This window comes from Daucus carota, chromosome 3 (assembly GCF_001625215.2).
Source record: "Daucus carota subsp. sativus chromosome 3, DH1 v3.0, whole genome shotgun sequence".
In the NCBI taxonomy this organism is placed as follows: domain Eukaryota; kingdom Viridiplantae; phylum Streptophyta; class Magnoliopsida; order Apiales; family Apiaceae; genus Daucus; species Daucus carota.
Window position 1 is genome coordinate 6,310,823 of NC_030383.2, and position 72,089 is coordinate 6,382,911.

General features: G+C 36.5%; 5 protein-coding genes and 1 long non-coding RNA gene across 8 annotated transcripts; 4 read left to right on the forward strand and 2 right to left on the reverse strand.

Moving 5' to 3' along the window:
• Window positions 1–22,052: 22,052 nt before the first annotated feature.
• LOC108211678 (uncharacterized) lies at window positions 22,053–36,841 on the forward strand. 2 transcript variants are annotated; one of them, XM_064088594.1, is made up of 4 exons: window positions 22,053–24,293; window positions 24,413–24,493; window positions 26,123–26,709; window positions 26,820–36,841. In XM_064088594.1, exons 3-4 carry the CDS (start codon window positions 26,143–26,145, stop codon window positions 27,576–27,578), a joined length of 1,326 nt encoding a protein of 441 aa, XP_063944664.1. In that variant the 5' UTR covers window positions 22,053–24,293; window positions 24,413–24,493; window positions 26,123–26,142; the 3' UTR covers window positions 27,579–36,841. The 2 variants fall into 2 exon arrangements, with proteins under 2 accessions (XP_063944664.1, XP_063944665.1); XM_064088595.1 differs by having other exon boundaries at window positions 22,053–24,493.
• On the forward strand, window positions 22,232–24,166 carry LOC108211679 (anthocyanidin 3-O-glucoside 6''-O-acyltransferase-like). The gene is made up of 3 exons (XM_064089761.1): window positions 22,232–22,981; window positions 23,098–23,574; window positions 23,861–24,166. Exons 1-3 carry the CDS (start codon window positions 22,232–22,234, stop codon window positions 24,164–24,166), a joined length of 1,533 nt encoding a protein of 510 aa, XP_063945831.1.
• A 1,181-nt stretch (window positions 36,842–38,022) lies between the features above and the next one.
• LOC108213944 (uncharacterized) lies at window positions 38,023–39,637 on the forward strand. Of its 2 annotated transcripts, XR_010289568.1 has the most exons (5): window positions 38,023–38,312; window positions 38,438–38,503; window positions 38,638–38,686; window positions 39,140–39,221; window positions 39,315–39,637. It is a non-coding gene; the product is annotated as an uncharacterized LOC108213944 (long non-coding RNA). The 2 variants fall into 2 exon arrangements; XR_001805417.2 differs by lacking the exon at window positions 38,023–38,312 and having other exon boundaries at window positions 38,334–38,503.
• Window positions 39,638–41,873: 2,236 nt separating this feature from the next.
• On the forward strand, window positions 41,874–48,999 carry LOC108214896 (uncharacterized). The gene is made up of 6 exons (XM_017387135.2): window positions 41,874–42,188; window positions 43,696–43,782; window positions 45,294–45,476; window positions 45,570–45,656; window positions 45,766–45,837; window positions 46,713–48,999. The coding sequence occupies exons 1-6, from the start codon at window positions 42,027–42,029 to the stop codon at window positions 48,642–48,644; spliced, it is 2,523 nt and encodes an 840-aa protein (XP_017242624.1). The 5' UTR covers window positions 41,874–42,026; the 3' UTR covers window positions 48,645–48,999.
• A 17,753-nt stretch (window positions 49,000–66,752) lies between these two features.
• LOC108215161 (repetitive proline-rich cell wall protein) lies at window positions 66,753–68,468 on the reverse strand. The gene is made up of 2 exons (XM_017387530.2): window positions 67,114–68,468; window positions 66,753–67,026 (listed from the first exon to the last, which is right to left on the reverse strand). Exon 1 carries the CDS (start codon window positions 68,272–68,274, stop codon window positions 67,123–67,125), a length of 1,152 nt encoding a protein of 383 aa, XP_017243019.2. The 5' UTR covers window positions 68,275–68,468; the 3' UTR covers window positions 66,753–67,026; window positions 67,114–67,122.
• A 1,818-nt stretch (window positions 68,469–70,286) lies between these two features.
• LOC108213438 (repetitive proline-rich cell wall protein) lies at window positions 70,287–71,873 on the reverse strand. Its single transcript, XM_064089013.1, has one exon. It carries the CDS (start codon window positions 71,728–71,730, stop codon window positions 70,519–70,521), a length of 1,212 nt encoding a protein of 403 aa, XP_063945083.1. The 5' UTR covers window positions 71,731–71,873; the 3' UTR covers window positions 70,287–70,518.
• Between the last annotated feature and the right edge of the window lie 216 nt (window positions 71,874–72,089).

The following is a 72,089-nucleotide window of genomic DNA, read 5'->3' on the forward strand; positions in this document are numbered from 1 at the left end:
TCTAATTATTTTTTAACCGGACTCATTAATCATGAATCGAACACCCCTTTGTTAATCTTGAATCAAACACCTCTTTAGATAATTGCATGAAAAACTTATCAATTGCTGCATGCACGTTGAGATTTTAACTTGCTCGTATTCGTATACCACATCCTCGTTCCTTTGTTCCCGTTGATATTATTTACAATACTATTAACCATTCACACGACCCTTCTCACTGTCCTTTAGTCTAGAGCCATAACCCAAACAATATGAGCTCGGTATAAAAGAAGGAAACCCAATATAACTTACAGGTCAATCAAAAAATTATTATTGTTTATATGTCATATTTTAGGAAAAAGTTCACTTCACCGATCTTACGAATTGAATTATCCGGACACGATATAAATAACAAATAAAAATATTCACATCACTCAGTATCATTTATTTCGAGTTAAGTAAAAAAAAAAAAATCTCTTATAAAAAAAAATTATTCCATCTAAACCAAGACATCCTACTACCATTCAAGCTATTTCGTAGCTCAAAGAGCATCTTCAATAATCTCCTAATTATTGATTCCTAAATATAATATAAAATATTAAATTTTTAATGAGTTAGTATGTTATTAGGAGTATCATAAACTGCAACAATATTCTTTACATGAGCTATTAAGAATTTCTTGAAATTCTTATTTTTCACCTGCTCCTTATTTTTGGATCTAAGAATTGAGATCTTATCTGAGAGTCTCTCAGAGATGTTATTGCGAGATAACTTCTAAGTTAAAACAGAATATGTATTATAATATATATATATTTTCGAATTACTTGAAGGTTTTCACGTCAAACTTTTGTGTAGTCTGATTCTTGTTTGGTTATTTCCATGCTGTTTGTGCGTTAGATGAAAGTGTTAATAGTGCACATCATTCAACACGTAAGTAACATGATCAAAGACGGATGGACAAAGGTGTCTAATCATAGCTTTAGATATATACCATTTCCATCATAAAAATCCAAACTACAAATCAAGACAAAACATTTGCCAGCTTTTTAGGCTGGTGGGTGATCACACACGTTTAATCAACCATTTTTTAATATTTCATGTTTAACTTTATATTAACATTATGATCGCAGAAAATAAAGATCTTGATCCACTAATTATATCACAACAGCAATGTAGTTAAAGATAAAGAAAGAGGTTAGTGCCCCTCTGTTCTTCGATTTTCATAATTACAAAATGGTAAGAACTGAAGTGAAGAATCTTACAGCTAATGAATCGCAATACACACAACATGAAATGATATAGTCATATCACAGTTGAAGTGTAGAGGCGGTACTAATGCATGAACACGAGGATTCAGATTGAATTTCAGATTCAGACAATCAGTACAGAGGAATTTTTCCCCCCACATGTTTGGTTCCATATTAATAAAATCTTTTAGAGCAAGTCCAATGCAATATACAAAATAGCTATACCTTTTGTTATAATTTAGCACTAAAAAGTGTTTTTTATTGTTAAAAATTAAAATAGAACTTAACTCCAATGCTACATGCATTTTGCATCCAAATAATTTCAAATTTAAGTAACTTTAGTTTTTCTCTCCTAAATTTTATTTAAATTTCACCACTATACATGCCAATTATAATTAGTTGATGATGTGGTATGGATGCATAAATGCATCCTTGATTTCAAATTTAGAACCAAATATATATATATATGGGTTGCACTCCAACACTTTAAAAAAAGAACAACACAGAACACTGTCATAGCACTTTATTTTTCACCAAGAATGATTTATTAAGGTTATAATTATATAGTTAAACACCATTTAAACTTAATATATGAAATCTAACATCCAAATTCATCCACATTATTACTATGAAATATTATAGAATCCAAAATAGAATTTAGAATAGAATCATATATATATAATTTTTTGCACGAATAATTTTACATAGAATCATGGTATATTTAACCCAAATTTATTGTTAAACATGACGGATTCTATTATTATTCATAATAAAAAGTTAATCAACTTAGAATTTGAAAAAAAAAAGTTTTAAATGAGATTCTATATTTGATTCTAAAGTGTTCTGTGTTGTTCTTCTTTTAAGAGTGTTCTTTTTTTAGCAATGCCATATATATATATATATATATATATATATATATATATATATTTGTGTGTGTGTGTGTGTGTGAGTTAAGTTCTATGGAGTACATAAAAACATTGGAGTATTGGAGTACAAATCATAATTTTTTAGTTTGATCCTATATAATATCTTTGATTATCCAAATTTTGATATAATATATCATTTATAAGTTGTCTTGCACATAATTGTCAATTAATCATTAATATCTTTCAACTTTAACAAGTATTAAGATTATTGTTTTGCTTATTAGTTATATTGCAGAACATAGAGTCCTATGATTTATAAATGTAATTATTCTACCATTTGATCACAATGTTTATGTTGCAGAATATAATGTGCAGGTTGTCAAATATTTACAAATATTATTGGACAAAAAAAATTGAAATTTAGATGACTAGATTACATTTTATCAAACTTTGTACTCCAATACTCCAATTTTTTTTTACTCCATAGAACTTAACTCATATATATATATATACTCATATATATATATATATATATATATATATATATATATATATGCATCCAAATATAAAACTCCATTGCAGTTGAGATTTTTAGCATTTGATTTCAAATTATAGAAATGGCCCCACTTATAACATTGCATTGGACTTGCTCTTATACTCCTTCCGTCGTGATGGTTGACGATCACTGTTTACACACATTTTCAGACTCCTGTAAGTATAGTTTCATAACTCTTTTTTAATATTTCTTTTTTTAATAAAAGTTTAAATATCAAATTTTTATTCAGAGAAAAAAGTTAAAAATATATATATAATAGGACTATATTTTAAATGAGTATCGAAAAACGTGCCAAAAAGTAACGTAAAGAAATGAGAGGTACAAGGCGAGTATATATATATCATTCAATTAAAATCCTCACATGTTTTTCATGTTATTTAGAAAAGAAAATTTGAAAAAAATTTAAGACACAACACAATTTTTTCGGATTTTGAATTTGAATATATAACTTCTCAATTTGGCCAATATAATTACATACAGTATCGGAGTTTATTATGAAAATTTAGGAGCTGTGCATGATAATTTAGCTAGGCAAGGTGCGATATCCAAAAAACACATATATGATAACACGTCTTGACACAAATTTTAGATTTTAAAATTTGATATGTGTTTAGAAGTTTTCTTTTCGTATAAAAATTTAGTATTCAAATTTATATTAGAAAAAGAAATAGAAAATGAAATTATATTCTATATACTTCTTATAATACATCTCAAATAATGACAAAAAAATTTCAAAATTTAAAAGGACGAAAAGAATTTACACATAATTTAGGGACCACTCACACTTATATATGAGTCTTCAGTTCTCTCTCATGTTAAAATAAAATAACATCAACTCGATTAAATTTAAATATTTAACAAGTCAAACTCAGATATCTTATAAGTTTTTAATTATACATCCAAAAACTAAAATCATACATGAATATCTCATTAAATGACATATATTCTCAATTTTTTTAATTACATGACACCTTGATTATACATTTATAAATCGGTAGATCATATAACAGAAATCATTATTCTTAGACTGGATTTTTTGAATTAAAATTTGCTAGATATCAATCTCATAAAAAAAACAAAAATTATAATTATACGTGGTCATACCATACCGCACGTATATAAAAAATCGGAGGAAGGAGTGATAGAGCCAAGGAGGAAGGAGTATATCAGAAGAGCATAATTATTATAATTATTTTTTTGAACGCAGAAGAGCATAATTATTCTTTGTCCGAGCCCCGTTTTCTATTTCCCTCCTTATTTATTTTCTGAAATACTTATTTATATTAAACTAATACTATTCCTAATATTTGCATATGTAACTTTAAAGATGTTATTTGTTTAAAATAATTTTTAAAATATGTTTGATATTATTTTGTAAATTCATCACAATATATTTAATTTTACTAATACATACGTGTATTTTTATTTGCAATGAAAACATTAAAAAATGATTTGGATATTATTTTGTATACTATATTTATTAAAAATATATATATATATATATATAAATATTAAAATGCTAAGACTTAACAATTTCTATCTTTCAAATTTTTATTAGATATTAGTAACTTATATTTTTATTTAATTCCAATATTTATACTTATTGAAATATGATACTAAAATTTTACTTTCTTTCTTCAAAGTGATTTCCGTTTTCGTAAAGTCCAACCTTAGTCATTCCATCTATTAGAAATATTGTGATAATTTTATTCTCAAGAGACCAATCATATCAAATAACTTAATTTAGTTATATATGAGATATAATGGGAAATTACATAGTAAATTTGTTGTATTATTTGAAAAACAATATAAATTTTTATAATATATAATTATCTATTATAATGGAATGAAATCTGGATTTTGACATGAGGAAAAACAAACAGAAGTAAACGTTGTTTAAATTACCCTAAAATATACGGGTGACCATTCACATTTTCCATCGATTGAAAAGGAACGGAGTAATAGTTCTCAAAAGGAAAAAAAAGAAGGAACGGAGTAATAATTACTGTAGTAAACACTGATACTGATCATGAAAACATCATAAATATCAATGAACAAAATCAAGGGTCCAGGGCTGTGGTCCATGTCTCCTCCTCCCAATCACAACAATTTCTCCAGACAGAATAGCACCAATGTACAAAGCTAAGTGAAGGAAACTTTAAAAATTATATCTACGCTCCATGATTTTGGCAATTAACATTAACCGGAGTATAATAATTTTTATTGTAACTGTAATTAACGAGTCATTACATTCATAATAATACCAAATCCCTGCAGGGCAGCACTGCTAAGAATCATGCAGATTTGAGTAGCTAAGAAAAAGTTGAGGAAATTTATGTAGCGAAAAAGGAGGGGTTTGTGTTTTGAGACAGAAGCAGTTGGTATTCTGAGTTGTAAAATACAGAGAACACAGTAGATGAATTTAATGATGTAGTCTGTGTGTCTCTGAATTAATCCAGACACTGATCGCTTCTGTATTGTACCACCAAAATCAAGTAAATTGTGACAACTGCAATCCTACCATTTCTACGTACCTACTTTTCTTTTTTCTTTTTTGCTCGAGGCTATCTATATACCTTGGCCATGTACATGTAGTCATGTACACGTACTCCTAATTATACAGAAATTTTATACAAGAAACTAGAGAGATAATTTATCAATGATAAGGATTCACAGATTGGTTAGTATGAGAATATGACTACATCTTTGACACAGCATTAGCAAGTAATATTACCTTCAAATCTAGATCTTTGGCATGCAATATTATAGATCTGCTCATCTGCATATGAATTGAAATCATGGATCTTAAGGGAAGGAGGGGGAGAGGGAGGGGGAGAGAGGGGGAGAGAGAGAGGCCGAAAGGAGGGAGGGAGGGGGCGAGAGAGAGTCTGAAGGGAGGGAGAGAGAGAGGAGGGAGGGGGCGAGAGAGAGGCCGGAGGGAGGGAGAGAGAGCAATCAATAATTAACATTTGTAAAGTCCGGCCAATTGTTGTTGATCCTCCTTGTATCTTCCCACGGCTTTATTGAACTGCGGCAACTAATTAATCATAAAAAAAAGTAGCTGGAGCCTAGGATCAAATGCAGTTCAAGAAAGCCGTGGAAGAACACAAAGACGACCATTTAATTTCGTAAGGACACGAAGATTTCATGCCTCCACAACTCTACCGGTCTGAATCTAACCCTAGCTAACAGGGCCCTTTTAACACAAAAGAAATATATAATAAAATAAAGGGGCGAGAGCGGAGAGGGAAGAGCTGAGGAGGAGATGTAGGTTTAGCACAAGGGGAAATGAGGGGATTTTTATAGCGAGAATAGAGGGGTCTTTTTACCACCGATCCCGAGAAGAATATTGGAGCTCTGCTAATTCAATAACAAACTCATCTGACCAGTGCCCCCACCTTTCTTCCCACCCTGGCTACACCCTTCCTTTTGTTTCTATACTCATTTTTTAATCATCAGATCCGTTACTACTCTTTTTATTTATTCATCGACCACATTTCCATTTCATTACGAGTAATGTTTCGTATTTATAAAGTGATCAATAGGCTAATTTTTGTTAGATGATTGATGTACATACATGGTATCATTGTTGTTATATTATTATTATTAACGAATCATGTTGCCAACAAAATATTTAAAAATAATTTTAAGGATAACTAACCTTTTTTATTTTTTTATTCTTTCACGGCCAACATTTAAATTTTGTTATTAGTATTAATGAGGGGTCAGATGACTAATATGTTATCTATTATATTATAATATTTTTCTGTTATTATACTCTGGCCCTATCCGTCTCTTATCAATTTTTCTCTCGTTTAACTCCTATAAATTTTGCTACAATTTTCTGAAAAATTATTGTTGAAATCCCGCTAATATGACAATGTAGATTTTAGTTTTGCGAAATTTATAGGCGTTAAGCATCTCCAACGGCGTTGGCTAAATTGGACCTGTAAGACATTATGTAAAATTTGCTCAACCGGTAAGACATTTTGCTTCAATGGTATTGGCTATATTGGTTGGTTATAATTTAAAAATAGTATATTATTAATATTTCATATTGTTAAAATAGAATATATCAGTTAATATGGTAATAAATGATGTGCAATCTTCCTACATATTTTCTCACAGACTTGCAGAGGTTCGACAAATATAGCCAACCATAGGAGGTTGGCTAAAATTATAAACAACAGATTAATATGGTTGGAGTGTGATTTTTTCAACAGGTTGGCTAAATTTTTTATATTTGGAATGACAACTCACCTTTTTCTAAAGGTTTTGTATGGTTGGTGATGCACGCATGACTTTTAATAATCAATAACTTTTATATGTATGTTTGAAAATAATAATTTATTAATTTATTTTGATATATTTTTGACGATATTCAAAATTTAAACTTTTAATAACATCATAGTGAATATAGAAAATTAAATATAATAATTATAATTATAAATTTTTTTCAAGAGCTCAAACATTTGTAATACATATCCGATCACAAATCAACAACCAAATTATTATATATTAGCTTTAATATAGTATAAATGATACATAATTCTTAGCACCAAGAAGTTGAATGTATATATTTTTAAAATTTTATTTATTATAAAGTGAAGAGTGTGGTAAATTATCCGGGAAGAAACCAAACGGTCAGCCACTAATATATCTTCACGTTTATTTCCTCTATAACTAAAAATATATTTTTCATATTAAGTTAAAGGTTTATTTAATTTAACTGAAAATTTTTGTTGGCAAAATAATTGGAAACTGCTAAGTAACACATATTTATAAAAGACTATCCACTAAATTATGAATCTTATATTTATATACTATATAAAAATAACATCAGAATTATATGTATTATAATTAACATAAACAATATATTTACAGAGGAACTAGAAGTGACCTAGGCAAAATATAATACACGCACACGTACAGGTCATACGTGCGTTGGCCATGTATAAAATAGTAATTACCTACTAGATTGGACTCGGAGTGGTAACAGGTGGGGACACACAACGGAAAGTGGTCCACAACTCAGATCTAACCATCTTACCCGCGCTCTCCTGCGTTGACGTGCTTGGCCACCGCAGTACCGCCCACCAAAGGCTACGCAAAATTTACTGGTAACCTGACATTAAAAATTTGTAGAGAATTTATTAAAAAAACTATATATATAATTTTGTAATTAAATTATTTTTTATAAACTTCATGAAAATACAGTACAAAAATTAATTAAATAGATTTTTTTACGATATACAACCAATACAATTCAATATAATTTCTGTTTGGAAAAAAATTGAAATTACGATTAAAAAAATACGATATGGACAAAAGTAAAAGAATATGAACATAAATGAGAGATAATACCATCTCAAATTGATAAAGTTCATTATCAGTATTAGTTATATAATAAAAATAGAAAATAAATTTAAATTTGTTTTTTTACATTTAATAAATCTTCAATATTCATAAATTATATATGTATATATGTACATAGATATTAATTTTTTTTAATTTATAATATATATAAGTTATTTTTATTTCATATGTCATAACCCAAGTTGTTTATTCACGATCATCAACCAAATTCCTTAATTAAAAAGTTAACTCGGTCCGTTACTTGAGCAAATAAATCTAATTCACTTACTAGAACAGCTAACTCAAATCTATTATTTCAGATAAATATATAATTAATTAATTAATTTAAAATAGATAACCCAATTCATCGACAATTACACTATCCATCCCAAAATAGGTGTAGTTTTGACCTCTCGTAGAGGAGAAAAAGACATATTTCTAATATTGTTTTTCAAATTTTTTTTTTCAGAATAAAAATATAAATGTTAATTTTTTATTCATAATAAGAAAAATTGAAAAATAATATTTTAAATTTTTATTTGATATAAATTTAAAAAAATATAATTATGTTTAGATATGATTTTTGTAACAGTTTAAAATACGTGTAAATAAGACAAAAATAATGAAAATGAGACGGAGCGAGTATTTTAGTCATTCCATAAGTATTAACGTAAATAATTTTTGGAGGCGTTTGGTTCATGGTGATTGAGCCCGGTTGACCAGAATCGGAACTCAAACCTATACATGGTATGTTTGGATTAGCAAAAATTTTTGTGAAATGAGAATTTCATTGGTAAATTATTCTTTTCACCCCTTTTAATTGCCCTTTCTCCTACCCTTCAGTCTTATACCTCGCGGTCTATTCCCAACTCTCACCTCCATCCACCATCCAGACACGCACTTGAAATACTTATAAATTACGAACTTATCGAATCAAGATCGTCTTTTTTTGATGTTTATTCACACTAACGACAAAAGAATTTGGGAGGTTGAATACACGCAAGGAGGAGGGGGTAGATGTAAGAGAGTAGATTGGGGCAGTGGGGGCGTAAATTATTATTACACAAATAATAAGAGAAAAAGAAGAAAAAAGAAAAAGGTGTGTTTAAGCAAGCTGGAAATGAATGGAAAGGGAAGAAACGGAGGGGGTTGGAGAGAAATCACATGGAGGCATGTGAAGTGAAGACCCTACCCTACCCCGTTGTTTCATTTATAATACAAAATTGACGTCCACCCCGTTTTTCCCGGACATACTTTTCTTTTCCTTTGTCGGATTTCTTTTTTGCCGGCCGGACAAGTGTTTCGTGATTTCATCTTCTTGCCTTTACTCTTTCCAATATACTACATTGGTTTCTCCGTTTCTTTTCGTATAACTAAATTGCTTCGTCAATTCACAAACCAAATAAGTATTGCAGTTGTGCGCACATATATGCATTTGTGTCTGTATGGACGTCTGAATGAACGATTTTTATACTCCGTTTTTCGGTTAACGATTTGACATTATGATTTTTACTCCTTCCGTTCCATTATACGTTACTTTTTGATATTTTTTTAAAGATTTTTTTAATATAATTATATAATATTTTTTAAATTTTATTTTTCCTTAATAAGCCAGTATTGAACTTAAGACTTGGTACGACAGAGGATAAGCTCTTAAGCACTTAAGCTATCCAACCATGCTCTTAAATGTAATTATATAATATTTTTTAGATTTTATTTTTCTTGAATAAAAGCTTAAATTCCGGTTCCATTTTCCAGCGGTCCCTTGAACCAATTTTTGAAATGAAGTTGGCAATTGAATAAAAATGTCAAGAAATTTGAATGTCAACCAGTACAAAATTATACTCCACAAGCTGAGTTGCAGTCTTGCAGATGTTTAATTAATAAATAATGAAAGGTTATGTCCTTGGACTAAAAGCAAGATGTACGAGGAAGATAAAGAAAGGAGTGATGGAAATTCAAGGTATCTGTACTATCTACGTACGCCGCCGATACCATAACCAGTTCTGTACTGTTATTGTATTGTCAAAGACTCAAAGCAGCGAGGTAAAAGCTCTTGATGTTTTCATTTCATATTTTCGTTAAAGTTGATAATATACGGCTCAGCTACGTGTTTTTAGCTAATTACTATCGTATGATTAAAATTCTTAAAATATTTTTGAAAAAAAAAGAGTCTTAAAATTTGTGCCTAAAACTTGAAGTGTGTTATAAAATAATATATTAAGTGATTGTCAAAAGCTTAGTCAAGAAGACTCGCAAATCTTATCAAGTAAGTTTGGTGAAACTTACTAAGGAAGACTCGCAAAGCTTATCAAGAAAGTCTGACGAAACTTACTAATTAAGACTCGCATAGCTTATCGAGGAAGACTTACGATACTTACTCGAGAAGAATCGTAATACTTAACCTAGAAGTATTGCAAATCTTAGTTAGGAAGATTCATCAACCAACCTCTATAAATAGTTGGTTCAGTTGAAATGAATTCTGATTCTGAAATATTCTGAAATACAACTACTTTCTCTCTCCATCTCCTATTCTCTTTATACTTTATAAAATAGTTTTTGTCCTATCGTTGTATAGTTTAATAGTATATATTACAAGATTTACAACAAAGTGCTTTTATGTGGAAATTGTCCCAGTCCGAACTCATGGCTCTGCCCAGTTACCTAAAGTACATAACACGTCATTCCTGAAGAATGAACGTGGGAAAGGGCATAGAGGAGGACGAGGTTATGGACGGAACCGTGTACGTGGAAATTTCCGTAGTCGGTTTCGAAATATATATCATTGTGGCCAACTGAAGTGGCAACGTGATGGTTACAACTCAGGCCACTAGAAATGGCAACGTGAAGTGCCAAAAGAAAGGCACCCCAAGAAGGAGAGAACCGATGCATATGTTATTGGTGTGGATCTGAGGGACATTGGCAATGTACCTATCGCACACCTAACATCTTGTTGATCTTTATGAGTTATCCAAATGGAATAATGGAAACAAAGTGGAAACAAACTTTATTAATTATAATCTAGTTGATGAACCAATAAGGTCTCAAATGAAATAGATACTGGTGCTAACCTTTATTATGGTTGAGACGACTAGACTTCATATGTATTGTCTTGCTTTACTTATTTCCTTTATGTTTTACTTAGTTTCTTTATCTGATTGTTTCATGTTGTTGTTTAATATACTCGGTGTGTTTTTAAAAGATGTTTTTCATTCATGTATAAAGATGGAAGATATATGCATTATTGATTACACAACCACACACACTATTTTACAAAATTAGAAATACTTTCACAGTTGACTAATGAAATCATCTCACATGTCTGGACGGTATCGGCTACATCATATATAATAGAGGGTTTTGAGAAAGCTAGTTTTATTTTGCCAAATAAGACGCACATAAGATGCTCTATACTCTAAAAGGTCAACTAGAAACCTATTGAGGTTTAAAGATACTCGTTTGTAATGGTTTCATGTTGAAACTATTGATGAGAATGAAAAAGAATATCTTCTCATCACCTCAAACACCGTTGACCACAAAAAGGTCTTTGAAAAATTTCACTCAATTTCTTCAGGATTATATGTTACAAGAATAAGTGTTATTTGAATCTCATAGTGTCAACATTCCCAAAGTCACAAAACCAAAACTACTTTTCCCTTGGCACGAAAGTCTTGGTCATCTAGGAATATCTATGATGCATCATATTATTGAAGATTCTAGAGGACATCCTTTTAAAACTCAAAAGGTAATACCCCAAGATGAACTTCCTTATTCAGTATGTTCCTTAAAAAATTTTGATTGTCTGATCATCCTTAGTTAAGCTTCAAACTGAATCTTCGAAATTCTTAGAAAGAATTCAAGGTGACATTAGTGGTCCTATTCATCCATCTTCTGGCACATTTGGATACTTTATTGATGCGTCAACTCGATAGTCCCTTATATGCCTTTACCAAATTACTTGCCTAAATAATCAATAGAGTAAAGAGCTATGTGACCTACAATTATTTAGTATCTTGTCAAATAGTACTTCATTAATAAAATAAAATCGAATCATATGATTGTCATATCTTTTGGTTGAATGGTCATTAAAAGGATTTTAGAGATACTAGTGGTGGACTTTTGATAATTGAAGAATGTGCCCTTATTGCATTGTCACAAAGAACTACATTGATGCACAATTAGTATATATGTTGGTTTTGATTCTCCGTTTAATATAAGGTATCTACAACCGTTAACTGGTGATATTTTTTTTCTGCTTAGTATGCTGATTGTCATTTTGGTGAATCTATATTCCCTAAATCAGGGGGAGAAAATATTTTGCATAAATTATGTGATATCTTCGAATGCATCAGTTTTGAATTATATTGATCTACTAATAATATGGGTCATAACTTCAAAGAGTTATTTATATGCAAAATATTGATAATCAAATGTCGAATTCTTTTAGTGATTTTTAGACATATTATCACACATACATGCTATTAATGCTTTGGTAAGGATTGAAATCCTGATTTATAAAGCAATTCTTGAAGAATTGGTTAGAGTACAATAAGCACGCCGGAAGCGTGGGAAATCTATTCGTACATTGGATACTGTACTGTGAAATTACAAACTGATTGTACTTGCCCCAGAAGCGGCAAGCCTTTTGATATATGCCCTAAAAGCGGTATTACCCCTTGTAGAGGTTATTGTATTATGAATCGGAAATTAATTAGACTTGCCAAGAAGTGGCAACCATTCCATAAAATACCCCAGAAGTGGTATTACCTCCCGAAGAGGTTTGAACCCCTGAAGTGGCTGAAACAAAATCCCTAGAAATGGGATTCTCTCTGAAAGATGATATTGTCCCAGAAGTGACAAATACATACCTCAGAAGTGGTATTGCCTCCTGAAGAGGTTCAAGCCCCTGAAGTGGCTGTAACAAATCCTCCTAAAGAGGAAATTGCCCCAGAAGTGGCACATGCCCTAGAAGTGGCAAATGCCCCAGAAGTGGCAAATGCTTCCATAAAAGCAAAGGTACCTGAAAATTATGAGATCTCAATGAGTTATGTACATAGAGGAAAATTAGTGGATCGTGAGAGTACTCAGATTGATGATGTGTATGTTTTTCCGTGATATGTGATATTATTATAAACTCCGATCCTAAACCACAGTGTGGATAAGTGTCGACAATGAGATGATTGAATCGTGGGAGTATTGAGATTGATGATATGTATGTGATATTATTATGAACTCCGATCCTGAACCACAAAGTGTGGAAGAGTGTCGACAATGATATGATTGGCCAAAATGATACATAATTTGCAATCCAGGAAGAATTGCAATCCTTGCGCAAGGGAAATGTATATGGACCTATAGTTCAAACACCAGCTGGTAGAGTCCCTGTTGGGAATAGATGAGTATTTGTATGAAAATGAAATGAGAGAAATGAAATTGTGAGATATAAAGCTTGGCTGATAGCCCAAGGATTCTCTCAGAGACCTGGATTTGATTATCAGGAAACATACTCTCCTATAAGGGATAGAGTCACTTTTGTTTCTTAATGGGTATAACTTTAATCACCAGGAAATATACTCTCCTGTAATGGATGGAGTTACTTTTCATTTTCTAATGAGTATGGCTTTGGAAACACGTATGATGGACGTTGTGATAGCATACTTTTATGGATCACTTGATAGTGATATTTTATAAAAATCCCTGAAGGATTAGAGATAGAGGACACTAAGCCTCGACCATTATATTATGTTATATCCCAACGATTATTATATGGTTTGAAACAATTTGGTCGTATGTGGTACAACATGCTTGGTAAATAATTATTGAATGATGGATATGTTAATAACCAGGTATGTCTTTGCATTTTTGTTCAACGTTCACCAACCGTTTTTGTTATTATTGTTGATATGTGGATGATTTGAATATTATTGGTACTTTTGAAGATATTACTGATGCTATTAACCATTTAAAAATGAGTTTTGAAATGAAAGATCTTCGAAAGACAAGATTTTGTTTAGGTATACAGGTGGAACACTTATCTTCAGGCATATTTGTTTATCAATCAAACTACACTGGAAAGGTCCTTGATCGGTTCTACGTGGACAAAGCTCATCCACTAACCACGCCAATGGTTTGTCAATCACTCGAGGTTGAAAAGGATCCCTTCCGTCCTAGAGAACATGATGAATAAGTACTCGGATCTGAAGTTTCCTACCTTCGTGCAATTGGAGCCCTTATATTGTATTTGTTGTGAACCTGTTGGCGAGATTCAATTCTGGCCCAACTAAAAGATGCTGGATACATGTCAGATCTTCACTTTGGGCGATCACAAACAAAGTTACTGGAAATTCATGAAGCAAGCAAATGATGTATTTGGTTAAGACAACTCAAGGAAAGACATGTCTAAGGAGATCGAACAAAACACATATTGTCAGAATTCTTCCATACTCATGAGTTTCAAGAAAATGGTGATATTGATGTACAACAAGTTCGTTCATCCGATAATCTGGTGGATAAACCTGCAAAATCATTACCAACATCAACATTTGAGAAGTTACGAAGTAATATTGGTATACGGAGATTAAAAAAAATCTACTGGATCAAGATGTCGAAATGTGAGTAATTTAATTCAGGGGGAGACTGTACTCTTTTTCCTTCGACAATTTTTTTATCCCACTGGGTTTTTCCTTGCAAGGTTTTAACGAGGCAGTCAATCTCTATGATAACTCGCATTTGACAATCAAGGGGGAGTGTTATAAAATAATATATTAAGTGATTGTCAAAAGCTTAGTCAAGAAGACTCGCAAATCTTATCAAGTAAGTTTGGTGAAACTTACTAAGGAAGACTCGCAAAGCTTATCAAGAAAGTCTGACGAAACTTACTAAGTAAGACTCGCATAGCTTATCGAGAAAGACTTACGATACTTACTCGAGAAGAATCGTAATACTTAACCTAGAAGTATTGCAAATCTTAGTTAGGAAGATTCATCAACCAACCTCTATAAATAGTTGGTTCAGTTGAAATGAATTCTGATTCTGAAATACAACTACTTTCTCTCTCCATCTCCTATTCTCTTTATACTTTATAAAATAGTTTCTGTCCTATCGTTGTATAGTTTAATAGTATATATTACAAGATTTACAACAAAGTGCTTTTATGTGGAAATTGTCCCAGTCCGAACTCATAGACATCGATTTCTTTTTTTTCTTTGTTTCAGTTTATTTGAGACTGGAACCGAGTAAACAATTAGGATTCAATTTGAACAAATAATCGGAATTCAATTCAAAAAGTGTCTAGATAGTTGATGGTATCCTAAAATTGTACTGAGAATCGAATTTTAAACTTAAACACCAATTTCGATATCATTCAATCAAATCATAAAATTAATTAAACATTTCCTGGTAAGAATATCTTCAATCTTGGAGAACTTTTAACTGACTTGTAAATCCTCAAGTGAAAGTAATAAGTATATATATAGGATTTACTCTGCTCAAAACTAAATTAGCCTAAAAATTAGAAATTAGTCTCTAACCAATTTTTCATCACCGTTTGTATGTCAGAAATTACTAATTTATATATTCAAAATTTGACAAATATAAATATACAAACACACATACATACAACATATATAATCATCATCTTCAATCATACTACATCGATTATACTCTCGGCATCATAATCAACCTCTTCCACTCCTGTCGCCTTCACTTACAACCATAATTTACTAATGACTATCTACCATCACCACACACCTCATCCCGTCATTTGCTATCATCATAGACCTTCTACAATTATAATTGATCATCAATAATCGACCGCCAATGTCAATCATACGTAATTTTTCTCAATTTATAAAAAAAAACTGATGAATATATTGTATATAAAATAGTGATTAATAACATAAAAACTAGCGATGTATGTGTTTATAAACATTGATTCAAGGAATGGTTTTTAGTTTCTAGAATAACATTGATTTCTATTTGATCACTTGCCTATATATATAAACACAAAATTATAAAAATTACAGTAAGAAATTCAATTTCAACTGGAGATCATTATTAAGTGTAATTTTAGTTAATCTTCCTGTCTTTATTAATTACTTGATCAACCTCTAAACTGAGTATAGCAAAATTTCATACCATCTACTATAATTTTATTTATAATAAACTTAAATAATAATTAATAATTCTTTAAATACAATCGATATCATCGAATAAAATGTCTTATTTCAATATATTACAAATTCGATTTAGTCAACGAAAACATCATTAGAGATGCTCCGACTACTATAAATCTAATACCTTTTTGATTTTAAGGCAAAACTTTCATATATTATATGTTTAAAATTTCAACTTCACTTGACTTTTTGTGTCAAATTTTTTATATTATGCATGAAATCAAAATCACGTATCATTTATTGAAATCACTTATTAATTCATTAAAACTCGGAAACATCTTTTTGATTTTATAATATACAGAAAATTAGAGATTTTTCATATTATATATTTTGGTGATAGAAAGTTCAACTTAAGTCTCTTAAAATATGAGGGCTAAGTCAATTTATCTATTTATTTTGAAATGCGAAGTCAATTTATTTTAATTCACACTAAATTTCGAAATTTTAAGTCGACTGCGTTTGCTTATCCAGACTGAGTTTTGTCACTTGGTGGCGTAATAATAACTAATCCCCAATTTCCTATCCGTTGCATGGCTTGTTTCGCTGGGAAGAAAAGACAAACAAATCCAGACTACACAACCACCTTCAAGTGCAGCACATGGGGGATTAAACCATGACATTACTCTGAGCAACTCATTATGGGGTCCTTCTGTTAGGTTCAGCTTATAGCTCAAATGTTGCTGTCAAACAGAGCCTAATTTCAAATTTATATAATAAAATAATCGTACAGTGAATGGAGATACCGTTAGATCAAATACTCTCGACGTTATTACACAATTTTCTTGAATTTGTCGTAGTTTTAGAGAAGAATTTTGATTGCACATAATCAGAGGCGGATCTTAGTAGGGGCCGGAGGCAACTGACCCCCTTAAAATTTTCTTTTTCTAATATTATACATATTATTAGGTTGCAAAATTGAAATTGACCCCCCTTAATTTTTGTGTGATCCCTCTTAATTTTGTTTCAAAAAAAAATTAACCCCTCTTAACTTTATAGTCAGATCCGCCACTGCACATAATTAAGATAAAAAAAAATAAATATATTTTATATACTAAGTATGTGGGCCGTGGGGGCTGAAGTGAGGTTCAACATAACCGAAAAGTTTAGAAAGCAGAAGGAAAATAGGTGCACTAAACTATGACATAGGTTGGGGGCGACAATTGCCTGGAAATCCATTGGACTCCTTTGTCAGTGTGGTTAATTTATTACTAAGACACATGGTAGACACCATTGGATGGGTTTTTGTCCATTTGATTTATCCCATAACTGTGTCAATTTTCCAGTTGTCACACCCTTTTTTGATATGTAGGGTGTAATGTATTCCTATATCACACCAGTTGAACAGCAGCTGTTTCTCTAACAAAATTTTTTTCAGTACAAAATTAGTAAGACAGTAAGACAGCATAATTAGTCTCAATTCCGGTAGGTAACTAGTCCCGGGTAAAAACTTGGACACTTATATTCACATCAAAAATTTAAATTTATTGTTTTTTGGCGGAAAAACTACATTGATAGGAAGTTGCATTGATATATTGTCAGAGATCCGGATCCATTTAACTATAGTTAGTATCTATGTAAAATTAGTGAAATAGTAACGGTATTAAAGCACCTCCAACATTATTATGATGAGATGTTTGATGACAACTCTAAAAATAATACTCCAACCCAAGTTATTATTAAATTTAATATCTAAAACAAAAAAATAATATACAAATTGTTAAAATGAGGATGTTTTAGCTATTATCTACTTACGAGGAATAAATCCCAGGTGGCTAAGGAATGACCACGACTCTGCTAGAGTTTTTTTATTAGCATATTTCTTAAGATTATCAGCTCATAGTCGCGGCAATAGTTTAGGACAGTTACAAAGCTATCGAACAAAAATTACATTTGTTATAATGGTGCACACAATTAAGCAGCTCAGCCACTTTAAATGAAAGAAACGTATTGCTGCATATTGACTTAAAGTATGAATGTCATGTGTCAATTGTCATAACGAAATATGGTCAGAATGCCTGAGAATTCCAGGGCTAGAATTTAGAACTTGATGTTACCTACCAACCATAGTGAAGATGGACTTAAATTTTTTTATTACATGATATATAACACTGCAGGGATCTTTTAAGGGCATCTACTGCTTATACGAGAAACTAAAGTGCACTCAGTATAAGTTGCTTAACATTGCTGCAATAATACAAATTAAAGAGTGTGAATGATGATATGCCAGGCTGCCAGCATTGATACAACTTAATAACGTTTTCTGCAGGAGCAGCAAGCCAGCAACAAGGATACTGGTGGACCTGAGTATACGTTTAAGGCCCATCAAGGGACTAGACAGCAGTCTCGGACTAGAGGAGAGCCCAAAGTCTAATGTTGATGGAATGGCAACACAAAAACAAGAAAGGCCTTTGTAACAGATTTTAGGAGGATCCTAAAATCCTATACTTGTAAAATAATTTGGTCAGCCAGAAACTAAATGTGTCAGCAACGTAAGAACACATTCTATGACTGAGCTCGGTTATGTGATACATAATTATTGCGGGTCGCGCTCTATGGAGAACACGTTTTAACGTGAGAACACTGTTGTTTTTCTGCAGAACAATACAACATTAAAAAAAAAAAAAATAACTGCAAAACAATTGTTCTGCACTTTTGGAAAAGTGCAGAACAACCATTCTCATTGTTGCAACATATTTTCGTAGCTAAACACGTAAGATAAAAATTATATACGACCATAAGGTAAAAAGACATGCAATAATTTTGAAGGACCATAAGAACATATTTTTATGACCGAGCTCAGCAACTTAGCAGTGAAGATGATTATGATTGTATAAAGACGCTCCGATTTTATAAAAGAAGTTTGATAAAAGACGCGAAGGGAATAGCTCCAATTTTCTTTAAACATGGTTTACAATTGCACAGAAAATTGCTCCTGCAGTACATGCTATATAGATCTTGTTCAAGCCACAATACTGATGAATAGAGCCCTGATCCAAGGCCTCAAAGACTTAGGTTGGCCAAGTTACCATATGTATCAACTTTTTTGTAACGGTGTGTGCCTATGTATGGACTTGCATGGAAAAGGCAAGCATTGCTCTAGGAAATGAGATTGATAATGAAAATGAAATTAAGGAGCATTTGATTATAGCTATAGACACCAGGTCTCGTCTAAATCCGCCAATTACTCCAAATTATTATGAAAATGCGGCTTATCCTTATAAGACTGCCTTAAAGACGAGTCGATTGGTAGGACAAGAAGGTTTTGCATATGCTGCCGAAGAAATAAAAGAGGCTCTTGATGCAGAGATAAACAATGAGGAGGGAGTATTGAAAGGGTTCGATACGTTTAATTTTTGATGACATTATGGAAACAATGGAAGGGCAGAAAATCTTTTGGGTTGCTATGGATCTCCAAAGCAGCAAAGCTCGACTACTAGAGTTCAGATTTTGGGTGGGGAAGCCAAAAAAATACGAAGTTGTCTCAGAGAACTTCTCGCTTGTGGAGGCCTGGAATCGGATTTTGCTTCTCGAAAAATGGGATGGATGCTTTCAAGTGTAGTAAAGTTCTTAGGCTCTTCCTCGTCCGAGGCCTCGTTCGGGTTTGTTGGAGTAAATTAAATTAGCATAATTTCAACAGGGTTAATAAGCACTCTTGTCTTGTTTTCTTTCTATTTGCCAGGTTGAATATTACACAGATTATTTTTAGGATCATCGTTGAATCACTTGTTAACATTTTAATTCCGATGCAAATACTCCCAACTGGATCAATGAACGAAACTAAACAAGCAGACACCAAGTGATGTTTGGATCAAGTTGGATCGATCTACTTGCCAGAACGGTGCATGCGCCTTTAAGCGGTGTGTTAGCCAACTAAATAAAATTTTTATTTGTGTGTATATGTAATAAACAACAGAATAAATTAGAGTAGATAAAAAATAAAAGATATGAACAAATCCGAATTCAGTGTAAAATGTCTCCTTCAAGTGTAATCGCCCCCCACCGTATGTGTATAACGAACGATTGCTTCCGGATAAAACTGATTTATGATGTCGTTGCAAAAGAAGCCATCACGAGAGAACTAGAACCGATTAAGAGAATTATCACCAGAGAAAAGTGGGCAAAGAAAGGGTTTGACAGCTATGTATTTTTGAGACCCTTACGATCTATATAAATATATATAGGTGCATAGAGACTTGTTTGAATTTTCACCAGAGGAGAGAGCAGAGAAAGTGTATGATGACTATGTATTTTTAAGATGATTAACCTAATAATATATATAAAGGTACAAAAAGAATTGTACGTGAATCTGAAACAAAATCAAAATATTTTATGTTGTAATCTTTGAGCCCGAGCCGTGTGAAATTATAATTTCCACTACCCGAAAATATCTTTAGATCATCTTATCTCAACCATCTTTTAGTCATGATGTTCAAAATATGACTTGTCAATATGGGACTTATATCCACATTTTTCAACACGGTGTACACTTTTTAAGTGTAATATATTGTTAGAAATATTCAGAAAACACATATAACAATTTCGAGTCATGGACCAGAGGACGAACCAATTCTAATAATAATAGAATGACAACACAAAAAAGTGAGGAAGACCTTGATTAGTCAGTTTGAATGGAGGCATTCACAATCTAATATCGTCCAGAAAAAAGAGAAAGATCTTAATAAGTCAGTTTGAATGGAGGCATTCACAATCTAATATCGCCTCTCACTATTATTACAATGGATGCCTGGATATTAGAGAACTCTGTGAGTGTAGATTTGTAGTATTATCTGATCTCAATTTGCCGATTTGCATGTGTACACACATAGACCACGTTTTATCGTGAGAAACAATATAATATTTAAAAATAAAATATTTTTAAGATAATTGTATATGTATGAATCTAGGGACAAATTCAGTAGTGATCCGAAAATTCAAATCTAACCTACTGATGTACTTTGTCAATTGTCAGTTGTCACATGACGCCTACATTCTATACCACAATTCATACCTACCACTTCCATTTCTAGTACTGTATTTACTATCTTCAAAAGGTGTTTAATCAATGATGTTGTAAAGGGATACATATCTTCCAAATTAGTACTACTAGAAAAAAGTTTAAATTTAATATTAATCAATTTTATTATTATTGAGTGTTGACTTTTCCCGATAATTAAAATATTCGCTACCGTCAGTTTAGCTATGTCGCTTTCAAGAGGTCGATCAGATATTGAATTGCTGATTTTAAAATTGTGATTCACTTAATTTTATAAATTCAGAATTAAAATATATTATTTGAATAATTTTAGTTTATTAATGAATTATCGAAAATTTAATAATAAAATAAGATGATTTATGGATAATTTATAATTTATAAGAAACTTTTGTTAAAGAAAATTTTAAAAAAATTTAAATCACCGAAATTATTCATCAAACTTGTCATCAAGTCAGTTTCTAACCTATAAATATATCCAACTAATCTTTTGTTTTAAGTCGATTTTATAACTTATATTTAACTTAAAATCCTTACTTATAATATTAAAAAAATAATCCAAAATAACTCAAAGTCTGGGTTTAAAAGCAAGTACAACAATGTCCAATAACATGCCTTGTAAATATAATAATAGTGTCCTAGCGATTTAAGACATAAATTGTGTATTTAATATCGGTTTTTAGCTTATCAATACATCAAATTAACGTTTAATTTTAAAAATATGAAACTAATATATTTATTCACAAAAATATCATAAAAAATAATATTTTTAAATTTTTGTTCAGAGCTCTTAAATATATGTAAAAAAAAAAAAGACTAGTGTATCCCAATTGAGGTAGTACTTGAATAAGTTTAATATGTCCCAAAAAGGTCGATCAGTTTAGTTATGTCGCATTCGAAAGGTCGATGAGATATTATCGATTGCTCATTGAATTATCGTAAGGTTCTTCGTGTAAGTTGTGTGGTCCTTCCGGTGTAAATCAGTAATGTGAGCCAGCTGCGAGGTGCTAGCATAAAAAGGCCTTCTAGGCATCCACAATCAGTAAATTGCAGCAGGCACCAACATGGTGACTGTTCTTGAGAAGTGCCGCATTTCACCACCACAAGATCACTCTGTTGCCGAAAACCTTTTACCCCTCACGTTTTTTGACCTAGTATGGCAAAACTGGCCCTCTCTTAGCCGTGTTTACTTCTATGATTTCCCCTGTTCTACCAGTGAGTTGAGGCAAACACTTGTTCCGCGTCTTAAGAAATCGCTAGCCTCAACTCTCGAACACTATTTTCCCTTCTGTGGTAATTTGATAATTCCCACAACTTTTTCTGATAACGCAACTGCTGCACTTCGTTACTTGAAAAATGACTCTGTTTCGTTGACAATAGCTGAGTTTAGTGGCACAAGCTCCGCAGGGTTTGAGCATCTATCTGCAGATCATGCTCGCGATGTTAATGAGTTGTTTTCTCTTATTCCTGAACTCCCGCCAGGTGATACTGATCATGCATCTCCGGTTTTATCTATTCAGGTGACGTTGTTTCCGGGCCAGGGATTCAGCATTGGATTCAGAAACTCCCATCTGGTTGCTGATGGAAGAACCATGTTCAACTTTATAGCGACATGGGCTTCTATTAATGCTAAGCAGCTTAAAAGTGAGGATGACTTTGACACTATAAAGACTCTCCCGTTTTATGACAGGAGCGTGATCAAAGACGCGAAGGGAATGACTTCAAATTTCCTGAAAATTGGTTTACAAATCGCACAGCAAATTTCGAAGGCTTCTGGTCCTGCAACACATGAATTAGATCTTGTTCAAGAAACAGTACCGATGAATCGAGCGCCCAAATCCAAGGGCTCAAAGACTTGGTGCTGGCCGAGTTACCATACGTGTCAACTTTCGTAGTTGTGTGTGCCTATGTATGGACTTGCATGGCTAAGGCAAGCATTGTTCTCGCAAATGAAATTGATGATGAAAACGAAGTTTTGGAACATATGATTATAGCTATAGACACCAGGGCTCGTCTGGATCCGCCAATTCCTTCAAATTATTTTGGAAATGCGGTTTCTCCTTGTAAGATCACGTTAAATCTGAGCCGATTGAGAGGCCAAGAAGGCTTCGTATATGCTGCTAAAGAAATAAAAGAGGCTCTTCATGAACAGATAAACAACGACGAGGGAGTGTTGAGAGGGCTTGATACGATTTTTGATGATATAGAAGCGATGAAAGGGCAGAAAATCTTTGGCGTTGCTGGATCTCCTAAGCTCGACTACTACAGCACAGATTTTGGATTCGGGAAGCCGAAAAAATATGAAGTTGTTTCGGAGAAGTTCTCACTTGCTGCATCCAGGGATTCAAGCGGTGGCCTAGAACTCGGATTTGCCTTTTCCAAAAATGAGATGGATGCTTTTACTTCTGTGTTTACCCAAGGACTAATCAAGTGACTCTACCGCGAGAAAAATAAATATTTATGTCTTTGTTTTCTTCTATTTCCTGTCATGTTTGAATACTTCAGGATATAGATGGAGTACTCTTTCTCTAGGTTTGTATTTGATTTTCTGTTTGATGGCCGCAGGATTTCTGTTATGTTTCCGTAGCCGTCATATCTGAGTGAGTGGGTGTGTTTGTGGGTATTTCTTTCTTTTTTTTTTTTTTGCCGTTATCCTTTAATCGGGTGTCTATCTCCTCTATTTATACTGTTAGAGCTGGGTGCTTAGGAGGGGATGTAATCGAGGTGCTGAGCAGGCTACTCTAGGTGCTAGGTTGATGAGGAGGAGAAGCTACTATTGGGCAGGTGGAGGTTATCCCGGGTTTTCGGGGGTGACAAGGCAAGGGGGTGACGACATGTGTCCAGGTGCTCCAAAGGTGGCGAGCTGGGTGCTTACAAGGCGTTCTGTTGCTCATTCGAGCGGAGCCTTCGGCGCGGGGAAGGGTGTAACCCCTACGGAACGGGCAGACGCTGTTGGGGCCTGTTGGTCTTGCGGGCACCGTAGGGTACCTGCGGTCTAAAACGCTATCAGATGCCCCTCGGATGGGGAGGTGTCCTCTTTAGGGGCCCGGAGGCATCCGATTCTTCCGAATACATTTTATTTTTTGAATGAAGAGGAGAAATGGCGGTTCTCTTTCTCTGGTAGTGGTGGGTCCCGCCTTAATAGTCATAATTGGTAGTTTATCAAAAGTAGTGCCCACTACCTTTGCCTTAACTATATGTATAGGTGTGTCTCTTAATTTTTACTTCCGTCTCTTTTTCAACAGAGTGTTTCCTTGAGAGAGGTGGGAGCAAGAAGGCGAAGCGGCGTTTTCTCTTTTCCGGCGTACTCAGTTGTCCATTTGCAGGTATGCATTCCTCTCGCTCTTTATTCCTTTAATACGATACTTGCGTACCTTAAGTTGTATCCTTGGTGGGTTTGTCTAGTTAGTATATTTGTAATGGTAAAACGAAACCGGATTTTTGAGTTTCGACATGGTTGGAGGTAAACTCGAGCCCCGATCTGTGGGCAAAGCAAGAGAGTGTGTAAATGTGTTTGACTATTGAGTGGGGGGTTCGATTGAGTGAATTGGGGTTTTGGCGGGGTTGGAATGGGTCGTAACCCTAACCGCCCTTTATTGTTGTTTGGCAGAGATGGGTAAGCGAAGAAGGCGAGACGAGTCAGAGGAGGGTGAAAGCCCTACAGATTCAGAAAATAGGTTTTTATCCGACTCTCCAGGTGTCGAGGATAATCCAAGTGAAAGCAGTGGTAGTAGCGAAAAGGGGGTTTCCCCTATAGAGGGAGAAAAGGTGGAGCTTTTATCAGAGGTGGTTCTGGCCAAAAGGGGTCCTTCCTCTTCTGGGGGAGATTCGGACGTTCCTCTGTCTGCGAGGGTTCCCAAGGGGAAGAAGTTGATTTCAGAGGAGGTGAGTTCGAAAAATAAAAGGGGGGTTGTAAGCGGTAAGAATGTGGACAGGAAGGATATCACCGGGGGAAGCGTTGTGAAGAGGGTGAGTAAGGGGAAAGAAGTGGTGAAGCATGGACAGGAAGGGAAGAAAAAGAAGCTCCGGGTTCCGACCAAGAGTTGTATAGGGTCGGCGAAAGGTTGGCTCGATATACCAGAGAAGTTCGTGATGTCTCCTCTGGATACTCGTAGGGAGGATTATTTTCAGGTCTACGGGAAGGAATGTTACCGTGAGCCCGGAGGAGCCATAACATCCGACGCTATTTTAAGCAGTCAGCTGAGGGATTTGGAGTATGTCAATAAGCCTTGCGAGTTTAGGCCTGAATATTTGGATGTGGTGAAACAGGCTTTCCAAATCCCCGATGATTACGAGGTTCGGATGCCTAAAGAGGGGGAGATGATTTATCATAGGGGGGACGATCTCTGGGTTGGAATCCCCTTGGAACACTTTAGAGCAGGACTTAGGCTTCCTATGCATCGTTTTTTCCATACTCTGGTGTCGGACATGAGGTTGGGGTTGGGACAACTGGGGCCTAATTCCATCAGAAAAATTTGTGCCTTCATCGCTCGGTGTACTGATCTGAAGTTGGAGCCCACTTTAAGCTTGTTCTGGGCTCTTCATCAACTTCAGGCTTCGAGGGGTCATAAGCCCCTTTTTGAGCTGCATTGGATGGGACGGCCCCTTGGAGGGGTCTTGGTCGAAGGTCCATCCAGCAACAAGGGATGGCACCCGGAGTTTTTGATGTTTAGGGGCGGGGATTTGGGCTATCTGCCATGGTACCGGAACCCGAAGGGGGTCACCAAAGTGGTGAAAAGAACTGAAGAAATCAAGGATCATGAGGTGGAGAAGGCGACACTGTTTGTCGGTGAGGAGCTGAAGGGGATGTGGAATGAGGCTCATTTTAGGAATGTTATGTTTTTAGTCAGTCATAATTGTAAGGGTTATTTATTGTTTAGCCCTTAAGTGTTTCTGTTTTGACTTGTGTTTTTGGCTAACTAGTTGCTCCTTCTGTTTCTTCTTCTTTTTGGCAGTACTGCTGAAAAACATTCCCATGTCAACTATCGACAAGGCAAGGGCTCTATACCTGGCTAGGACAAGGGCTATAAAGAAGAAAGAGGGCGAAGATGCTAGCGGGACCGTTGCGGCCTCGGCTGGCTCGATAAAAGGAGGGGAAGCCATGGCAGCCCCTAATGCAGAGGTAATCTCAGCCCGTAGGGCTTCTAAGCGGGGGTCGGAGAATGCAAAGGAAGATAGGACCCCTAAAAAGGCAAAGACTGTGGAAAAACTTCCGGTTCAAGTTCTAGAACTGTCAGATGAGGAGAAGGATGCAGCTCTCCTAGAAGAGCTTACGAGGGCTAGAGGCATTCCTACGGAGATCGGGGGTTTTGTCTCATCCGGTTCAGGACTGGTCCCCCACGGTCCTCCTGCTTCGGCTGCGGGAGTCGTAGGCTACTCCCTCGCCCAGTTCCAGGCCGGAAGGGGGTGGTTAGGTAGCCCTGCGGATGGGATTGCCCCACTAGAGGCCCTAAACATTTTCTCCTTGTCCCCGGACAAAGAGCGAATGGCTGCAGAGGGTGACGAGGAGCTATTGGGCGCTGCTCAAGAGGCCCTGGGTCAGGTAACTGTTTCATTTTGACTGGTGAATCCCGTTATAAGTGATTTCATTTTCATAATGTTGATTTCCCTTTGTCTCCCCCTCCCCTTTCTTCCCCTTTTCTTTCTTTGTAGTTGGGAACTAGGGTGATGGGCTTGGTGGAGAGGACCAGGCAAAAGATGCTCTTGATCAAAACCGAACGCCAAGATAGGAACAAAGAGAGGTCCAGTAGGAGGGAGGCAGAAAAAACTTTGGGGGAGGTAAGAAAAGAGTTGGAGACCTTGCAAGAAGAGTCAAAACGGCGCGAGGCGGATTTGTCTAAGGCCCGTGAAGATCTGGAAGTGGAGCAGGGGATATCAGAAAGTATTCGATTGGAAGTTGAGAGGATGAGTGGCTTGGTTGTGAAGAAAGACGAGGAGCTTCAACGGGCAAAAGAGGAATTGAGGAACATCACCGAGACTCTGGAGAGAACGGAGAAGGAGGTCAACATTACCTACCAGGATTGCGTGGAGAAATACAAAAAATCACAAGATTTTAAAGATGAGGTGGCTGCAGGGGCTGGTTCTTTCCATGCGATCGGCTTCCAGGACTGTTTGGACTTCATAGGCGTGGGGAACATGGTAGACCCAGAGAAGCATTCGGTGGAAAAGTTCCAAGACCTCCACCTGGAAGGGTATGAGCCGGATCCCGTAGAGACCGGTGATGAAGGATTTGACCCGGAAGCCGAACTGGCTCTTGGAAGGGGCGTGATAGGAGGAGTGGCTGAGGCTAATCCGGAAGGTGGACCAACCCTTCCTGAAGGGGGGGAGACAAACCCGAAGGCTCAGCCCGAAGGGGGGTCCTCCGTTCATCCGCAGGGTGACGGCTCTATCCTTCCGGAAAAGGAGGTTTGAGGGGGGTCTCTGCCGTAGGGCTTCTTTTGGTGCACGTAGAGAGAGTGTTCATCGCCAGCCCTAGTTGGTGAACATTTTGAATTTTGACTTGTAATGTTTTTAATTTTCGTTAAGCTGGGTGGATACTGTGGCCTTTTGTTAGCTTCAATTGACATAATGACTGTTAATGTTCGCTCTATATTACTTGTTTGATGTAGCATTCGGATCATTATTTTTGTCGAAAATATTTCTTTATCGATTGTCACTCTCGCAAATTACTAAAAAGAAAAAGGGAAAACCATTATTTGGGAAGTGTGGTTGACCGTATTTGAGTCAGTATGGAGCTCTAAATGTGGCCGTTTCCCGAGTGAGGGAAGGTGAAGGGTCTGGCCCTTTAGAATTCTGGCTGGACTTGGGAGCATTTATATATAGGAAGGGGGTTTTCTTTTTTACCTAAAGTCTGTTCATCTCTTCCCTTATTATCATTCTCGGTTCATCTTAGGTAATTTTATAGTGTTCTTGTCGTGAAATATTTTGCTTATGACGGTGAGATCATTACACAGTTTTAACTTTATAGTGAAATTGCAGGTGTTAATGGCTAGTGATTCTGGGAAGTCGCAACTAAAGGCGAAACATCCGGATCGGATTGAGGCCGAGGCAATTGTAGCACAGATGGTTGCTGAAACCCCAGGGGGCGTCTTGAAGATTGTGAAAGAATTATTATGTAAGGACCTGTTGGAGAAGTTAGCGAGAAAGAGGGAGAAGATCCGTCAGCAGAGGGAACGGCTTATAGACTTGGAGGTGCAGGTGGAGGAGTTGGAGGAGGCTGTCCACGAAGCTTGGGAGGACAATGATAGTCTCCGAAGGGATTTAGGGGTTGGGCCTGAATATTGATGGGTTTTTTTTTTTTTTGTTTTTTTTTTCTCTGTATTTAAAGTTACCAGTCTTTCATGATTCAAAAATATTCCCCTTTCTTATGGGTGTACCTGGGACAAACTATTTGAATGATCAATGTTTCGGTTTGGATTGGTTACCTTGCATATGTATTTTGTTCAATAAGCACCATTTGACTTTTCGAAATTGTTTAATGTGGACAATCCTTGTCAGTTGTTAAGTATTGATTAACAGAGGGACTCAAAGAGTTAGGGGGAGGATGCTGGGAGAGAGACGTGATCGTGCTGCAAAGGCCATGAGGGCACATATGCTGTTGTAGGATAGCTCACGGTCGTGATTAATAGGCCTTACGTGCTGTCGTGGGGGAACACAATCTAGGGCGTGGGGCCGAACGGTCTGCAATTGTGGCCCCTAACCCTTAGCAGCAACCCTTTGGCTGTGTATATCGGCCCGGGGTACCGTGTCCCGTAAGTGCAGTCCTTAGGCTATATATATAGGCACATGATAATATGTTCCGTAGCCGTAGCCCTTAAGCTACATATGTTGGCGTAGGATAATTTGTTCCGTAGCCGTAGCCCTTAAGCTACATATGTCGGCGTAGGATAATTTGTTCCGTAGCCGTAGCCCTTAAGCTACATATGTTGGCGTAGGATAATTTGTTCCGTAGCCGTAGCCCTTAAGCTACATATGTTGGCGTAGGGTAATTTGTTCCGTAGCCGTAGCCCTTAAGCTACATATATTGGCGTAGGATAATTGTGTTCGACAATATAAAAGAGGACGTTTGAGACAGGAAAAGTTGTATATACATACATATGGCCTTTAACATGTTTACAGACCAAGAGTAACTGAAACACAACAGGAAACACACATCTTAGGGGACATTAGAACAGCGATACTTTACGGAAAGAACCGCTTCAGGTGGGTGGCGTGCCAAGTATTCGGTATAGGTTCGCCATTGAGGCTAGTGAGGTGGTATGAGCCAGGTCGTGTACAGTGATGCACGAGGTAAGGGCCTTCCCACGTGGGGTCAAGTTTCTTGTTGTGCGTCGGGTCAGAGGCTTCCGTGGATCTGAGTACTTGGTCTCCGGGTTGAAAACTCCGGGGGCAAACTTTCCCGAAATACTTCGCAGTTTTTTGTTTGTACTGGGCCATCCGAATTACCGCGTTTTCTCTAGTTTCCTCCAAGAGGTCCAGGTTCGCCCTTAGGCCCGTTTCATTGCCTTCGGGTTCGTAGTGCAATACTCGGAGGGAAGGTTGGCCAAGTTCTACGGGAATTAGGGCCTCCACCCCATACGTGAGGCGGAAGGGGCTCTCACCCGTAGGTTTCCTGGTGTCAGTTCGGTAAGCCCAGAGTATGTTGGGGAGCTCTTCAGCCCAGAGACTTTTGCTATCTTCTAAGTTCTTCTTGAGGATCCTTAAGAGGCTGCGGTTGGTCACCTCAACTTGCCCGTTGGACTGCGGGTACGCCACCGAGGATCTTTTGTGTTGTATGTTGTACGAGGTGAGATAGTCCTCAAAACCAGAATCCACAAACTGTTTCCCGTTATCTGTAATCAGGACCCTAGGGATCCCAAAGCGTGTCAGGATCATATCGTGGAAGAACTTTCTGCAAGTTGCGGCAGTGATATGGGCCACGGCCTTCGCCTCCACCCATTTGGTCATGTAGTCTACAGCCACAAGGAGGAATCTTAGGGATCCTTTGGCTCGAGGAAGAGGCCCAACGATATCCAAACCCCATGTATCGAAGGGGATGGGAGACAGGATAGAGGAAGGCAAAGTCGGGGGTAGTCTCGGCACGGGGGAGTAGAGCTGGCACTTAAGGCAGTTCTTGGCGTATTCCAGACAATCCTGTCGTAAGGTAGGCCAAAAATAGCCATATCTCAACACTTTGTGGGCTAACGCCTCCCCTGAGGAATGGCTCCCGCAGATCCCCTCGTGGATTTCTAGCATGCAGTACTCAGTTTCCGGGATGTCGACACACTTGAGGAGGGGGGCTGAAAAGGACCTTCGGTATAGTTCTCCATCGACCAGGGTGTAATGGGCAGCCTTAGTTCTCAGGACCCTAGCAGACCCCCGATCTTCCGGTAGGACCCCGGTGGAAAGGTAACAGATCAGAGGGGTCATCCAGTTGGGCCCGTAGGCAGTTACAGCGAGGGACTCGTTCTCTTCCGAAGGTAGTCGTACCGAGGGTGATGGTAAGCAGGTGTGATATACCGTGGCTTCCAAGGAGATCTCCGTTCCCGTGGCCATTCTGGCCAACGCGTCCGCAGCGGAGTTTTCACTCCGAGGAATGCCCTCTAAAGATGCTACTTTGAACTGCAATAGCATCCTCCGAGCTTCTTCCAGATATCTGGCCAAAAGAGGAGCTTTGGTGGAAAAGTTTCCCAAGACCTGATTTACCACTAGCTGAGAATCACTATATACCCTTAGGTGATCTACCTGGAGAGTCTTGGCTAGCCTCAGTCCAGCTAGTAATGCTTCATACTCGGCGCAGTTATTGGTAGTCTTAAAGGTAAAGCAGATAGACTGTTGGATGAGAAAACCTTCCGGGCTGGTGAGGACTACCCCTGCCCCACTGTTCTCGGAAGTCGAAGAGCCATCTACAAACAAGATCCAGGGTGGCGGGACGCTTTGGAGAACGAGGGAGTTGTCATCGGGGTCTGACTGGCCTTCAGGGGAGTAGCACTCTACCAAGAAGTCTGCTAAGGCCTGTCCTTTAACGGCGGTTCGTGGCTGGAATTGGACATTGTACTGGCTGAGTTCAATGGCCCACTTAGCCATCCTGCCCGAAAGATCCGGTTTCCTAAGAATCGTCCGTAAGGGGTAGTTGGTCTGGACCCGGATGTCATGCCCCTGGAAATAAGATCTCAGCTTACGGCTGGCCAACAGTAGGGAGTAGGCAACTTTCTCAGTGACGGAGTAGCGAATTTCAGCTCCTCTCAATACCCGACTTACGTAGTATACTGGCAACTGTTTCCCTTTGTCTTCTCTTATTAGGCAAGCGCTTACAGCTTCATTGGCCACAGCAAGGTACAACAATAGGGGTTCCCCTGTAAGGGGCTGAGATAGAACCGGAGGGGAGACAAGGTAGGATTTTAGGGACTCGAATGCTTCTTGGCATTTTGGCGTCCAATTAATGACCCCATTCTTGCTCACCCCTTTCAAAGTTTCAAAGAAAGGAAGGCTCCTTTCGGCCAGTCTGGATATGAAGCGCCGAAGGGAGGTGAGGCAGCCATTCAGGGATTGCATTTGCTTGGTTGTGGCGGGGGGCGTCATGTTGAGGATTGCCTCGGCTTTGTCGGGGTTGACCTCGACACCCTTTTGGCTGACGAAATGCCCCAAGAACTTTCCACTAGCCACCCCAAAGGTGCACTTTAGCGGGTTCAGCTTTAGCTTGGAGGTCCTCAGATTCTCCAAGGTTTCTTTGAGGTCCTCGAGATGTTTCCCCTTTTCTCGGGACTTTACGATTACATCATCCACGTAAACCTCCAGGTTCCTTCCGATTTGGGGGGAAAATATCTTGTTCATGGCTCTCTGGTATGTGGCTCCAGCATTCATTAGTCCCATAGGAACAACCCGGTAGGCGTAGACGGCTCGGTGGGTGATGAAAGAAGTCTTCGGCTGATCTTCTTCAGCTAACCTTATTTGGTTATAACCCGAGAAAGCATCCAGGAAACTAAAAAGGCTACATCCGGCGGTAGCATCTATGAGTTGATCTATCACCGGGAGAGGGTAGTAATCCTTGGGAGTAGCCTTATTAAGATCAGTATAATCGATACAGACTCTCCATTTCCCCGTAGACTTCTTCACTAATACTACATTGGCTATCCACTCTGGGAATTGGATCTCATAGATGAAGTGGGCTTTTAATAGTTTGCTGATCTCAGATTCTATGGCTTCTTGTCTTTCAGGGGCAAAATTCCTTCTTTTTTGGATGACAGGCTTGCACTCGGGTCGGATGTGTAGTCGATGTAAAGCAATCTCTTCATCCAAACCGGGCATGTCCTCAGGCCCCCAAGCGAACACGTCGCTGTAGCTTCGCAACAATTCCACAAGTTTTGATCTCAGGGGTTCTTCCAGCAGAGAGCCTATAAGAACTACCCTGGAGGGATCTTGATTCAATAACGGTATAGCTTCGGTGGGTTCTCCAGGTATGGCTTTAATCATCCGACCCCAACGGCCTTGTTCTTCGGGTTCAAAAGGGCTTCCGGGAAGGCCCTCTATCGTAAGTACCTTGTCCGCGTCGGAGCGGGTAGCTCTCGGACTACTCCCAGAGTCATGGCCTTGTTTAGGCTCTCCATAATTCTTTCTCTTCTTCGGGTTGGTTTGGGCTAAGCTTATGGAGGCGGAGTAGCACGATCTCGATGCCCAACGATCCGAGACCAATTCTCCGGGGCCTTCCCCTGTGGGAAACTTGACTTTCATGTGGGGGGATGAGATAATTGCTTCAAGATAGAACAGTGTAGGGCGACCTATAATCACATTGTAGGATGACGCGATGTCGATGATGTAGTACCTGACGAGAGCGGTTATTTCTTTTGGGAAAGTCCCAAAAGTGGTGGGTAGCTCGATGACTCCTTGTATGGGCACAGCATTATTACCGAAGCCGTAGAGAGGGCCTCGGAGATCCTGTGCATTCCTTTCTTCGATACGGTCTTCCAGGATCATTCTCCGCAGAGTATGTTTGAAGATGATGTCTGCAGATGACCCGTTGTCTATGAGTACTTTCTTGACATCTTGCCCCGAGATATCTAGTTGGACCGTGAGGGGTCCTGAGCAACACTCGTCCCCAGGCGGGTAATCCTCGTCAGTAAACGTGATTGGGATGTTGGGGAACCGGAAAGCAGGGGCAGCTCTGTCTACGTGCAACACTTGCACGAGGCTCCCTGTAGGAAAATCGCCTCCCGCTATCATGTTGACTACGTGTCTCGGGGGCGCCCCTAAAGCCAATTGAGGGTTAGGGGCAGCCGGTTCAATCCGGGGGCGCTGCAAATAGTCTCCCAGCAGGTCCTTTTTGACCAAGGATTCCAGAAAATGCTTCAAGGATATACACTGATCGGTGTGGTGACCCACACTAGCGTGGTAATGACAGTACCTAGACTGGTCTCTTTTGTCTGTTGGGGTTCTCATGGGCTGTGGGGCTCGGAAGAAGTCCCTTCTCCTGATTTCCTCCAGAATGGTGGAAGGGTTCTTTATGAGGGGGGTAAAGTTTGGTTCTTCCCTTGTGGGACGAAGTGGAGCCCTACGGTCTCGGGGGAAGCCCCCTGGACCCTTCCCCCGAAAATCCTCCATTTCTTCGACTATTAAGGTCTTTTGTCCAGATCCGGAAGCTTCTCCCCGCGAACTGGGGTAATAGGCTCGGATTCTCTCATCTGTTGCGATGTATGAGGAGGCGATACTGTAAGCCTCGTATAGATCCGTAGGCTCTCTGTTGCATAGTTCTTTGCAGCACTCCTTACATTCTTCATAGTTCATATTCCGAATGAATGAGTCCACCGCAATAACAGGGCGGAGGTCTCGGACTTTCGAGGCAGCCGTCTTGAACCTTTCGATGTAGCTACGCAACGACTCGCCTCGAGTCTGCTTCACATTTTCTAGAGACACCGTATGCACCGCCTGGGGGATGTTTATTCGGAATTTGGCCAGGAATACAGTCTTAAACTCTCCCCAGGAATGGATGTTCCGCGGGGGTAAACAAGAAAACCAGGTCCTGGCGTAAGCCTTGAAAGTAGAGACGAACAAGCGGCAACAGGTGATGTCATTGTATCGGTGGCAGACCATCAGGTTCTCATAATAGCTTAGATGGTCGTTGGGATCAGACGTGCCATCGTAAGATTCCAGCCCAGTAATCTTTACTCCAGCGTTTACCGGGGCGGCCTCTAGGGCTTCGGAAAACGGGGAAACGGCTCCGGTGGGCACCGTGGCGGGTGCTATCAGAGTCCCCTCCAATCGGGCTATCCTAGCGGCTATGTCATCTGGAGCGATTACGGGCCTCTCAGGATCGTAAGGCAAGTGTTCTGGGGGGGGGGAACATACCTCCACCGAGCAGGAGAGCGAGATCTCGGTCTGTCCTCCGGGACCCTTCCCCCTCTTTCGGGCTGAGGCCTTCTGTCATAGGGACCTCTTCGACTTATGTCCCTGGACCGTGCGGAACCGTGTGACCCTGAGGAGTGTGAGTCTTCGCGCCTAAGCCTCTCTTGACTGGAGTTTGAACTCTGACGAGATCGCCTTCCCGGGGGAGTGGGTTCATCGTAATATAGAGGAGAGCCCGGGTGGTATGAGTCATAAGGTTCGTCGGGGTAAACAGGCGGAGGGGGACCGCCGTAATAATCTCCTGCCAATTGAGCCGCAAGTCTGTCAACTTGGTCTTGCATCTGCTGTTGTTGGGCATAGAGGTGGGAAAGCTGGCTGTGGTCCCAAGAGGGATGAGAAGAAGTAAAGGACGATTGGGAGGAGGAAGAGGAACTGTTCGTCCCACTGTCCATAACTGCGTTTATCTCGTCTGGTGGTCTGGATTTTCCAAAGTAAAGGAAAAAGAAAGGAGCGTCTGGTCGTTGTGGTAGGGTGGTGAGTAGTTTTATCCCCGGCAGCGGCGCCAAATGATGGCCGCAGGATTTCTGTTATGTTTCCGTAGCCGTCATATCTGAGTGAGTGGGTGTGTTTGTGGGTATTTCTTTTTTTTTTTTTTTTGCCGTTATCCTTTAATCGGGTGTCTATCTCCTCTATTTATACTGTTAGAGCTGGGTGCTTAGGAGGGGATGTAATCGAGGTGCTGAGCAGGCTACTCTAGGTGCTAGGTTGATGAGGAGGAGAAGCTACTATTGGGCAGGTGGAGGTTATCCCGGGTTTTCGGGGGTGACAAGGCAAGGGGGTGACGACATGTGTCCAGGTGCTCCAAAGGTGGCGAGCTGGGTGCTTACAAGGCGTTCTGTTGCTCATTCGAACGGAGCCTTCGGCGCGGGGAAGGGTGTAACCCCTACGGAACGGGCAGACGCTGTTGGGGCCTGTTGGTCTTGCGGGCACCGTAGGGTACCTGCGGTCTAAAACGCTATCACTGTTTTATCAATATTTAAACTAATGTTGTATCACTTTTAGAATGTGATTACTATATTTTTATAATTTCGACGATATTACTCCAAAATACGTGGTTTCGACGGAATTTGGTTCAAGGTGGGTATAGTCACACAGTTCATGTTCAAGAGAACTATTAAACAGAGAATTGATAGAACCCTTACCTTATTTCTAATATTAGTTTGGGTTCTGCAGCAGAACTTACATGTATTATATTTTAAAATCAATATACTTATATAAAAGAGAAGCGAGGGACGTGTAGGTGGCGCCTCTCACATCGCTCCGTTCTATTTTTCTAATTTTCCGGAATTTTTGAATGAAAAATATCAAAAAATTAGTTTTATCTTTTTTAATTTCGGATATATTAGAAGCAAGTTTCAGAATCTGATTTTCTTTCAAATTTTTTATGGAATATAGTAGTTTGCAAGTTTCAGAATATAATTTTCTTTCAGATTATTTATGGAATATAGTAGCTTGAAAGTTTTAATCTGATTTTGTTTTTATATGAAGGAGAAGCGAGAGACATGTAGGTGGCGCCTCTCACATCGCTCCGTTCTATTTTTCTAATTTACTGGAATTTTCGGATGGAAAATTATCAAAAATTAGAACTACTTTTTTTAGTTTCAGATATATTAAAATATGATTTTGTTTCAGATTATTTATGAAATATGACAGCTTGAAAGTTTTAATCTGATTTTGTTTCAGATTATTTAATTATGGGAAAGAGTAGCACACAAGTCTTTCTGCACCCATAAACACCCTTATAGGTTGTAGGGTTTTGGATCATCTAACCACAAACTACTCTCTCTCAATACCACAACCCTACCTCTCTCTGGTGATAGTTTTTTTGCTCGATTTCTAACTCGGTGGTGCCGTTCTTCTGCAACGATAAGTGAAGGTTGTTTATACGGTATTATAAAAATAAAAGTTGTTGCATGGGAGACTACAAATCCAGACACGGGAGAAAAATATAGTCTTGACATGATATTGATGGATGATATCAATAAATTAACTATTAGTGATGTATATTTGTTGGTTATTCTTTTATAATATTTGCTTTGTTCATCGGACATGTTTGTTTTTGTTAATTTTTATATGATTTACTTTGTACACAGGAAAATATTATTCATGCATTATCTGTTTGCTCCGTTTAAGAAACTTTTAAGTGAAGATTGTTCATACAGTATTATTGTTACAAGCAAAGGTAGTTATAGACCGCTATCTCACGGATTTAAGTTAGATGTTTTTGTACACAATCAATCCAAAAAAAATAGAGGAAGGTGACAATGTAAGAACATAATTACTTTTTAACAAAAACACAAATAAAATAAAGATTCGTCGTGCTTTAAATTGTTAATTACATGTAGAAATTTATTTTCATTTTTTTCACCATGAATTATAATTCAATTTTGCAATTTTATATATCAGTATTGGTATTACATCAAAATTTTTATAATATAAATTTTATTTTATCCTACAAATATCAATTTTTAATCATTAATATACCTTTTATAGACAACCACTAAATTATTACATTTTACAAATATTAATATTGAATCATTAATATAATTTTTATTGGTCGCCGCAACGCGCGGCTTCTCAACTAGTTACTTCTGAATACACATAACGATGCAAGATGCAAAAACACATGTATTTAAATTTAACTCCTGAAAATTTATGTAAAATATAGGGTTTTGCTACAGAACTCTAGTGGTTCTATGATTCTATATTAAGCATTGGTTCTCTCTTCATCGCGATCCTAGTCTCACAAACTATTAAAAATTACTGTTTTTAAGTGATGGGCCGGATAGTTTGTGGGTCTTGAGAAAAGACACTAAGAACCGTCTTTTCGAGGTCTAGGTGGGGCCAGAATGAGGTTAAGTGTTGGTTCTTAGCATATCTGAAGTCTATCCTAGACTATTCCGGAGCCTGGATAAGATTCTAGTGGACTCGAGATGGATTGAATGGGTTCAGGTATATGTCCCGAGTGAGAGATGTCATCTAGGAGGTGGGTGATGGGTTGTTTTGAACTACCGCAGACTTGTTTCATAGCTTTAAACTGAGCGGCAGATCCGACGCGACTGACAGATCAGCCGACGTTAATAGCAGGTCTAATTCCGCGATAAAAGAGCTCTTTTCCAAACAGATTTGTCCATCAGTAATGGTGATGTCATATATGACTAATTTCTCTTGACTTGTATTTAAGATTTCTATTTAGTGGTTTGTATATGATTTTTTAATTATCAATATTTAAACTAACCTAATATTAGAATGCGATTACTTTATTTTCATAATTTCGACGATATGATTTTACCATTTGACTTAAGTTATGAATTTGTTATTACGAAGTCATTATATTTGATTTAGTACATTTGCTGCTTCCTTTTTTTTTGTATTATTTTTCGCATCCGTATAGTTAAATTGCTAAAAAATTTGAAATTTATGAACTTTGGAGCTATACTAATATAATATTTTATAAAATCCAAGCCTAGAATCTCGATATGTCCGCCGGGCTAAAAACACCCGTTGATTATCTAAATTGATTAACTACCGTTGGATGTTATAATATCATACTTATAAATAATGCACAATGTCCATTTTAGGTTTTCAAACCCAACTCCGCCGCACATAGTTAATCTTCTTCCCTCTATCCCATCTCATCTCTCTCCCCCTCTCCCCTACACCATCGCTCTCGTCTTCGTATATCCCCTCTCTCTCAAATCGCCCCCTCCCCCTCCCCCCGACGCGAACAAAATCACTGTTCTCTTCTGGCAATTTTTTGATTTTTCAGTAAATTCTTTATCAAATTTACCGTTTAATGATAATCATTTAATAGATATATTTTTATGTTCTTGATTTTTAATTTATTTATTAATTTATGTTCTAACAGATCTAAACTTTTCGATCTTTCTCAGAGTGGCACTAGTTTTCAAGTTATAAGAGGATAATATTTATCATGACTATTCTCTCGATTTCAATTGGTAAGTATTCTTAGTTTTCTTTCGAGAAGCGCATATCAATTTAATTAAAAGTTATTACTGATTTCATGAAAAAATTGTTGTAAAAGTTAATTATCATACATTTTAATCTAATATTTTTATACTAATACCTGTAGTAAACAATGAAGAAAATGCTCCAAAGTCTCACTGCCACATCACTCAAAGGTAATATATTTGTTGTATTTATTAAATCTCTTCCGACCTTTTGTCTCCTTCTCCCTCGTTAATTTTTTAAAAAATTGTTGGGACCAGAAAGTGATTATTTGATGGAGCAATTGTGTTAATTTGTATAAAATTTTGTTTGTTTGTTTTGTTCAATTGCTTATGACTTATGGCCTGATTAAAATTTACTTATGTTTGTATATGTTGAATTGCTTATGGTTAATGCTTCGAGTTATAATTAATTTTTATTGTATAGTTTTGCACTTTTATATTAATATTTTTAATTCCCTAAATGCTTCATAACTAACCTTTCTAGTTTTTCCCTCCATGCTACTTTTACATAGCTTTATATGGATAACTAATAAATGGGTATGAAACCTTTTGTTACTTATTAATATATACATATATAATAGTGATAATGATAATGATGTGTATATTATATTGACTTTGAAACAGGGAGGAAGGCTGTGCATAAAAATTTGGATCCCAAGCCTTGATAGTCCCTTTGTGGAAGCTATTTTAATTATTGGGCCCTATGGTAAACTCGACTTCTTATGCATATCAACTTCAAAATTGACTATCCCAATATTTCAAAGATAACATATCTAATCATTGATAAATATCTTCGCAGATGTGGCTTTGATAAATTATTTGCAAGTAATGAACGTAAAGTTGATTACTCGAGAACAAGTGGCCAGTCACTTGAAGTTTTTTGAGAAATGTGGTTGGTGTAATATATCAAAAAAATATGATTTGTTTAATATGTTCTTATGTAGAACAAATCTTACATTTTTAAAACTAGATCAATGTATATAGTAATTTTACATTTAACATTTTGTAATAGGGTTTGTCTAGTGTGTGCCCATAGGCACGTGCTAAGCACCAAATTCTATAAGTTTGGTGGATTTTGATTGGTGTGGCTTGTGAATCTGCAGGGAGTCCACCATTATAAAGAAGTAGGAGCCAATCAAAATCACCTAAACAAGTTTTTTTTCTTATGATTTTTATGATTATATAATATCAATCAGTTTATCATTTATTTCACAAAGTTAGATAAAGTGTTTATATGTTTCAATGGAAGTATTCAGATTAATGCAACGACATATTGCTCTTTATGAATTTTATATAGCTTTTGAGTTTTTTTTTTGCACATGTGATGATGATGATGATTATGCCTGATAATTATGAAATTGTTTCAAATGAATCTAGTGCATGTGATTACCGGTATGATACCCTGAATGACAACAAGCAAGTTATATTATGGAAAATTAAACGGTTCAATAGAGAATATATGTTTGAAAAATGAAAAATGATATACCATACCATACGTACTCGGTATATCCCGCTTAGAGTAGGGTCTGAGGAGGGTAAAATGCACGCAGCCCTGCCCCTACTCTTAAAGTGGAGAGGCTGTTTCCGTGAAGACCCCCGGCTTAGTGCACCATAAATTAAAATTGTGTGTGATACAATATGATTATAATACCTTAGCCCATGGCCTTCTTCACATGGGACTTACCAAAACATTCTCGTGAAGTCCGATGGAGGAGAAGAAAGATTGGTGCAAACCAAACTGGAGCATAAAACCTTGAAAAATTACAACAATCACATACGGAAATGATCTATCTTTGACGTTTTGACGTGCTTCCGTTGAACAGATTAGCACTGGTTGGGAGGAATGCAACTATCCTTGATACAACCAGAACCCATGATTTAAACCGTCAGAACCCAAACAGTACTTATACATTACATCATATACAATGACGGTTATGCCGAGAACTCGCAAAATACAGTTAGAAAAAATGAAGGAACCCTTGATCGTAGAAGCAATCCATGTCGACATGAGCAATTACACGAGAATCGGAAGACTCAGGCCTCGCCACTGACATCTCCTTCCCCAACTTTTCGCATGGGAGAAGGATCGTTATAGGCTGAGAAAGAAGAAGTAGATGACGGATCATGTTTCGGGTTCGCCATTGATGACGGTGTAAACTGCAAATGAGACGGATGGCTCAAAATGAAAAATGATATGAATATATAAATTAGTAGATCCAATGAATATATGAAGGCTCAAAACTTCCATAACTTATTTATTATTACTTTCATAAGTGATACAAATAGCACAATAACGCCGATGTTTCAGAATCAATTTACACTTTCGATGATCTAAATCTATTAATATAAGGTTGCATTAATAGGATACATCTTATATCCTTTTTGTGTTCGGTACAAAATAGAAGTAGATTTGTCAAAATTAAAAAGAAGTAGTTTTGTAATTAAATTATTACTTTTATTCATTTTTATGTTTAAATTAAATAAAAGGAGGTATTATAAATAGAATATAAATCTTATTATAGAATTCATTACTATTTTTCAATTTTTTATTTTTCGTTTTAATTCAAATATAATTATTAAATCATCACTAAATTACTTTATTTTCACTTATATAAAAATCTTGACTGTAATCATGTATCCATCATCATATAATACGAATATGGAATATATATAATTTTTTAAAAAAATCCATACATCGTACAAATTATTAAAATAAAACTTATATTTTTTAAAAAGCACCAGCATATAACATAGACTATAAATCAAGGGGCCGTTTGAGTGAGTTTAAAATAAGTGCTTCTTGCTTAAAGTAAAAAAAGTTAAAAGTTAGTTAAGACTTATAAGTGATTAAAGTGTGTGGGAAAAAATAGAAGTCATGAAACAAAAGCTAAGAATCCTACAGTAATTTTTCATAAGTGCTTTTCGATTTTTTACACAAATGGTACGAATAAGTGCTTCTAACTTAAAACTCGAGATGTATATTATAGCATGAATTAATAATTCACAAATGATTTTTGATATTTCTTATTTTATTATTTTATTTTATTAATTTTTTATTATTTTAAATAGATCTATCAATGTAATTTAGTATTTAATTATAAATTTGAACAACTACAAATAAAGTGTTTTATTTATAATATTCAAATATGTTTCTGTTAAGATATAATAATCTTATCAAAATACTTTAAAGGAATCCGTAAATCTTTCTGTGATCAGTTTTCATCAATTTTTTTTTTCTTTGATATTTTTGCATTTAATGTTATAGATGAGATTGCAATAATATGCTAATAAAATATTTGTACGAAAATTGATAACAAAAATACTTTAATACAGTAGTAAAATATGATTGACACAACCCAACCCAAATAACAAAGATATATCCAAGTCCACCGCCAAGTCGACCCCATTCTCATCTCAATTGCAAAATCTACTTCCCCTAGGGTTTCAAATCACTTCAATTGCATCTCATCACTCGCTCACTCGACTCAGCAATTACTGCTCGATCTCGGAAATGGACTCGCGCGAATCGTCTTCTTCTTCATCTTCACTCCCCGAAGAAGACGCCTCTCTCTCTCTAGCCAAACAAGCTTCTCTGCTCTTTCACTCCGCCAACTTCGCTGATTGCCTCACTGTCTTGCGTCAGCTTCTGCTCACTAAGCCGTCCGATCCGAAGGTAATGATTCTGCATACACGCACTTGTATGTGTAGATGATGTGGATTTGAATTGGAGTGTGAATTGGTTGTGTTTTAGACTTCGATAGGGTGTTAGTTGCGGCGAGTTGTGGATTGGTTGAATTGTTTGTTTCGACAAATGATTTCTATAATTGGTTCGTATCTACTGTATTGTTTTGTTAGGAGATATGTTGAGTTATCCAATAATAAAAAAAACAAGAAATGTTCTGTAAAAGGAAATGTTTGTAAGTTGCGGTGGTGTGATGCTCGTTGTGTTTGATGAGCGGTGTTTGCTGATGATTTTAATGCATGTCCTGAGTGAGATAGTGGCGTGAAGCATAACTCATGTGTGTTCATTTACTTTTTATGTTGGATGGCCGAATATCGACAAAAATGAAGGCATATTGAAGTAGAAAAATAATAGGAAAGGGAAAGATATAATAAATTCTGTGTGCTGCTTGGTGACGGGTAACACCAATCTGTAGTGTGACATCTGTGTTCTGACTGAGAGTTCCTTTTTTGGATATTTCACTGCTTTTCTTAATCAATTGCGTATATTTGTTTGTTACACCTAGTAGTGCATACTTCCAGTGTCTCAGAAGAGTATATAGTCAGAAGTTATTTGGAGCAAGGCTGAGTTGTTAATTTGAAGTTGTGGCAGTGCTAACTACCAAGGTTATCACGGTGCCAAGTCGTGCCTCGGCGCCCGGAACCTTGGAATCGACTAGTCAACAAGTCGCCCGACTAGTCGTAAAAAGTCGACAAGTCATTCATATACATATTTTTGCTAGATTTAATAAATAAAATATAGTTGAACACACATTAGTTTATAGTTAAAATCAAAAGTAAAAGATAATAAGCAACAGTGAGATGTACAGGACATATCAGATTGTTAGTTCACATGTAAAGTGAAGCAAGAAAGTAGTGACAGGAAGGAAATAATAATGTGAAGCTGAAATGATACAAAGATAGATTAGGGATATAGTAATATGTTGAAAATGATACAAAGATTACGTAGCAGGAGAAGGTAATTAGGACCTACACACCGATAACAAGTCTATTAGTCGGACTTCATGTAGCCGCCCAAAGCCTTATCTTTATTTTCAGAAAAAAATCACATAAGATTTTGCTGAAGTTTTTGGTCAGACCAGGTACCGGGTCGGGTAAAACTCATTAGTCGCCCGACCAAATAAGTCGTTGCTTAGACTTTTTCTATAAAACGGCTTGAACTAGTCGACGACTAGTCGTCGACTTGATAACAATGCTAACTACTTACAATTTTTATACAGAAATTAGTGTCCCAACTTTAATGTTTGGTATAAGATGATGTTAATTTTATTGCGGTTTTTGCAGTTTATTTTTAATTGAAATAACTAGACAATTAGAATGCAAGGCGTTTTCTTTGTAATCCTCTGGCTTCAAGTGATTTCATTTTCGAAGTAGTATTTTTGTGGCTCTAATTTATATTAATGCTTTCTCTATCTATTCATATTTATAATATATCACAGGTTCTCCATAATATAGCTATCGTAGAAAACTTGCAAGATGGATTTTCAAATCCGAAGAAATTTCTCGAGGTCCTAAATGATGTTAAGGTATGTGTTAATATGTTGGTTGTTGCTTTAAAGGTTATAGTCTGCTTGTTATTGTTCCTTGTAAATGTGTGCGTGTCATTACCTATGTGGGTAGATCTACATGAGGTATCAGCATTTTTTATCAGACCATCTCCAACGCATGACACTATTTTGGTGTACCTTTTACACCATTTATAAAAGTACTCTAACCCACTTGCACTATATAGTACACCAAAAAGAATCTTTCGTCTATAACTAGATATATTCCCTCTAAATTTTTCAAAAGTTTTTTGTTTTGGTGTGATATAATAGGATATAAGTGGGACATAGATGGAACAAATTTGTTTTGTTAACAAACAATAGGGTATACTTGGTATTTTTAAAAACTCTAAAATGGTGTAGAAATTACATCAAATGAACATTTGACACCAAATTTGGTGTCAGACTATTCATTTGGTGTAATTCTTACACCATTTTGGAGTAGCTTTTATTCCAAAAATTACACCATTTTAGAGTTTTGGGGTTGGGTTGGAGATGTTCTCAGGACCCATTACATGCGTCAATTTTTTTTTTTTTCCAATCTCTAGGCTTGTTAAGGCTCCTCTTATATTCACCTTTAAATTTTAACTGAAGTAGATAAAATGAAAAATAAATTGCTTAGGTGATTGTAAAGATTATTGAATTTTATTGCATCTTAATTAAAAAGTTCAAATTACCACCCTACCACTACCAATCTACACAAGAAACAGACACCATTATGAAATATGTGATGATCAAAAAATGAAACAAAATTATAGGTAATAAATAGCTGTTGTGATGATCAAATGTGAAAAAACAAGAAATACCACTGGTAGAAGAACATATCTACTTTTTTTCTGCCCTTCAAGAGTTAAAACGATGTTTTATTCAGTTTGTAATTAAGAAGTGTCAAGTAGAACTTCCTTCTGAAAGTAAGTTTTGTTGAAATATGCAAGCTACCCTTAAGAACCTGATTGAATAACAATGTGGTGGGGAACGGAAGTGATCATAAAGGAGTACTTATCTACATCTTACTAATTAATGTAATATATGTGTTGTTGAAGAGAACATTGTGTGTGTGTGTCTATATATATATATATATATATATATATATATATATGTTTTAATATGTGAAAATGGGATCTATTTATTAAGTAGCTTATCTATATATCCCATAATATTTTGAGCCTTAGTTCATAAATGCCAGGTAATATTGAAAGTATTTTTACTAAAACTTAATTGCAAGGTAATCAGAAAATCGGGAATATGTGTGTGCATATATATACTTTGTTCATTGCTGAGTTGGTGATTATTTATTTGTGCACACGCATCTAGTCTGTTATAATTTTAAAATTTAAGGTAAGTGTAAACCGGAAGTTCTCTGTGCAAGTACTCCATTTATACTACTTCTGTAAATCTCCAAGTTCTTTGGCTTCGAATTTTATATTCCTTTGATGTTTATTTATCTACTTCATTTACAATATTCTTTTTACACCCTTTACGTTGCTTTTCAGAAACAAAGTGAAAAGTTTGCAACTGCGTCTGGTGACAACGTAGTGGGTGCTAACAACTTGGAAAGTGATGTTGTGGCAGTTTCCAGTGGAAATCCTTGTTTGATACCTCAATTCTCTGCTGCACATAGTTCCTCAATTGTGCTGAATGCTGAATTTGCCTCTCATGTGGCGTCATACAACATAGTATGTTTTGTGAATTTGGCGTGAGATACATCTGAATCATGAAAAGTACATTGCTAACGATTTTCATTTTTCTTGTAATTTGATTTCATGCAGGCAGTCACTTGGTTCAATCTAAGCGAGTATTCAAAGTCGTTTTCTATATTGGAACCGGTGTATCAGAAAATTGCACCAATAAGTGAGGTATTATTAATTGTAGCAGTAGTTTATATTTTGTGCTGAAAAGCTTGAGCAATGCACACAGCAGTGAAATTTGAATATCATTTGTTGAAGTTCGGATGTTTAATTGCAGGGTATTGCTCTACGTATATGCCTTCTGTTGCTGGACGTTGCGTTACTGTCGCACCATGCCTCAAGATCTGCTGTAAGCTCTCTTTTTGTGAGGCTTATGATTTCTAAAGCACTTCAATTTTGACATAATGTGGTTGACATTTTGTTTTCTTTACATAATGTGGTTAACATTTAGTTTCTGTGCATAATGTGGTTTAGTTTTCTTTACCTGGTGTAAGGTTTTATGAGTTATGAGTGTCAAATTCCTTAGGTTCATGGCTTGTCAAAGGGTTGGATTTGGATCGGATTTAGATAAATCCATATCCGAATTCATTTAATTTTAATGGATGGGGTCGGATCGGATCAAGATTCGGATATATTTTGGGCAAATCCATATGGAATCCATTTGGCCATCTGGAAAAGAGTTCCACATTGGTGGTTTTAGGCGGCCTTCTTAAATTGTTACTCCCATGGGTGGCATCAGTTTCAAACATGTAATATAGTCTAGTAGTTTGCTTTACTCTTGTTTAAATGATAGGATGGTCATTGGTCAGTCCCGTATTTTGATTATGTTGGAGATGTTTGTCATATGGCTTTAGCTTTACTGTTCAGAGTTCTGTTTTGGTTTCCCATGTCTTCCATGTTCCAGGTTTTATTCTCTCTTGATAATTTTTTTTATTTTCCTTTTCCTTTTTTTTTAATTTTTTTTTTCTCCTTGTTGATAAAAATTGACTGTCTTATGAGCTCATAAATTTATCTATTATGTTAGCAGACTTTAGTTGCCCGTATTATATGGAGTAGGAAGGTTTAATTCTTGAGGTTCCGATTGTCCAAGACACCACACAACGATTCCAACAAACACACTCCCCTGACTCAATGAGATGCTCCACACAGAAATTTTAAGTTACCTGATACGTAGACGGCTTAGATGCTGATTTGTTTTCCTCTTCTTCCCTTGTTTTGCTGCAGGGTATTATTGAGTATATTGAAAAGATTTCTTCTGTTCGTAGTATGATCAGTCAAAGTGAAAGTTCGAGCTCTAGTCAGCAACATCCTCCCAATCTAGTGACAAAAGCTTCTTCAGTTCCTAGCACACCTATTTCTGACATTTCAATTGCTGATTCCGCTACAAATGCCTCTGAAATTTCTTTATCCAGAAGTTTATCGGAGGAAGCAGAATATGAAAACTTGTTCTCTACTCTTGACATGAGTGGACAAAACCTATCAAGACCTGTTCACCATTCTTTAAATGATATCTCAAGGACCCAAATTGATGATTCTATTCCAATTATTGTTGATCTGAGACTGAAGTTGCATCTGTACAAGGTTCGACTTCTTCTCCTTACCAGGAACCTGAAGGCAGCTAAGCGTGAAGTTAAGTTGGCCATGAACATAGCTAGGGGTAATAATTCTATGGTTCTCTTTTTGAAGTCTCAGCTTGAATATGCCCGTGGAAATCATCCTAAAGCAATTAAGCTTTTGATGGCTTCAAGTAATCGAACAGAAATCGGTACTTCTGTAATGTTCTACAACAATCTTGGGTGTATCCATTATAGACTTGGCAAGCATCAAACATCGGCTATATACTTTTCCAAGGCGTTAAGTACTAGTTCTGTGATACGGAAAGAAAAGACTCAAAACCACACCCACACCAGTTTTGCAGCGGATAAATCCCTCCTTGTAGCCTATAACTGTGGCATGCAGTACTTAGCTTGTGGCAAACCAATACTTGCTGCTCGATTTTTTTACAAAGCCAGCTTAATTTTTTATAATCGGCCTCTATTATGGCTACGCATTGCTGAATGTTGTCTGATGGCTCTTGAAAAGGGGCTGCTGGACTCCACTGGAGCTGCATCCACATCGTCAGAGATTAAGGTTCATGTTGTTGGAAAGGGAAAGTGGAGAAATCTTGTTATTGGAGAAGAGGTACCTAAAAATAGCCGGGCTGATCTCATTGGTCAAAGTGATTCATCGCTTGTTAATGATAGGCAGCCTAAACTTTCCATGACCCTGGCACGTCAGTGTCTATTGAATGCATTACAGCTGCTAAACTCTTCTGAGTCAGTGCACATGAGTTCTGGTTTGCCATCAGATTTAGCCATTGAGGATGAAACATATTCTAAAAGTACCAACTATAAGAGTGTTTCAGGTGGTGATACTCAGGCACATAACCTGGCAGTTGCTTCAGGTCAGGTTGCAAATGGGGAACTGAAAGAACAGAAGAGCACAAGTACTCCAAATTCCACCTTGAGAGACTCTATCTCTGATTATGAAGATATATGTAGAAAAGAGATCCAGATAATTAGACAATCTATTCTTGTTGATTTGGCATATGTAGAGTTGGAGCTAGGCAATCCCTTGAAAGCCTTGTCAACTGCAAGGTCTCTCCTGAATGTTGCAGAATGCTCCAGAGTGTATATATTCTTGGGTAATCTTTATGCAGCTGAGGCTCTGTGCCTACTCAATCGTTTGAAGGAAGCAGCAGAACATTTGCTGATCTATCTTTCTAGTGGACACAATATTGAACTTCCATTTACCCAAGAAGATTGTGGACTGTGGCAAGTAGAAAAAATTGGTGATTGTGAGGAGTTCAATGGCGGTTCAGTGGCTACCAACATCGCTTCTGATGAAGGACAAGTTTTTGCACTTAATCCTGAAGAGGCACGTGGAACTCTCTACTCAAACCTAGCTACAATGTCTGCAGTACAGGGTGATCGTGAGCAGGCTGATAAATTTGTGAGGCAAGCATTATCTATCTTGCCGAACAGCCCCGAAGCCAATTTAACTGCAGTTTACTTGGATCTCATGCTGGGGAAGTCCCGAGAAGCTATCTCGAGGTTGAAAAATTGTAGCCATATTACTTTCCTTCCTGGTAGTTTTGCAGTAACTGGACCGTCATGATCTTTTACAGCAGTGAATGACTTGATTCTCGCAATCCACATTCAACCCCTCACCCTGAGTTTAGTAGGTAGGTCAAAGTTCCTTTAAAAGAGGATCTGTAACATATATATAGCTCAGTTAAGGGAGTAATTTTTCAGTTTTCCTTTTCTTAGTTCTTAATTTTCATTTTTGTGGAGCATTGTGTTTGGTGGCGAGCTGGTGGCTTTGGTTGTTGCTAATGCCCACTGGTGCCATTGAGGATGTAGTTTTGATTTAGCAGAGCTGAAAGTGTTCTAGTGGCTGATGTTGTAGTTGACTATCGTAAGAATATAGAGATCATACATTGTTTAGAAATGAAAGGAATTTTCATCATCCACATATTATATGTTTAAAGTATGCACTATTATGTTTGTTTTGCCCAAGTATATATTGAGTGAGAGGGGAGCGCCTTGTGAAAATTGGTGTAAAAAGCTCCAAGCATATATTTGTGGCTCCCAAGTCTCACTTGCATGAGTTTTATGGGTATTAAGAAGGGGAACAGTTTTATATTTGCCATTAGATGCCTGTTATGCTATTGTCAAACTCGTTTTTATAGTTAAGTCATATCCGGAGGATATCTTTTCTTTAACTGTGTTATATGTTGCTCCTTTGCCTAACATGTGCCCCTTTTGTTACCATGTTAAGATAACAATAAATAGGGTGTTTTAGAAATGAGAATAAGGACCTCTAAGGTTAATACGAAATTTTCTTGAGGCAGTTTATAAAATTTAGAAAAATATGCTTTCCCCCTGTTTTGAGCATTCACAGTTTTACTACCAAGAATCTCTTTTATAAATCTTAGTATTCCAAAACAGCCATAATCAAAATAAATTAGTTCAATTATTACACAATATCTAATCAAAAGCCTCCGTTTAACAGTTTTTAGAGGGTTGATATCGATCCCACCAAGTATAAAAAGAACGCAAATAACATGATATACACCTGTGGTTTCACTCGGCTGTGATCATCGAAATTGTTCTCGATCAATGTGAATACAGCCAATAACGGCCAACCAATCGGTGAAGTTGGTTATATTTTACCATCTTTCGGAATGAAAACGGCCAATTATTACTTGTTTTCTTACGGTGAATCGATCACCAGAATGTACTCGCATTATATATAACAAAATATATATTACAGTATGTGTGCAAAAACCGATACCCTATCCAGCAGTACTGGAGGATAAGAAATTGAGGTTCGACGAGCAAGTGTCCTACGAGCGAAGATCGATGATACAAGATATGCATCACATGTTAGAAGATAATGTAAAATCTATATATATTTACAGACAAAATTTTGGTGCCAGCTCCCATTAGTTCATCCACTTGATGGAATGAGTGGTCACTATGTTAATATTTTTAAGAAATTACAGGAAATGATAAACAAATAACTCGCATAGAGCAATGTACTTCATATTATAAAATATATGTAAGTTAATTGCATGAATATCTTTAAATACACATAGAAAAAACTCACTGAAGGAACAAGTGTCATCGCATATAAATAAGCTACATTGCAAATTTGCAATATTCACTGGATATATACAAGTGCAGTGAAAAGTAAATTAGTGTTTCAGAACACAAGACTTGGGTTTGGTTGACTAGTGACAAAGACGAATTAAAGGAGGAAGGGCCTAGTTGTGTTTGAGTGACCCAGCAAGTCATGGTCACACAGGCAAGCTATATTTGTCATATCATCATGTGACTCCTGTCATTTCTTTATATATCTTGTTTGGTACAATAATTCTCCCACCTTTGACGTAACGTGACTGTGGCATCACGGACGACATTGCTGGTAAAAACACCACAGTGAAAATAAAAGATTTACTGTATATACACGGACCAGCGGTGCAACAATATAATGCTCCAGTGTAATATCTTGTTTAGCCGATCGATCGGTAATATTATTAAGATATATTAATGTATTTAGAACAATTATAAGTGATAAGACTTATGCCATTTGTTCAAATTTTGTGTATATTTACGCATTATACTCGTTATAATTCAAATGAATTATGTATGTCGTCCCAGAATGCGGCAGATAGCAGTAAATATAGAAATGCGATGGATGAAATGGTGGCGGAGAAGCGTAATAACACATCGGTAGGAAGTCAGGGACGACGAAAGAGAGAATAAAGGAGAGATTATTTGAATTAACCTAATCTTTTTTAAACGATGCAAGAAATCAATGATTGCGACATGACCTATTTTTTTTTAACAGTTAGATACAGGGGTGTGCACGGGTCGGTTCGGCTCGGTTTTTAGCTAAAACCGTTACCAAACCGTACATGTCGGTTCGGTTCGGTTGCTACCTTAAAACCGTTACCGAACCGTTTCAAACGGTTTTTTCGGTTCGGTTAACCGTCGGTTTGGTTAGGGTTTTTTTCGGTTTCTTATAATAAAAAATATTATATAAATTTAATAATCAACTCAAAAAAAATTTTAATAAAAAATAAGGTATAATCACTAATTAAATATTATTCATTAGTACGTATTTTACCAAAATAAATAAGAAAGAAAATATTTAAAATATAAATACTTATTAATATAATCGAAATGAAGTAGATGAGCACTATTATGGTATGTAAAGATGTTAGGTCCAAAGTATCGTAGAAGGGGGGGTTGAATACGATACTCACTACAATTTAAAATTCTTTCGAATCTTGCGGATAAGCAAATTGCAGTTCTGTAATGGGTTTCGTGTTCCGGATATTTATTGGGTCGATTTCTGAGGATATGAAAATATTAAACCAACACACAATATTTTCCAAGGTATATCTGTATATTGATAAATACCTCGAAGGGTGCTACAAATCCAAACCCGAAGGTTCGGCTACAATGGCCACTACTCTCAATATTACAAACTCTAACCGCTACGGATATTTCTATTACAAAGCTAGACTGGAGTGTATATATAGTGGGAGTAGCCGTGCAGAGCACTTGGCCATTTCATCCCGAAGGATGATGTAAATTGTGAGAACCACAATCACATATTTATAGGCTTTCATAAACTAACCATGGTTAACGAGTTCGTCCTGGACGACTTGAGTTCGTTCGGGACGGATTCGATTTATGAAAATAAATCTAACTCCAAACATGAAAGTTGCGCCAGTTGACAAAGTCAAACCTTGCGCCCAGTGTTTGGTCAAACCTTGCGCCGTCCAGTGTCCACAGTGTGTCTTCTACTTAGACAAAATGTAGTTTCTTGAACTAGTGTCATACAGGGAGATGACTTAGAGTCGCAACCTTTGACTTGGTCAAAGGTTGCGCTCCAAGTTGCCTTCCCAGTTGAGTTTGCGCCTCAATGCTCCGTTGTAGGGACTTAGAACAATTCTTGTCATTTAAACTTGCGCTTTGACTTCCAGGTCAAAGCTTGCGCTTGGCAGAGTTGCACTAACAGATGCCCTGTATGGGTGACTTAGAATAATTTCTCCTTAGAGCAAGATGCACCACTTGGAGTCGCAAACTTTGACTTGGTCAAAGTTTGCTCTCCAAGTGAAGTTGTGCTCCATGGTGTTGTATGTATGTGACTTAGAAAATATTCTAAGTCCAATTCAAGCTCCATAGTGAAGATGCTCCCTTGTTCTCTCTCTTCTCTTGGGGACGAACTTTGACTTGGTCAAAGTTTGCTCCTCAAGAGTGCATGTCTTCACTTGTGATGGTACTTAGAGAATTTTCTAAGTAAGGAAGAGCGGTTGACTTCGGTCAAATGTTGTTCCTCACATAGTAAGAGCTTTCCTTGTTGTCACTCATTTGACTGAGATTGACTTGAGTTTGCTCCATCCATATATTTATATTATATTCATAATATTATATAAATATATGTATAAATAAAGATATATATATATATAAATGTATATAAATAATATTTATATAAACATATAGTAATATATATATATACATATATTTAAATATATTCTCATATATTTAAATATATATAATATACATAAAATTATATGTAAATATAAATATAAATATATATAGGGATATATATATATAATTATCTATAGATATAAATATACACATATTTATGCACATAATATAATATATATATATACACTTAAATATATAAATGTTTATGTAAAATATAAATACATATACTATATACATATATATTTATTTAAATATATATACATATAAATATACATATACATATGTTTAAAAACATATATACATATATATTATATATATTATATTTAATTAAATATACATATATACATATATAATTATATTTGTACATATACAAATATATAAGTGCACACATATATAAAATGTCACTTCCTGATATGGCTTTCTGTGGAAGCTTTGACATATGGCATTTGAGCAGTAAGCTTTGGCATAGCTGGCATTTGGCTTGACTTGGCTTTGGAACAAATGACTTGATATGACTGGATCAATTCTTCGATCGATAAATACTTTGCAAAGCTCCGTACGTGCTGACGCTTAGTGCACTGGTCTGGTTCACAAGCGACTAACACTGAAGTTGAACATTGTACCGTCTTTGTCAGCAACCATTGATCAGTCGGTTCCGGGTTAGTTTATGCTTCAGTTTGTTGATTATAAATAACCAACCAAGATATATAGAAATATCTTGCTTCAGGGGTTGCACTGAAATCTTTCGAGTACTTGGACAACATCTTCATTGCTTCCACAATCTTGAATACTTCAATCTTTATTCTTCACTGAGGCATGAACATATTAATGAACTTCTTCCAGTGAACTTATTCCTTCAAGACTGTATATGGCTTCTTCAACCTTTGTCTTCGTATCTTCCGATTCCGGTGCAGGCGTAGTGTTATTTACTTGTCCTTGTTCTATTGTTGAGTTATCATCCCTATGTAACAGATAGGGTTGTCTTTACATTTAGACTTACAATCTCCCCCTATTTGTTTGTTAATCATAACAAGCAAATCCTCTGGAGGATAACTCAACTAACACTAGAAAAAGTAAAGTCCTGGACTAGTAAATAATGCTACAAAGTTTCTGGATCATATAATACATTTCCAGATTTCATGAACAGAAATAACAGATGTGCATATCACCTTTATTTCTCTGGTTTTTGCTTACCTGCCAGATAATCCTCATAGTCTGTCTTGAAGAGAATTCAAAACATTCCATTATGCAAAGAATAATCAGCAGCTTCATTGAATTCTCCAGTGGTAATGAATAAGTTCCTGTCTACCACTTACTGAAGAATAGATGTATCACTTTATACTTCTCCTCCCGTTACCTTGATCAGGTTCCCCTTAGTGATAAGTAGCTATCTCCCCTTAGATGAAAGATCAATCCTCCTCCTTAGTTGAAAGATGAATCTCCCTCAGTAGTACACCACTAAAGAGTAGTTTACTCCCCCTTAGTTGTAGACAGCAGAAGAAAGCTAACTTACTTTTTCTTCCCCCTTTCATATATTCTCCCCCTTTCATATATTCTCCCCCTTAGTTGTGGAATCCTCCGAGGATATGTGGTATCAAATAGGTCAAGGAACGTGTACAATACTTCCTGTACCAAAAGATAATCTCCCCATAGAGAACTAAACAACGCTAAAGCTGGGGTCGAAGAAAGAGTTCAGAAGAAGGGTTTACTTTGATTGGGTTGGTCCCTATGCTGAAAGAATAGGTTCCAAACGGAAAAGTAAGGAATAAAAACTGACATTCCAGTAACAACATCCACTTTGTCTTTAGGTATAAATTTGGTAATTAGTGGGTGTCTCACTAAAATGTTCTGCAGGTGTATCACTCAACACTCAGTTTTCTCTCAGTTTTTGGGTAAGGGTGTCACTCACGAGTTCTGTAAGTGTATCCCTCCACACAAATACTGAGCTTCCAAAATGCTGAGTACCTGCAAGAAAATCACCTTAGCCACCCTTAAAGGGGGTCACCGGTGGTGCAATGGGAGTTCGTAATTCCCAGTCCCTGCAGACTCATCAGATAAATCCGAATCATGGTCCACAAGTTGCCAACCACTAAGTGGCTTATCCAATTAAGGATCCAGAGTTGTTTGCTCTGGGAGGTTAGACAAAGGCTTAATTATGGCAAAGGCCTAAGTCCTCCTCAATGTCTGTGAAGACACTTGATTCAAGAGAATCATCAACCATAAGTTCACAACGTGAAATGGAATGAACCGTAGTTGCTTCCGTCAATTCTTTCAACAGCTTGTGAGCTTTCAATACCAATTATTATTATATGTACCTCACAAGTGTTTCACTCTTCTCAACTTCCTATGTGTTTGCACTCACTCATGCTCACATATTTCTCATTTTGATATCCCGCTGGTTCTTCTCAGAATCTCACCAAGTGTTTAACTCTTAGTGTTTGGCTCACAGTGTTTCTCTCAGCACTCAAAGTATGGTCTTCTGTACCTGCATGAGAAAATCACCATAGCCCCTTCAAGAGAGGTCACTGGCGGTGCAATGGGGTTTCGTAAATCCCCGATCCTCAACCGACTCATCAACAAATTGACTCATAGTCAGAGAGTTGCCGATCTCCTATAAATAGGAAATCCATTCCGATTGGATCCAGATCTGTTCTTATCTGTGGAGGGAGACGAGAATCCTGAAGATTTGGCAATTGAGATCCTCGTTTCCTCCTTATACCTGTAAAGGCATCAACCATCTTATTTATCGTAAAATGATAAATGAAGAAGTTGCTTCTGGAACAAAACCTTTAACCTTACTGTGCACTCTCTTGTATTGTGTCCATAAGATTTTTGTTTAGGCTCTTCATCAGAGTGATTACTGATGATGTGCTTGACTCAATACAAGATGCTCTGGCTGACGAGCGAATTTCAATGGACTCATCCTGTTGAGAGAATGATTCCAGAGACTGTTTTATTGCCTTTTCAGCTCTATATTCTTTTGAGAGAATACAGATGAGCAACAGTTACCTCAATTTTGAAAACACCTTTTCTCCTTGAGAGGTAGAGCTGTGAATACACTATCCCTCACATCCTTATTTGCTGTAACGAGTACAGTTTCTCCCTCATTGACCTCTAGTCTAATAAGTTCCTTATCACTCCAGGGGGAAAGTTGGGATGTGTTCTGAATTTGGTTTTATAGTCTGGGATAAAGATTGTTGGTTTTCAACCTTATGACTATCTAGGAAAGCCAAGAGGCTGATAAAGTTCCGAAGAACAGAATGAGATATAAATGCACTTTAGAAAATCTATGATTTTAAATGAAAGCAATTGCATTTAATCTTTTGAGAAAAATGAATGAGTTGTGATTGTAAAAAATGATTTTCATAAAGAATGACAATCACAACCGATGAAAGAATCAAAGTTTTCCATTAAAAACTGGTTTGAGTACAAGAGTCTGAATCTATGCATAAAAGGTTTAAATGAACTTGTCTTTGAAAAAGACACAGACTCCTGTTTCTCACTACAATTTAAAAAGGAAACAAGAAAATTTATGCGCTACAGTGTATAAAGCATTCACCACAATAATTAGTGAAAAGGCCTCATACTAGCACATTGTCAAAACAGACGCTGCAAGTGACAAAGATCACCAAGTACACAAATACAAGATAATCAATGTCTCGTCCTATGACGCTACATGTATAGATGCAAAATATTCTAAGAAATATTTATGAGATAGAGTAGTGGATACCAATTGTTGAAATCAATTGATAAGAAAATTTCTTTGAAGAAACTCACCACTCTAGAACATAAATACGAGACAAAATAAAGATTTTGGTTATCTCCCTTGTACTCAGAATATTAAACACCTAAAATATATTAGCACTAGTGGTTTTAAGAGATATGCAACAATATTTCACCAGTGCCAATACATCACAATCAATTCACAAATAAAACATCAATAAAGCATCAAGAAAAGATACCAATCAAATATTTCAAAGATGAATTAATCATGCTTCTATTATTTTATCAAAGTCAATCATGAAACAAATAGGCATATAATTGTCATGGATCACAATTTAACTAAGATAAAATAATAATTACCTATGCAATATCATATAATTATCAGATCAGCATATAACAACTAAAATCATGACAATCATACAAAGATATTCGCAAGCGCGAGGGAAAGTTGAAGAAAAGTTCACGAGTCTTATATAGATAATCATTAAACACAAGTGAACTCACACAACTCCTCGCAGAAAATATTATTACTTAATATTAGTGATCTACATATAAGCATGCAAAAATATCACTAACACTATAAGTATCACAACTAATGCAGTTAGACATGAAACAAAATATCAATTAATATATCATCAAATATCCAACACAAAAAGTTATGCTTCAAGTATATACACTAATATAAATGGATTCAGCCTAGAGAGAATCTAAGTAACTCCACAAATACTAGTATATCATGACTAAATTCTAACTAGATTCTAACCACATACCAATTACTGATACAAGTCACAAGTCTAGAAACAAATAAGTCATGCTTCAGATTTTATACCTATAAAAATGAATTCAACCTAGAAAATAATCCTAAGTATGTTCACAAATACAGATATATCACGACTAGATTATGACAAAGTTCTCTACTAGATACCAATTGTTGAAGAGGTATAGATCAAGAAAAATAACATAATTAAGTCATGCTTCATGTCATCTCTAATCATTTAAATCATGAACAAATAAGTCACTTAATTGTCATGCACCATAATTTAAATAATTTGAAATAACAAACACTCATGCTAAAACATATAATCACCATCTAAGCATGCAAAACAATAAACATGGCAATCACATATAATAACAAAAAGCACGAGGTACTGGATTTTAAATAAATTCACAAGTCCTATGTATAGACAATTTAATACTCATGAATTCATTCAAGAAATACGATAGACATGCTCATGAAAGAAGTAATACCTTATAGAAAATATATCATGTGATCCACTTGCAGTTAAGTAAAGTGATAAGTTGAATACCTCTGAGACTTGACATTTCAGTTGATGTACCTTTCTTGTACTGATTAAGTCCAGTGGTTGTTGGCATAAGTCTTGGCAGGTCTAGAATCTTCCAAAATGCGCATATTCAAAAGATCCTTGACTTCCTTTTATTGCCATCATTCTTTAGGCTAACTAGTAGACCATGAAGAATTGCAACTTTCCAACAAACTTATCATATCACTAATCTGCATTTACTTAACAATTATCTTGCACAAGTGACATTAGTCCATATATAATATAATCATGGTATCACAGCATTGATAGTTGTATTGTGTGTGCCTTGTATCATGAGAGGTAATAATTTGGATACCAAATATGACTCTAGCAAACAGATATTAAAATAATATGCTAGTCAGAAGTCATACCATGTCCGTGACGATCATCAGGTGTTGGAGAGTAACTCATAGAGAGCTGGTGAAGAAAGAGATATACAAATTCCGTTAGATCTGCAACTGCAAAGTCCTTGAAATGTTGCATGAAGCTTCATCCTCTAGATCACTATAATATCCTGAACCCGAGTCTTGTCAATGGTGCTTTAGTTCAATCATGAAGGTTGTTGAGTCCCCTAAGATGTAGAGTCCTGAACTTGAAGATTCTATTTCCATCATCTTCATGATCTTCTCTTTTGAAGTAACTCTAAGCAACCAAATTGGCTTGTCCCTCGTAACAGAGCCAAAATTATCCAGTTGGACTCTGAATACCCGACAAGTACTAAGTACTGAATTGTTTTTAGGTCAGGGTATCAGAATCCGCACAATCTGCTTTACAACTTGATTGAGATCATATTGTTGTGCAATCACTCAATCTGGATCCCTTTAAGAGCTTCTGAATATTCTTCAAGTTTCACTTCAGATTGAAACCTAAAGAAACAATATTCTTTGACAATAGCTCTCCCAGTCTTCACTTCACCATTCGGAACATTTAAGAACTAGAACCCGGGAATGATATTGACTCCAAACCCTTTGTCTAAGCAGATACGTTCTTGATATGTCCTGTTCATCTTCAATTTGGTGTTGAGTTTGACTAGTGGATCCACCAAATGCTCCCCCTAAGCTGTTGCTGGGATCTCCTTAATAATCCTTATCCTTGCAAAGAGATTCTGCTTGGATCTGAATCATTATAATACCAATGATATCACCTTTAACAGCTTGGAGCAAAGTGTCGTTCAATGTCCTGTCCGGACTTACAATCACCTTCTGTTGATTAATCACAATCACCCTGTAGACTGTAGACTCCATAGAGTAGCCGAGGAAAGTATTCTTTGATCTTCAAATGCAAGACTTTCGAACAGGCATTTTCCTCCAAACACATACCAAAAGTTGGTGTTTGCTTCTGATTGGCCACTGGCAAGAATGGTGTCTTTCTGGATTTATCAATGATCAGGGTTCATCTTGATCAACCTTCATTTGTGACGTCTTGTCCTTCGAACACATATGAACAACACGAAAGAATCTAGAGTAGTCAATGATCACCGCAAAAAGATATCTAGCTTTGTTTGCAGACATGACATTAGCTGATCCGTAGAAATCCATACGTATCATCTGAAGAGGCTCAGTAATGTTAGTCATATCTTTGCTTCTGTGCGATGCTCCTTCGACTTCCCTATTGACATACCTCATGAGCTTCATCCATATTGAATTCCAGATGAGGTAGTCCTCTCACCAATTCTCTTCTTACGAATAGAAAGAGCTCCTTGTTTTGACATACAAGTGCGAGAGCTTCAAGTGCCATAGCTAATACTCATCTGATGAGGCTTCACTATCAAAACAGCTCACTCCATCTTCAATTGTAGTTCCATATTAGCTACGAGCAGATTCACATCTTTCCTGATTTGAGATAAAGCACTATTCCATGAACTGACATAATGTCCTTTGTCAGAGAACAGTCTGATACTCAGAATTTGTGTGCTTTAACTCTTTTCAAGAAAGATATGCTTCCATGATGACATTCCAGGAAAACAGGCATGTCCCGTAAGAGAATCTTTGTTGTCATCTTTCAAAGATTATTGACGGAACTGCTCACACGATCACATTTGCTAACAGGGTACTTTTGGTGAAGCGTATGATTTCAGTTACTCAGCAAACAGAATGCACCAAAAATCATGTGGAACATATGTAACCTGCAATCACAAATGGAAAGAGTTCTATGGTCCCCAATCATAACTGGGTCCGGATGGATTAGAGATTTTTCTTTAACAGTGGTAACAACAGAAGCAACCTTAACATGCTAATTCTTATCTAGACATTGCCCTAATGTGATTCTCAAACATGCTTTTCTAAAATCAATGCAAGTACAAAGACATGCATTCATGACATGAAAATAAGCAGACATGATGTTGAATACACATGGCAAACAATCAAAGATAAGACAAGAGCAAGGTAGGCAGTTATGCAATTCAGAAGATTCAGTACTCTCTACTTAAACCAATTAACACAAGTGTAACAGGTAGCAAGTAGAATTACAGATATTCAATAATCTTCTAAGAGCATAAGGATCATGGACAGATAATCACATCATCAATTCATATTAATCCCAATCTGTTGTTATATGGCATTATATTATCTCTATTACCTAAGTCAGTTTTAGATCTAACATGAAGTTCTAAAAGTTCTACTGACACAAGGTAGACATTCCATCATAGAACAAAATAAAATCCTTAACAAACAATACAGATAAATAAGCAAATCTAGTTAAACTAGGGAATCTGAAAGTAAGTGTTTTAACAAAGTTATATATGCTAGGATCATAACCCCTAAAACTAAGAGCCGTGTTCCAAAGAAAAGCTTCTAATCTCACTATTGCAAATAATCAAATCCTAAATATTCATACACATGTTAAGAATCTGCTAAAGACACGTGCACAAGATTATCATCAGTCCTAGTTACCAGAATAGTCATCTAGCATACTAGTTTAACATTATCTATTGTGATGCTATCATGCTTGTGCTTGTGTGTGAAACAATTCTACTCGAAGATTTATAACATGCTTTAAATATAAAGAAATAAGTATTGCATAGTTAGAAAGAATTCGTACCTGAGAAGTGCGAGGTGAGTCATCTTCAGAGAATGCTGGGATAGCCAGATAACCATAATCATCCTTCTCATCGGCAATTGATCCATCTCACACCTTTCCTTAAATAGCATAAGAACTTGTTGTGATGCTTGTTTCAAAACATCCACTTGAATTTCAGACAAGCCCTATCATCCTTGTTTGTCGAGGCTTCAATATATATAGCAACCCACCTTTGCTAAAGATACCAATCAATATTGTGTGTACTGACCAACTCAGTTTTCAAACAACCTGTCGAACTGAACCCAGAAGAGTCTCCACTCGAAACCAATGGATTCCATCTGAATCTGACATGACTAAACCTCTCAGACAGTGTTATGCTAATCCTTGAAGTTCTGTCCTCACATTCTTCAAAAGTGTTAACTTTCGTCGACTTGAGCTTCCTCAAATTCAGCAGTTACAAACTCTTCTGTTCAATCCTAAGGTTCTGACATAAATGCACGAAACTGATTTGGTGCGGTAGTAACTCGATAATTATATCCTTAAACCTCCACAGTTCTCTGTCTTTGATTCAGTTGATTCTGGATGGATTTAGCATTGATACAATTCACTGTGTAATTGTATATCCCTGAATCACTGAGTTAGATTGAAATCCCTTGAAGATTCTTCTGCAAAAACTTCTCTTTTCCTACTACTAGTGGTGCCATTCAAAGTTGACATTCCGAGCCCTGGAAAGATGCTTCATTGTAGATGTAGCAAATTCCCATCCTGATCTGGTGATCTGATAATCAAGTCGGAGTAATTACTCAGATCAAGGCCTGAAGTACCTTCTTCAAAATCCACTTTTAGTAGTACCAAATTAGTCCTTAATAGAATCTTCTTCGAATCACAATGAGCTTTGTCGAATATAGAAAACTGCTTCTAATAATCCTTTGAGAAATCAATTGGATTGGGTCATCAATGTACTTCCATTACCGGTTCTGAGAATCTGGTATTTGAAAACCCGGTGTTTGTCTTGTAATCTGTCAGCCTGATCTGTCTCAACTAAATGTCAATCTGATTTGTCTTGGAGTAGAATTATTAAAAAGGTTACGGGACACTTGATTATTTAAACTAAGTTTAAATTATAAAGAAAATAAATTTAAAAATAAGTTTTAAAATATGAAAGAAAATAAAGTATAAAATAAACTTAGTTAAATCTATAAAGTAAATTTAATTATATTTAAAAAAAATAAATTCAAATAAATTCATAATAAACTGAATAAGTTTAGAACAAATTTATTTCAAATTCATTTAGTAAATATATTAAAATTTATTAGATAAATTTAATTTTTGAAAATATTCAAGTGTCTCGTCTCCAATTAAATCATAGCTTCCTGAACAAACTAAATTGAACCCTTGAACTTGAACTTATATCCATAATCAGTTAAAACCTCTTAAATTTATATTCTAGATTTTAACTTAAATTTAAATCATAAACTATACAAATTTAAATAATAAATTTATAAAAATTTATGATAAACTTGATAAAGTCTAAGAGTAAACTTTACAAGTCTAAAATAAATTTAAACAAATTTTATAATTGAATTTAGTAAAGTTTATAAAGTAAATTTAATTAAGTTTATAAGATAAATTTAATTAATTCATAATAAACTCAATTAATAAGTTTAAAATAAATTAAGTCAAATTTATAAAATAAACTTATTAAAATTTAAAGTATAAATTTATAAGTCCCGGTCCAAAGTTCAGTATCCGACAGATAATCCTTGCTTAGGCCTACAGACAAATTCAGCAACACAAACCGGAAGAACATTTCCCCTAATCAAATATCGAAAGCTAGGTTCTTGATTTTCCGTACGATTAGGATCCTGATTTGTATATCAATCAGCCTGCTCTGATACCAATTGTTAGGTCCAAAGTATCGTAGAAGGGGGGGTTGAATACGATACTCACTACAATTTAAAATTCTTTCGAATCTTGCGGATAAGCAAATTGCAGTTCTGTAATGGGTTTCGTGTTCCGGATATTTATTGGGTCGATTTCTGAGGATATGAAAATATTAAACCAACACACAATATTTTCCAAGGTATATCTGTATATTGATAAATACCTCGAAGGGTGCTACAAATCCAAACCCGAAGGTTCGGCTACAATGGCCACTACTCTCAATATTACAAACTCTAACCGCTACGGATATTTCTATTACAAAGCTAGACTGGAGTGTATATATAGTGGGAGTAGCCGTGCAGAGCACTTGGCCATTTCATCCCGAAGGATGATGTAAATTGTGAGAACCACAATCACATATTTATAGGCTTTCATAAACTAACCATGGTTAACGAGTTCGTCCTGGACGACTTGAGTTCGTTCGGGACGGATTCGATTTATGAAAATAAATCTAACTCCAAACATGAAAGTTGCGCCAGTTGACAAAGTCAAACCTTGCGCCCAGTGTTTGGTCAAACCTTGCGCCGTCCAGTGTCCACAGTGTGTCTTCTACTTAGACAAAATGTAGTTTCTTGAACTAGTGTCATACAGGGAGATGACTTAGAGTCGCAACCTTTGACTTGGTCAAAGGTTGCGCTCCAAGTTGCCTTCCCAGTTGAGTTTGCGCCTCAATGCTCCGTTGTAGGGACTTAGAACAATTCTTGTCATTTAAACTTGCGCTTTGACTTCCAGGTCAAAGCTTGCGCTTGGCAGAGTTGCACTAACAGATGCCCTGTATGGGTGACTTAGAATAATTTCTCCTTAGAGCAAGATGCACCACTTGGAGTCGCAAACTTTGACTTGGTCAAAGTTTGCTCTCCAAGTGAAGTTGTGCTCCATGGTGTTGTATGTATGTGACTTAGAAAATATTCTAAGTCCAATTCAAGCTCCATAGTGAAGATGCTCCCTTGTTCTCTCTCTTCTCTTGGGGACGAACTTTGACTTGGTCAAAGTTTGCTCCTCAAGAGTGCATGTCTTCACTTGTGATGGTACTTAGAGAATTTTCTAAGTAAGGAAGAGCGGTTGACTTCGGTCAAATGTTGTTCCTCACATAGTAAGAGCTTTCCTTGTTGTCACTCATTTGACTGAGATTGACTTGAGTTTGCTCCATCCATATATTTATATTATATTCATAATATTATATAAATATATGTATAAATAAAGATATATATATATATAAATGTATATAAATAATATTTATATAAACATATAGTAATATATATATATACATATATTTAAATATATTCTCATATATTTAAATATATATAATATACATAAAATTATATGTAAATATAAATATAAATATATATAGGGATATATATATATAATTATCTATAGATATAAATATACACATATTTATGCACATAATATAATATATATATATACACTTAAATATATAAATGTTTATGTAAAATATAAATACATATACTATATACATATATATTTATTTAAATATATATACATATAAATATACATATACATATGTTTAAAAACATATATACATATATATTATATATATTATATTTAATTAAATATACATATATACATATATAATTATATTTGTACATATACAAATATATAAGTGCACACATATATAAAATGTCACTTCCTGATATGGCTTTCTGTGGAAGCTTTGACATATGGCATTTGAGCAGTAAGCTTTGGCATAGCTGGCATTTGGCTTGACTTGGCTTTGGAACAAATGACTTGATATGACTGGATCAATTCTTCGATCGATAAATACTTTGCAAAGCTCCGTACGTGCTGACGCTTAGTGCACTGGTCTGGTTCACAAGCGACTAACACTGAAGTTGAACATTGTACCGTCTTTGTCAGCAACCATTGATCAGTCGGTTCCGGGTTAGTTTATGCTTCAGTTTGTTGATTATAAATAACCAACCAAGATATATAGAAATATCTTGCTTCAGGGGTTGCACTGAAATCTTTCGAGTACTTGGACAACATCTTCATTGCTTCCACAATCTTGAATACTTCAATCTTTATTCTTCACTGAGGCATGAACATATTAATGAACTTCTTCCAGTGAACTTATTCCTTCAAGACTGTATATGGCTTCTTCAACCTTTGTCTTCGTATCTTCCGATTCCGGTGCAGGCGTAGTGTTATTTACTTGTCCTTGTTCTATTGTTGAGTTATCATCCCTATGTAACAGATAGGGTTGTCTTTACATTTAGACTTACAAAAGATGATCCAGAAATGTAAAGTATGAATCAGCCCAGTGTTTTTTTTTTAAGGAAACGAACTTGCATTACTTAAAAATTATCAGCATTCAGTACAAGGCTTAGTTACACAGTATCTCTTTATGGAAATGATGTTAATTACTAAGAGCATCTCCAACCATCTAAAGCTCTTGGCTAAAAAGTGAGGTGGCATACCTAAAATAAAAAAATTTAGCCAACGACTCTAAAAACTCAACTCCAACCATGTTCAGCTGTTGTCTATAAATTTAGCCAACCTCTTATGGATGGCTAAATTTATCAAACCTCTACAGTCTGTAAAAAAATCTGTAGGAAGATTGTACATCATTTATTACCATATTGAACTAATACATTCTATTTTAACAATTTAAAATATTAATAACATACTATTTTTAAATTATAGCCAACCAATATAACCAGTACCATTGAAGCAAAATGTCTTACAGGTTCAGCAAATTTTACATAATGCCTTACAGATCCAATTTAGCCGACGATTATAGCCAACGCCGTTGGAGATGCTCTAACTACTCTACTACTCTCTCCCTACTTAAATATAACAAACTACTGTAACTTGCTGACTTGTAACTATAGTTGAGGTGGATAGTTCCTTGCTTAGCAGATAATATACCAATAATACCAATGTAATAATTTATTTTATATAAAATATATAAAATATAATAAATTATATAATATTATATAAGCGGTTCGGTTTTTCGATTCGGTTTTAGGTGTAAAACCGTAACCGTCGGTTCGGTTGAGCTACGGTTTTTTTCGGTTTTTGTCGGTTTCGGTTTTTTTCGGTATGATTTTTCGATTTTTCGGCTCGATTTCGGTTTTTCGATTTTTCGGTTTTTTTTGCTCACCCCTAGTTAGATAGCTAGAGGAATGAGAGGACGGGAGAGATGTGTCGTCCAAATGGTAAACTAAACAAATTACTTGGGTTAGTTTGATGTTATATGAGGCTTGATCTAACCTGTATTAAGATCATTTATAAGAATGGGTCTTTACATTATATTATGCTTTGCTTATCATAGGCTGGGCCGGTTAGGTTTAAATTCCGGATTTTAAGTTATTTTGGTCTTTGAATCGAAAAATATTTGTTTATGTTTATGTAATAAGTCGGATTAAAATCATAAATAAGTCACATTCTAACTTAAAACCAGAAGTTAGTTTGAGGTACTTTCTTCATTCGCTTAATTTTTTTGAACATTGTTTTTATAAATATTACCCATAAGTCACGAGATAATCATAAACCACTTTTATTTTTATTATTATATTTTTAATAATTCATAAATTATTAATAATTTAAAATTATTCAAAAGACATTTTAAACTCTTAGATTATCACATAAGTCACGTTAAATCATAAGTCATAAATTTAGCCGAACGGCTTCTAATATGAGTGTCTAATTTTAGTAGAAATTAATTATTTTTGACCAATTTAGGTTAATAAGAATTTATTTAAAAGCAATTATTTTAATATAATAATTTATTAAGTATTTAATATATATTAATATTTTTTATCTGAAGAAAAGATTCCTATAATTTTATAAAAAAAATATATATACATAATTTTTTAAATATAAATAATTTATCACTGAAAAATAAGATAAACCTCACATGTAGTGTGCACATGGCTTGTATACACATGAAAACTCTTAAAGTTGAACTTTTTAGTGATAGTTAGTTCAGGACCATCCATATCACTTCTGTCGCACAAATCACCGGTTTGCGATCTACATCCAAATCGCTACTATAATTATTTGCAATTTTTATTTTTATTTTTATTTCAATCGACTCTTCATTTTAGCAATGTTGTAAAAATAAAAACATATAATATTTTTATTGATTATGTACTAATAAAACCGTATTAATAAAGTAACTATTACTTCATAACTTCATGCTTCTCTATCACAAGTACAAAAGCTAAGCCTGCAGCAATGGTAAAGAGATCGACTCCGAAAGAAAAATGTACTTATTGATGAAAACATATCTCTTAAATATTAATTAACATCGCCTATTGCAAACAATAATAAAAAGAAGGTCAAACAGTAACTGTTATACAAACAATTGGTGTACGGTAATAAATCAAAACAAATAAAATGACAACAAATACAAAGGAATCGAGATTATTGTGATAAGCGGAAGAACACGGAGATAGTGAGTTGATATCCGATTCTTCCATGCATGCAGCGTCATCACATCACTTCGATTACGTGGCAGGCTACCTACAACGTCATCACATCGAATGAGTTCTATAAAATATAATATAATATTATTTTAAAGTGCTTTAAGCATAAAAATAATAGACATACTTTGATCTTCTAGGTAGGGCAAGTAAATCCAGGAGGAGGAGTTTTGCCGCAAGTGATAAGGAGCTGCAGAGCGACGGGAAGAGCTAGATTGATATTGAGAAGGCTGAGTTTTATTGTAGTGCACAAGCAAACTGCAGCTTCCAGCTCAACTAATCCGGCAAGGACTGGGCAACATTTGTTTACATTGGGGTCGCCGAGGCCAACATGGACCAGTCCACCTAGAACATCAACACATGCTCCCAGTTTGAGGGCATCAAGTGGGCATGTCTCTGGGGCTGAGGGAGGTGTTTTGGCGCCTGGAGGGCAAGGTGTTCCGGGGCTTGGCGGTTTGGTCGTGGGTGGAAGAACTGGCGGCTTGACACCTGGGGGAAGAATTCCTGGAGGAAGGACTCCTGGGGGAAGGACTCCTGGAGGAAGGAGACCGCCTGGTGGCTTAATCCCTGGAGGAAGGACTCCTGGTGGAAGAACTCCTGGAGGAAGGACACCTGGTGGTAGTGGTGGAAGAACTCCTGGAGGGAGGACACCTGGTGGTAGGGGTGGAAGAACTCCTGGAGGGAGGACACCTGGTGGTAGGACTCCTGGAGGAAGGAGACCGCCTGGTGGCTTAATCCCTGGAGGAAGGACTCCTGGTGGAAGAACTCCTGGAGGAAGGACACCTGGTGGTAGTGGTGGAAGAACTCCTGGAGGGAGGACACCTGGTGGTAGGACTCCTGGAGGAAGGAGACCGCCTGGTGGCTTAATGGGAGGCACGACCCCTGGTGGAAGGACCCCTGGTGGCAGGACTCCCGGTGGAAGAATTCCTGGAGGAAGGACACCTGGTGGTAGGGGTGGAAGAACTCCTGGAGGAAGGACACCGGGTGGAAGAACTCCTGGAGGCAGAATTCCCGGGGGGAGAATTGGTGGCAAGAGACCTGGTGGTTTAACTATAGGGGGTTTAACAATGGGGGGTTTCACAACAGGAGGTTTGACAACGGGGGGTTTCACAACAGGGGGTTTGACAACGGGGGGTTTAACAACCGGGGGTTTGACAGTGGGAGGTTTGGGGGCAGGTTTGTGATGGGGAGGGGGTTTCTCACAGCTACCGCAATCGAGGACAGGGTTAGCAGTGGAGAAGAAGAACATGGAAAGGAGAAGGATAGCAGTGAGCTGAGTGGACTCCATAGCTGGGTGTGAGTGTCTGTGTATAATGGAGGGAGTGGTGTTTTATAGAGAATGGAGTGATAATAGCTGTGAAAGAGTACAAAAACCCTAATGTCGCAACACGTGAATGAGGGTCGGGGATGAGTGAGTATCTTCCAAATTTTGCTAGTTGTCACTCCCAATCCTATACATGAACCTGTCCACCCTCATCCTCTCAACAATCTTTTAGCTGCCTGCTTAGCATTTTACCCTCTCGTCCTTTCACTTTTAGCTTCTAGTAAATGGTACCATATGTAGTCAGGTCCATTTGTTTCTTCTTTTCTTTTTAATAACAAATCGCATTGTGATAAATCCTCGTGTAATCGTTTTTTGTTGAACATTATAATTTTATTGTCTAAATTATATCAGCGATCATCTCACGAGACCACCAGTCAGTTAGATGTTTATTTTTCTTGAAAACTCCTGAATCTGCAGGCTATTATATAGGATACAATTCCCCGTACGTTTCCGGTGACATTTAAAAAACAAGATAAATAATGCTTCAGAGAAGTGATTGGTGATCGGGTCTACTACAATCGATACATATCTGAGTTTTTCTGTCGGCTATAATTAACGGGAAATGCAGCGTAGCTAGAGCGCACAGAGTATAGCCTGTATTATATTTTCTGGTGCTTGTGTGCTGCATACGCATAAGTTATATATACTCTTCGTAAATATTAAAAAGATAGGGAAGAAATCAATTTCAGGACAGTCCAAAACTCGAAGAAAAATTTTGGCCGCGAGATTTCATATCTTCTTACAAGCAACTGCGACATGTGTTGTGTAAAAACCCCACATACACTGCAGTGCTGAGGGAATTAACAGGACACCATAATTAATTGCTGATTGTTCCATATTTTTAAATTCATTAACTTTATATAATTTCAATAGTAATTTTTTTTCTCGTGTTTATGTTAAGCGATTTGGTAATAAAGATGAGTTATAGGATTTTAAAATTGAAATGAGAACAATTTTTCGAGTGCTGTTTATTATTTCGAAAATTGAGAAATTATGGTCTTGATCATTGGGCCGTTAAAAAAAATCGAGTCAAATCAAACAACAGTCTATTCTGGATATAGTTCATGCGGACTGTGATGGCTCCGTGGCCATCCCAATTTCAAAGGGTTACTACCTTGAATCTTGATACTCGTAGGAAAATCATAATAATAAATTCTTGAATCTTAATAAAAAGTCAGGGCTAATCAACGGATTTACTATTGATTTAGAGCAAGTCCAATAGGTTACCTAAACTTGCTCCTAAACTCACATTTAAGTAATGTACTGAAAAAATGCACTCCAACACTCTCCTAGTGGTCACAACCTCAAATTTCTTAGCTATCACCTATTTATAAATAACCCCTAGCCATTACCTATTTAATATTTATGAATAAAATAATCATCTCTCTCCGTCTTTCTTTGTCTTTTCCCTCACTTTCCCCTTCTCAATAACCTTAGGAGAACAAATATAGAAATTACTATTGGAGTTGACACTAAAAATAGATTACCTAAATCAGTAAGACTCACTAGGATTCATTATTTTATATTATTAATAAATAATGAGATACGTAACCTATTGGACTTGCTCTTAGTTCTATCTTGAGACGGGTATGCTTTACTTGAAGTACTCAATAACAGTTATATGATACATTTTTACTCGTGTAATAGAACAAGTTACAGAACACAGGCCTTGTTTAAAAATGAGGAACTCATCGATGTTATGGAACCCAATTTTAAGGATGCACTTGCTTGCACTCAATATACAGAGAAGAACGTCCGAACCAACTATATTATTTTCACAGAAAGACTGTTTCATCATCATCAACTATATTATTGACAATGGACGATCGCTAACCAAAAGATGTCAAACTTGTAGGGTGTTTGGCTATGCTTTTTTAACTCAGTTTTTTATTTCTAAATTGCTGTTTATGTAAGAAAAAAAGACAACTCAGAAGTTGAAATTTCCCTGTTTGGACTTTGGACACCCTTACAGTAAATTGAAAAAAATAAAAACTACACGATCACATTTAAATAGAATCATTATTAATGAGAGACGAGGGGAAATTACAAGAGTTGATATCAGATACATCTATGCATGCATGCAAAGCACCCATCACTTGTCTTCCGTAGAGGGCAGCTGCAGAAAATATATCATACATAATAAATGAAAGAATGATCCATCACTTAATATGTATATATAGATAAATTATTCGTAGCGTACTTGATTGTCTAGAGAGCACATGTGAAATCAGAAGGAGGTGGTTTCCCGCAAGTGACGAGGAGCTGCAGAGCGAGGGGAACATATATATTTAGACTGAGAAGCTTGAGTTTCAATGTATCACACAAGCACACGGCTGCTTCCAGCTCTGCCAATCCACCAATGATTGGGCAGCATTGATTTGCGGTGGGATCACCGAGGCCAATATGCACCAACCCGCCTAGAAGATCAACGCATGCACCCAGTTTTAGGGTATCGATTGGGCACATGGCTGTGCTTGGGGATGGTGAAGGTGACATCGATGGTGGCGGGCATGATATAGGATTCCCAGGAGATGGCGGTTCCATCATAGGAGGAAGTACTGGTGGCATGATGCCTGGTGGAAGCACTGGAGGAACGGTCACAGGAGGAATGGCCACTGGCGGCATGACAACTGGAGGAAGAGCGGCTGGTGGTGGAGTTACGGGGGATAGAACCGGTGGTTTGATAGTGGGTGGAAGAGCTACTGGTGGGAGAGTTACGGGGGGTAGAAGTGGCGGTTTAATAGTGGGTGGAAGAGCTACTGGTGGAAGAGTAACGGGAGGCTTCACGACAGGAGGGGTGATAGGAGGGTTAACACTAGGTGGTAGGGTTCCTGGTGGCTTGATGATGGGGGGAAGAGTGACAGGTGGTTTTAGGGGTGGAAGAGTTACAGGAGGCTTGACAATAGGTGGAAGGGTTGGAGGAAGAGTGACCGGAGGCTTGACAATAGGTGGAAGGGTCGGAGGAAGAGTGACCGGAGGCTTGACAATTGGAGGAAGAATGACCGGAGGCTTGACAATTGGAGGCTTGACAATTGGAGGAAGAATGACCGGAGGCTTGACAATTGGAGGAAGAATGACCGGAGGCTTGACAAAAGGTGGAAGGGTTGGAGGTGGAGTGACTGGAGGCTTGACAACAGGTGGAAGGGCCGGAGGCTTGACTATTGGTGGAATAGTTCCTGGTGGTTTCACGGGAGGAGGAACTGTGACAGGTGGCTTGACAGCTGGGGGAGGAGTGACAGGCGGTTTGATTATAGGTGGTTTTACTACTGGAGGTTTAACATGAGGGGGTTTGACATGATGAGGAGGAGGTTTAACATGAGGGGGTTTTTCACAGTTACAATCCGGATCAAAAATAGCGTTAGCACTTGAAATGAAAAACACAAAAATCATCAGGAGGGCTATTTTTCTGGTGGTCTCCATTCCCAATATTGTTTGTGCTGTGCTGCTTTTTAGAGCGAGTGAGTAACGAATGAATTTATAGGGATTTGAGTTGTGGTAGAATACAAAACCCTAATATGATTCACTGGTGAGCATGAGGTTTAGAATTGATCAAGGTATACTGTATATATCTTCCCAAATCTCTCATCATGTCGACTACTATATATATCTGTCAAATGGGTGATTCTCTACATTATTATCTCCCGTTTCTATTATGATTTGTTTCATTTACTTTTAACTCCACGAGGATATCGACTTTGGAGGAGAGTATGGCAGGTAATTATTTATGTATCTCCCCATCCGTACGTGTTGCTGCGTAAAGCTGATATATATCAGAAGCT

Coding starts and splice junctions, on each gene's coding strand:
- LOC108215161 (XM_017387530.2), bottom strand. CDS start 68,274: ATGGAGTCCACTCAGCTCACTGCTATCCTTCTCCTTTCCATGTTCTTC.
- LOC108211678 (XM_064088595.1), top strand. CDS start 26,143: ATGTCAACTATCGACAAGGCAAGGGCTCTATACCTGGCTAGGACAAGG. Junction 26,710..26,819: donor CTCAAGAGGCCCTGGGTCAG/GTAACTGTTTCA, acceptor CTTTCTTTGTAG/TTGGGAACTAGGGTGATGGG.
- LOC108213438 (XM_064089013.1), bottom strand. CDS start 71,730: ATGGAGACCACCAGAAAAATAGCCCTCCTGATGATTTTTGTGTTTTTC.
- LOC108214896 (XM_017387135.2), top strand. CDS start 42,027: ATGGACTCGCGCGAATCGTCTTCTTCTTCATCTTCACTCCCCGAAGAA. Junction 45,477..45,569: donor ATGTGGCGTCATACAACATA/GTATGTTTTGTG, acceptor GATTTCATGCAG/GCAGTCACTTGGTTCAATCT. Junction 45,838..46,712: donor ACCATGCCTCAAGATCTGCT/GTAAGCTCTCTT, acceptor GTTTTGCTGCAG/GGTATTATTGAGTATATTGA.
- LOC108211679 (XM_064089761.1), top strand. CDS start 22,232: ATGGTGACTGTTCTTGAGAAGTGCCGCATTTCACCACCACAAGATCAC. Junction 22,982..23,097: donor TAGATCTTGTTCAAGAAACA/GTACCGATGAAT, acceptor TGCATGGCTAAG/GCAAGCATTGTTCTCGCAAA. Junction 23,575..23,860: donor AGATGGATGCTTTTACTTCT/GTGTTTACCCAA, acceptor TTATACTGTTAG/AGCTGGGTGCTTAGGAGGGG.